This window comes from Aegilops tauschii, chromosome 7 (genome assembly GCF_002575655.3).
Source record: "Aegilops tauschii subsp. strangulata cultivar AL8/78 chromosome 7, Aet v6.0, whole genome shotgun sequence".
Taxonomy (NCBI): Eukaryota; Viridiplantae; Streptophyta; class Magnoliopsida; order Poales; family Poaceae; genus Aegilops; species Aegilops tauschii.
In genome coordinates, this window is record NC_053041.3 from 86,696,073 (window position 1) to 86,768,161 (window position 72,089).

The 72,089-nt window shown below is 45.8% G+C and overlaps 1 protein-coding gene, 1 long non-coding RNA gene and 1 pseudogene across 2 annotated transcripts; 2 read left to right on the forward strand and 1 right to left on the reverse strand.

Annotated features, from left to right (window-relative positions):
- The first annotated feature begins 20,724 nt into the window (after positions 1–20,724).
- LOC109768672 (uncharacterized) lies at positions 20,725–21,276 on the forward strand. The gene has a single exon (XM_020327418.1). The coding sequence runs from the start codon at positions 20,725–20,727 to the stop codon at positions 21,274–21,276; it is 552 nt and encodes a 183-aa protein (XP_020183007.1).
- A 2,642-nt stretch (positions 21,277–23,918) lies between these two features.
- Positions 23,919–29,630, reverse strand: LOC109768673 (auxin-responsive protein IAA20-like; annotated as a pseudogene).
- Positions 29,631–46,208: 16,578 nt separating this feature from the next.
- Positions 46,209–50,318, forward strand: LOC120968497 (uncharacterized). The gene is made up of 6 exons (XR_005763026.3): positions 46,209–46,377; positions 46,589–46,680; positions 47,844–47,916; positions 48,697–48,764; positions 49,454–49,558; positions 49,869–50,318. It is a non-coding gene; the product is annotated as an uncharacterized lncRNA (long non-coding RNA).
- Positions 50,319–72,089: the final 21,771 nt, after the last annotated feature.

Below are 72,089 nucleotides of genomic sequence, written 5' to 3' on the forward strand. Positions count from 1 at the left end.
TACTAAAGCCCTAACCCTTTAGTCCCGGTTCTTACACGAACCGGGACAGAAGGTCCTCCACGTGGTCGCTGCTGCCAGCCTAGGCAGGGGGGCCTTTGGTCCCGGTTGGTGCCACCAACCGGGACCAATAGGCAGGGCCTTTTGTCCCGGTTGGTGTCACCAACCGGGACCAATAGGCATCCACGCGTCAGCATTTCAGGGGCTGGGATTTTTTTTAAATTGTGGGGGTTGGGGGGGGGGGTTAATTTAGGTGTTTCATATATTGTGTTAGCTAGCTAATTAATAGAGAGGTGTCCTCTCTTATCTCCGTGCTTGGTCGACGCTACTACTATATACGTATGGAGAGGACTAGACACGCTAGCTAGTAATCAAATGAAGGAAACAGAAGATCGTCATGAACATATGCATACAGAGAGAAGTGATATCGACCACCTCTCCTTCTCCGAGAGATTGGTCGAACAACAAGTTCTCGTATATCTATCCGACACTACGGGCTACATATATACAATAATTATCTCTTACAATACAATCTCCTAATTAAATTGTAAGAACACAGGGTCCACATAGTATTCTCCGTTTTCAGCGATCACGTGGTCAAGGAAGAATGCCGCCAATTCCTCTTGAATTCCTCGCATACGATCTGGTGCTAGGAGTTCATCCCGCTTCCGAAACATCTAATTTGAAGAAGGGGGTCAATACATATATATATGAATAAATGAAACTCAACACAAATGATGGTAATAAAATAAAATTGTGAATATTATTGCTTACGCACTTCATATTGTTCTTCAGAGTAGCCCCGCTCACAGGTCGTGTAGCGGATGGACTTGCAAACGTAGTATCCACAGTAATTATTCCCGGGTTCCTGCCACAACCACTTTACAAGAAATAGAGGTCAATCAAACTGATAAGCAAGCATGCGAAATGGTATTGATGAAACTAGCACTTGAATCACTAGGAGATGCGCGGAACATGCTACTATAGTACTTACATTCGGGTGTTTAAATTGCAGCTTCTTCGGCAGTCCCGGAGCTTTTGTGGTGAATTTTCTCCAAACCCTGCCACACAAAGAAAACAATTACTTGATATCAGGAAATGAACAAAGTTGCTGATATGGTGGATAATGATCGATTTAACTTACTTCTCGAGCATTTGAGTCATGTTCGCATAGTCCTGGGGATCTTTTCGTCTTGAGTCTAAGACGGTTACTACTCCCTGCTCAAGCTTAATCTCTAGGAGAATATAGTGGAAGCTACGCATGCATGCATAAGTCATCAATTACCTTACCATAACCTGGACTAATAAGGGAAACCGAATATGCACAAGACAGTAACACTCACTTGAAGTTGTAAGGAAAGAGTATTATATCTTTGTTTTGATTTAATACCAAAGATTGTAGCAAGTTGGCCTCGGCTTCTTTGGGATGTTTTTCAACCGTATATGCATCTATGAGATTTGTGTTAATGAACCCAATATCACCGATTTGTCTTTTCTTCAATTCGGCGATCTTCAATCTGCATAATATAGTGAGGATAATTATAAATACATGCAATGAAAGACCCGACCTATATAGAGAGACTTAATGACAGAAGTAGTACTACTTACAGACAGTAGCAAGTGATCGTTGTTTTATTGAGGGCCTTTTGATTGTAAAACTGGAAGAAATCCTCAAATGGAACATTCAGTAGTTCAATTCCAACGAGGCCATGTTCCGGTTTAACTCTCAGCGTCAAAGTACTCGTCCCATCAGACTCTCTGCAGGTTTGCATGTACCAATCATGTAATCTTTGCATCATCGTTGTTAGAGATCTTTCATCTTTGACGAGAGGCTTCCCGTAATGGTATTTGTGTTCGTCCACCTCCATGACTTCATAATGTACATCGTCGGGCAGGTAATCTCCAAGATTGCTATAACCGGGCACCATCCTCGGATCATTAGCCACGATGTCTTTTGACACCTTGAGCGGGGGGCACGATTGGTTCGCTTGTTCGCCGAGCTGGCAATTTTTTCCCAGCTCGTTGTTCTTTTAACCTTTGATCATTGACAGTACTTCCCGACCGCTCCGATTCGGCATATGTCTTTGCAAGAATGCGCTCATAGTTGCCTCTCGGTGGAGACTTTGGTGGTTTTGTCAGGGCAGCCAGAGTGCGCTTTGCTTTCACCGGATCTACCTTCTCCTCTGGAGGTGGATGTTTCTTTGCTTTCACCCCTTCAAAGAAGTTTGTCACTTCGGCTCGTACGATCTTCCTGGTTTCCTCCTCGGTCCTCTCGTATGGTAACTTCTCTGGAGTCTTCAGAGAAGGACCGAATCTGTATTGCCTCCCGCCTCTGGCAGCTGTACTGCTAGACGCCGGTAGAGCAGACGGAGCGACTGCGGCTGTCTTCTTTCCTTGCTTACGAGGCGGAGGAGAAGGACTACGACGCGTCGGAGCAGCCGCAGCGGCGGCGGGTCTCTTCCGCCCTTGCTGACGAGGCGGGGAAGGAGGAGGTTGGCTGCTCTAGCGCGCCGGCGCAGGCGGAGAAGGAGGCAGAGTGCCGCCACGCGCCGGAGAAGGAGGCTGAGTGCCCTGATCACTCGCCGGAGGAGGAGGCGGAGTGCCACCACGCACCGGAGAAGGAGGCTGAGTGCCCTGATCACTCGCCGGAGGAGGAGGCGGAGGAGGAGGTGGACTGCCCTTACTCGCCGCAGCCATCCAGTTCGCAAGGTTGATGAGCTCCTTCCGCCATAGGCACAGAGTCTTCAGAGCTAAAACCAGCCGAGTCTCCCCTTCACCGGTAGGGTGGTCAAGCTCGAGGTCCTCAATCCCTCCGTTATTTCATCCAGCATCACCCTAGCATATCCTTCTGGAATCGGCCGACAATGGTAGGTTGCGCCGGGTTCAGGAGGTAAAACAGAGCCAACAGCCGCCTTGACTTTGAAGTTCTGCCATTGCGCCATAAGGTGGCAATGTTGAGACTCCGTGATAGCATCCACGGGGTAGCTAGCAGGAGCCGTCAAGACATGCTCCAGCTAAAGCAGCTCGGTGGAAGCCACGCTGCTTCTCCGCTGAGATGGCGGGGTAGCTTCGGGGGTAGTTTCGGCATGTCGATAGCTGTCTTGTTCCTCTAGCGCTTGAACCCTTTCGTGCAGCTTCTGAATTTGGGTCTGCTCCATTTTTTCCTCCTCTCCTGGATTTTGTAACCGCCTGCGTCCGGAAAACCAGCCTTCCACGGAACGGAGCCGGGCGTGCCTCGTGTCCGTCCAGGGTGCTCAGGATTCCGGAGGGCCATTGTGAGCTCGTCGTTCTCTCTGTCTGGAACGAACGTCTCTTCCTGCGCTGCATCGATATATTGCTGAATCTTCTTGACTGGTATTCTCAAAAGCTCGTTCCGCCAGCCCCGAAGAACCAAGTCCGGCAATGGTCTGTCCAGTTCATTGTCTGTGGTTCAATCCCTTTTTCAAGTAGATCATTCTCAGCCTTGGCCCACTTAGGCCGGGCTTTGAGGTAGCCACCTGACCCCGTGCGATGGTGAAGCTTCTTCTTCGCAGCATTCTTCTTGTTTGTCGCTGACATCTTCTTACTCTTTTCCGATGTCTTGTGCGCCACAAATGCGGGCCAGTGATCTTTGATCTTCTCATACCGGCCGATGAATTCTGGTGTCTCTTCTTTGTCGACAAATGTTTTCAGCTCATTCTTCCACCTACTGAATAGGTCTGCCATCTTCTTAAGAGCATGAGACTTGATTAATTGCTCTTTAACTGGCTTCTCCGGATCCTCCTCTGGCGGTAGGGTGAAATTTGCCTTCAGCTCAGTCCAAAGATCATCTTTCTGCATATCATTGACATAAGACACCTCAGGGTCTTCCTTCTTAGGCTTATACCATTGGTGGATGCTGATCGGGATCTTGTCCCTAACTAGAACCCCGCACTGAGCAGCAAATGCATCCTTTGTCCGGATGGGTTCAATCGGTTGGCCGTCGCGCGCGATTGCTGTGATCTCCAACCTTTCATCCGAGCGCAACTTTCTCTTCGGGCCTCGTCTCTTTACCGCAGTTGTGCTCGATCCGGAGGGCTAGAAAAAAGAAGAAAGACGAGTGTTAATTAATATGTGTACATACCAAAACAATGAATGCATCAATTAGCTAGTCAGCACAGGCTTAACTAATATATTTACCTGGCCGGACTCTGTTCGGTCACCGGAGCTGTCACCACGGGCTCCTTCTTGCACCAGCATTGGGTCACCGGAGCCATCATAATCATGTCTTTCCTCCTCCACTCTTCGATCACCGTAGCCTGCTTCTTCACCCTGTTCTTCTAGACCATCATTGTCGTTAAGATACGACAAGATATCACCTCCGGCTAAGATTATGTCCCCCAACACCTCATCTGCTTGCTCGTCTCGTCCGTGCTCCATTGTTTCTGCAAATATTACAACATGGCAATTATTACACAAACATGACAGCAGGTGGTTAGTGCAAACGTAGACCTAGCTTATTCCGGGTTTGGGGTGGCCTCAGCAACGCTTCAAGGGTAGGGGCGTGGCGGGAGGGGGTAGGAGACCGACATCGTTTTTTTTCTACGGTTTGGGTGTGATCGAGAGTTTTGGTCGAGCGAGAGGGCCGGGGGGTGCTCCCATGGTATAAGTTATCACGGTCGAGAGGGGGTATAAATATCGACCGTCCATCATGTCGAAGTTATCTGGGAGGGAGTTATATATATCGACAACGACGACATACATACATGGGAAAATAATGTTATCGGGGAGGGGGTATATCGACCCCCCCCCCACGTGTTGAAGTAATCGGGAGGGGTTTATATCGACAACGACAATGAACGTACATGGGAAAATAATATTATTGGAGAGGGGGTATATCGACCCCCCTCGTGTTGAAGTTATCGGGAGAGGGGTATATCGATGACGACAGACCCGATAAAACATAAGAAAACGAAGAAGAAACAAAAAGAGGAGAAGAAGAAAAGGAATAGAGGAGAAGATCGAAGAAAAAAAAAAAGAAGAAAAAAGAGGAGAAGAAGAAAGGAATAGAGGAGAGAAGAAGAAAAAATAGATTTTTTTCTATTTTTTCTTCTTCTCTTCTATTCCTTTCTTCTTCTCCTTTTCTTTTTCTTCTTTTTTCCTCTTCTTATTTATTTCTCCTCGTCTTCCTCTCCTCTTCTTCTCCTTTCTTCCACTTCTTATTTTCCTTTTTCCTCTCATTCATAAAAAATGTTCAAATAGAAAATTTAGAAAAAAAGTAAAGGTTTTGCCTAATGCATTGTTCATATGGATATACAAACATTTGCATATTCTACAATAATTAATATCACCAGAAAAAAATCTATGAACGGAAAAAAATCCTAACTTTTCTAAAAATCTATCTTTTGCATATATACATGAACATATATATACACAGAGAACATATCATATACACAGAGAAAATGCAAAAAAAAGATCTAAAAAAAGGACATATAAACAGATATACACACGTACATATACTCATAAATATACATATAATTAAGCATATAAATGTGCAGAAAAAACATGGAGGAATTAGGGGGCAGTGCCAGCCCTGACCAAGGCGACGGCGGCGCGTCGGGGCAGGGGCAGAGGCGACGGCGGCGTGGTCGGGGCAGGGGCAGAGGCGTCGGCGGCGAAGGGCGGGGCAGGGCGACGGCGACGATGGGGACGGGCCGGGGCAGCGCGCGTCGGGGCAGGGGCGCGGCTGACGGCAAGGGCGCGGGCAACGGCGATGGCGACGACGGGCACGGGCGACGGCGACGGCGGGGGCGGCGGGCGGCGTCGGGGCAGCCTGGCGGCGTCGGCGTCACCGGGGCGGCAACTGCTAGGTAACTCTGAAAATTTCCTAAGTGTGAACTTATATAACAAAGCCTTTAGTCCCGGTTCGTGGCACCAACCGGGACTATAGGTAGGCATTAGTCCCGGTTGGTGCCACCAACCGGGACCAAAGCCCTCTTTTCAGCAGCGCAAAGGGCGGGAAGCGGCGGCCTTTGGTCCCGGTTGGTGGCACCAACCGGGACTAAAGGGGGGGCATTGGTCCCGGTTGGTGCCACGAACCGGTACCAATGCACCCCTTTAGTCCCGGTTGGTGGCACCAACCGGGACCAAAGGCCTTGTGCTGCCACGCGTCAAAAGTTTAGTCCCACCTCGCTAGTTGAGAGGGCTCGAGAGTGGTTTATAAGCGCTGCTGCGCCCACCCTCTCGAGCTCCTCTCAACTGCAGGCTTTTGGGCCTAACCGTTCTCTTTGTCTGTGGGGCCTACTGGGCCTTCTGCGGGCCTGAATCCTGGCCCACGGATGGGTTTCAAGTCGTATTCAGGCCGTGGTGGCCCAGTAGGTGGCATAATTTTTTTCTCTGTTTTTTGTTTTCTCTTTTGCTTTATTTGTTTTGTTTTGTTTCTACTTACAACAAAAAACTTATTTATTTTATTTCTAATTACTTATGTATTTTACTTTAATTATTTTATTTTTATTTATTTTACTGTTGCTATTTTTATTTATATTACTGCTGCTATTTTAATTTAATTTATTAAGGTATTTATTTTAGTTACTATAGTTTATTTTATTTTATTTTATTAAGGTTTATTTATTTTTATTTATTTTATTAAGGTTTATTTATTTTATTTACTATAAAAAAATGAACATAGATGCGCTTATAGAGGAAATTCAACCTAAATTCATAATAAATTTCTATGAAATTTACTGTGAATTTAGGTCAAATTCCCTGTATAAGGGTATCTATTTTCACTATAAGAGGAGCTCAACAAGGCAGAGAGGGACGGGCTTATAAACTGGTGTGAGCGCCCTTCGGTTGGCGAGGTGGGACTAAACACTGGCCGCAACTAGGACCAGCCCTTTAGTCCCGGTTTGTGGTATGAACCGGGACTAAAGGGTTGTGGGCCAGGAGCGTGGCCCATTGGTCCCGGTTTGTCCCACTAACCGGGACCAAAGGGTCCGAACAAACCGGGACCAATGCCCACACGAGGCCCGGCAGGCCCCTGGCCGCACGAACCGGGACCAATGCTCACATTAGTCCCGGTTCGTGACTGAACCGGGACTAATGTGAATATTGCCCTGTGACCAAAGCCCAGTTTTCTACTAGTGTCGGTAAGATGGGTCATTTTGGAGCTAACCTAGGTGAAATGGATCGTTTTTAGCTAAGTTAGGTGAAATGGATCGTTTATGAGCTAACCTAGGTGAAATAGATCGTTTATGAGCTAACTTTGGTAAAATGCATCATTTTAGAGCTAACCTAGGTGTGATGGGTCATTTTGGAGCTAAACTAGGTAAAATGGATCGTTTGTGAGCTAACCTAGGTGAAATGGATCGTTTATGAGCTAATCTAGGTAAAATGGGTCATTTTAGAGCTAACTTGGGTAAAATGCATCATTTTGGAGCTAACCTAGGTAAGATGGGTCATTTTGGAGCTAACCTAGGTAAAATGGGTCATTTTAGAGCTAACATAGGTAAAATGGATCATTTTGGAGTTAGTCTAGGTAAAATGGGTCATTTAGAGCTAACTTGGATAAAATGGATCATTTATGAGCTAACTAAGGTATAATGGGTCATTCTAGAGCTAAATTAGGTAAAATGGATTGTTTATGAGCTAACTAAGCTAATTATGCCATTTTTGACGTAAGTAAGCTATGTACATGTCATTATTGAGCAAACCTAGTTAACTAAGCATACTAGAGCTAACTTAGGTCATTTTGGAGGAAACAAAGCTAAGTATAGATCGTTTTAGAGCTAACTTAGGTAAAATGGATGGTTTTGGAGGTCAGTAAGCTTATTAAGTCATTTTGGAGGAAAAGAAGCTAACTCTAGGTCATTGTGGTAAGCATATGGGAGGAAATAAGGCTAAGTCTAGGTCTTTATGCATTTGTTAAGCAAAACACTAGAAGAAACTTACCAGCGCCCACCATCTTTCAACACCTGCCATGACAAAGAGTAAACGTAATTAGTACAACATAAAAAAAATACCGACATGAATAATAATATGTATATCACGTAAGTGTATCATCATCAAGTACAACATAAAAAAATTATATACCTGACACTACTAATAATCTCGATCACTATCATCAATAAATGCATAATCATCATCATCACTATAATCAATGACGGGCTCATAGGGTTCAGTGGCATCAACATGTGGAAGGCCACCTTGACGTAATCGGTCAAGCATTGACAGGTCATCCGCAGCAGTAAACTCTTCTTGTTCCGGCTCTTCTTGTTCCTCCTCTGGGTTGATGTCTGATTCACTGTCGCTGTCTACTTCAATATTTTGGGGTGAAGTATAGCGGTTCTTGAAACGCTTTTTGGAAAGACGTGTCTCTTGGAAGAATTCTCCTTCATATGTGTCTGGGTTAATGTGAGGTTCATAATCCTCTTCCTTTGGGGGAGATAGTCTAGCACGTGGCGGCACTTCATAAACGACATCCCAACCTTTCAGATTAGGATTAGTTTGGCAGGCCCATGGTAGATAGAATACTTGGGTCACTTGTTGAGCCGTAATATAGACATCAGGAACATCTAAATGGGTGCTTTGTTTGATTTCAACTAGACCTATATGTTCATGAGTCCTTCTAGCCTCCTTCGGCTGAAACCAATAACATTTGAAGAGTACGACATTCGGTGGGCTGTCACCATAGAATATAAGTTCATAAATTGCTTCAACTCTCCCATAATACTCGGTACCTCCTTCACCGATAGCAGATACACAACAATTTGTAGACTTTCGGTCGGCCATAGATAGCTCTTTGCCATAGGTACGAAAGCGATACCCGTTGATGTCGTATTTGTCAAATGAACGGACGTTATAGTCAAAACCATTAGCGACTTGTCTCAATTCGGCGTCCATAGACTCTGAATTAGCCTACAAGTTTAATACGAACGGATTGTTGCATTCGGCAGAAATTAGCGAATGTAATGAAATGGTCTAATAGAAATTACTGTTTGTTTGAACCAAGAGATGAAACCGGGATAGCCGCCTCCTTGCTTTGCGAGAAGCTCATACTCTTCGACGGAATCCTTTTGGATTACCGCTCCATACCAGAATATGGCGACTTATCGACCGTATGAAATATCCAGGAATAAGAGCAGTTCAAAGGAAATAGAAGTTGCGAAACAATGTACCGAGAACTTACTCGATGTACGGCTACACTTCTGTCAGGTTGTTGAAGATATACAACGTAATAGTCCGCCATTCTTCGTTATCCAAAGATACTGGTTTTGAACCACTGGTTGGTGCGAGATTCCCTTTGAGTAGGCTGAGGTTGGATCCACCCTTTTGAGGTTCGTCAGCATTGTACCGAGGCTTCGGATTATGCAAATGACGATTTTTGGCTTCATAGTGTGCTGTCACGAAGTTTGCCGCCTCCTCAGTGATGAATGCCTCAGCCATCGATGCTTCAATTCTACGTTTATTTATACATTTTTGCCGAAGCGTCTTCTGCATCCTCTCAGTTGGGTAGCACCAACGATTTTGCACGGGCCCCCCCCCCCCCCCAATCTTGCCTCGGTCGGGAGATGAAAAATCAAATGCTGCATTGGATTAAAGAAGCCCGGTGGAAAGATCTTCTCTAACTTGCAGATCAACTCCGGCGCCAACTCTTCCATTTCTTCTAGCACGCCAGGCGATAGTTCTTTCGCACAAAGAACACGGAAGAAATAGCTGAGTTCTGCCAGTACTAGCCATTCATCCTCAGGGATGAAGCCACGCAACATCACCGGCATTACCCGCTCAATCCATATGTGCCAATCATGACTCTTGAGACCAAATATCTTTAATTTATCAAGACTTGCTCCCCTCTTTAGATTCGCTGCATACCCATCGGGAAACATCAACTGCATTTTCACCCACAAGATAATTTCCCTCATAGCTGGCCTTCCAAGATTGAACCATGCCTTTGGCTTCGTCCAGTTTAGCTTTCCTTTCGGTTCTTTCATGTTTTGTAACGGCCTATCACATAGCGCCTCCAGATCGACTCTAGCCTTAGTATTATCCTTTGACTTCCCATCTATGCCGAACAATGTACCAAAAAGTGCCTCGGCGATATTCTTCTCAGTGTGCATCACGTCGATGTTGTGTGGGCAAAGGAGGTCTTTGAAGTAAGACAGATCCCATAAGCATGTCTTGTGAGTCCAGGCATGCTTAGAATTATACCCCTTGAAGTACCCTGGATGCTCTGGATCTGGCTCAAGAGCGTTTAACTGATCCAGGGTCTGTTGGCCTGTCAACGCAGGTGGTGCAGAGTTTTTGACAACTCTACCTCTGATGAAATTCTTCTTGTCTTTCCTGAACTTATGGCGAGGATCCAGGAACTGTCTATGCATGTCGAAGCAAGAAAACTTGCGACCGGCCTGAATCCAACGAAACTCAAGAGCTCCCTTGCATGTGGGGCACGGGAACCTTCCATGCACACACCAGCCAATGAATAGCGCATACGCCGGCAAGTCATGCGTCGAGTACATGTACCAGACACGCATTATGAAGTTCCGTTTGCTATAGGCGTCGTATGTCTTGAACCCATTATCCCATGCTTCTTGCAATTCGTCCTTAAGCGGCTGCATGTACACATTCATATTTTTCCCCGGATAGTTGGGCCCTGGAATTATCAACGTCAGGAAAATGTTCTTTCTTTGCATAATCTGTCCGGGGGGAGATTGAGTGGAAAGACAAATACGGGCCAACAACTGTATTGGGCTGCTGTCATACCAAACACACTGAACCCATCCGTGCTGATGCCGACTCGAGGATGCCTCGGATCTGCCGCTTTGTCAGCATGTAATTCATCAAACTTTTTCCACGCAACACCATCCGATGTGTGTACCATCATCAGATTCCCATCTGCATCTAGTTCGGTTCTTTTGCCTATTTTTTGCCATGTCATCTGTCTGGCCGTCTCTTCGACCATGAAAAGATGTTGAAGTCTTGGTACGATTGGCATATACCGAAGAACACTAACGGAGATTTTGGTCTGTGTCTTCTCACCCATACCGTTGTCTACCACAACATACCTGGAAGACTTGCAAATGGGACAATAGTTCAAGTCCGCATAGTCAAGCCTAAATAAGGCACATCCTTTCTCACAGGCATGTATCTTCTCATAGGGCTTCTTCAGTGCACAGAGGATTTTGTCCGACTGGTACAGGTTTGCAGGCATTACATGGCCTTTGGGTAGAAAGCGTCCAAATACTGTCATTATTGTGTCGTAGCATTCTCTGCCCAAGTTGAACTGACCTTCAGAGCCATTACTTGTGAGATGGCATCCAACTGACAAAGCTCAGTGTGCTCGTGGAGCGGACGCTTTGAAGACTCCAACATTTCATTGAAGGCCTTTGCAGATTCCTCCATCTCCTCGTCCGAATCCCGAGCATCATCATAGTCTTGCACCATGTTTTCCATCCCGGTACCATGCTCGTCGGTGCGACGACAATCGACCTCAGCTCTGTCACGTTGGGAAGACTAAGCATGATATGTCCACACCGTATAATCGGGCGTAAAACCACTCTTCTGCAGGTGTTTGCCCATTTCATCCTCTGTCCTCTTTTCCCAATTGCCGCACCGGCAACAGGGGCACCAGGTTTTCCTCTGGCCATTTGCAAATGCGGCTTGCACAAACCCCTTGGTTTTGTGAACCATTCAGCGCTCCATTTGTTCTTACCAGTGTGACCGGTATACATCCACGCACGATCACTCATCTTGACTTTCAGAGCTACTGGACACACAACAAATATATATATAATTCACCATGTATATATTCATTAGTTGATCTACTTTGTCAATTTTATTACGTCCATGCAACCTACACTCTAATAGGTAATGATAGGTCCTAATCCCACCCGAGTATGTGTAGATTGGGTTCATTTTCCCATGCTATGCTCCGGATCCGACGCAAAATTTCGGCAGCACCTCCCCGCTGTTCTCCTGATACACGTCTCTGAAATAAACAGAGAGGATGTGTACCCAGAGAACAACAGGGGAGGCACTGACGAAATTTATGCGTCGGATCCGGAGCAAAGCATATGGGAAAACGAACCCAATCTACACATACTCGGGCTGTCCATGTATAGTGTTGGACAATTCAAAAGAATCAAGGTTATAAATATGCAAATGCGTGCATATTTATAACTATAACGCTTTCGAACGGGAGACACATATTGGTTACGCATACTGATGATTCAAGACACATATAAAGCTAGCTATCAAGTTTCATCGGCACGAACACCGGAACAGAGCAAATAATTAATGGGGGAGGAGGAGATGTCATTTGTGCTCACCCACGAACGAAGGGGCAGAGCTCGTCAAACGCACGGCAAGGTCGTCGAACACCAAACCTCGCAGCGATGAAACAACTACACATTTAAATCTACCCGATCAACACAATTATATATGAAGTTTCTCATAACAAAATCGAAAAATATATGACCTAACTCATAATTCACAAATATATGACCCCGTCGGCTCTGGATGGCCAAAGAGCAACTTTTCGGGAGGTGTCGGGGGTCGGCGTGTCGTGTCGGTGTCGGGGTGCCGTGTCGGGGTTGGGGTGCTATTTCGGGGTCGGGGTGTAGTGTCGGGGTCTGGTGTCGGGGTTGGGGTGTCGGGGTCAGGGGGTCAGGGGGTCGGGGTGTCGTGTCGGGGTCGGGGTGTCGGGGTGTGGTGTCGGTGTCGGGGTGTCGGGGTGTCGGGGTGTGGGGTCAGGGTCGGGGTGTCGGGGTGAGGGGGTCAGGGGGTCGGGGTGTGGTGTCGGGGTCGGGGTTTCGGGGTGTGGTGTCGGGGTCAGGGGGGTCGGGGTGTCGGGGTCAGGGGGTCGGGGTGTTTCCTTCTATCCTTCTTCTTTCTTTCTCTTCTTCTTCTTCTTTCCTTTCTTCTTCTTCTTCTTTCATCTTTTTTCTACTTCTTTTACTTCTTTTCGTTTCTTCTTTTCTTCTTCTTCTACTTCTTCTACTTCTTTTCTTCTTCTTCTTTTTTCATCTTTTTTCTACTTCTTTTCTTTTCTTCCTTTCTTCTTCTTCTACTTCTTTTCTTCTTCTTATTTTTTCATCTTTTTTCTACTTCTTTTCTTTTCTTCCTTTCTTCTTCTTCTTCTTCTTTTCTTCTACATATTCTTTTTTCTTCTACTTCTTTTCTTCTAACACTAACACTATATAACACATATCTAGCACTAAATCTATCACTAACAATTAAACAGCAAAAAAAAGAAAAAAAAGAAAAAAAATAACTCATCGGAGCAATGGGACGGTCGGGGCAGTGGGGCGGGTGGGCCGGCGACGTGGTGGCGCGCCGGGGCAATGGGACGGTCGGGGCAGTGGGGTGGGTGGGCCGGCGACGTGGTGGCGCGCCGGGGCGCCGGGATGGTGGAGCGATGGGGCGTCGGCGGGTGGGGTGGGGGCGGCGGGGTGGTGGGGCGACGGGGCAAGCGGGGGCGGGGGCGGCGCCGGGCGGCGGGATGGTGGGGCGACGGGGCGTCAGCGGGTGGGTGGGGACAGCGGGGTGGTGGGGCGATGGGCAAGCGGGGGCGGGGGCCGGGGCGGTGGCGGGGGCGGCGCCGGGCGGCGGGGGCGGTGTTGGGTGGATCTGGTGGCGTGGCGTCAGGGAGGAGAGGGAGAGAAACAGAGAGGAGTAACGGGCGGGGGGGCTCGATCGGCCGTTAGTTAGGTTAGGTTAGTTAGCCTTTGCCCTTGGCCAAGCCTTTGCCGTCCGCTTTTTCTATCTTTGCCATCTGCTACCAGACGGCAAAGAGGGGGGCCGTTAAGTTTTTTCGAATCGGCTCGTTAGTGGGGGCCACCTCTCGCTTTGCCGTCAGCCAACTGACGGCAAAGAATTGACAGATGGCAAAGACCTTCTTTGCCGTCTGCTAGTTGTTTGTCGTCTGCTTTTTGGTAGCTGATGGCAAAGACCTTCTTTGCCGTCTGCTAACGGATGGCAAAGAACTGGCAGACGGCAAAATCCCTGATTCCAGTAGTGTATGAACGTCTGGCAGAGCAAAGCTGGTGACTACTCGATAGTTCAGTGTGCCATGCTTTACGGCTTAGAACAGGGTGTTCAACGACGTTTAGAACGTCATGGAGCATATGAGATGTTCCAGGAGTTGAAGTTAATATTTCAAGCAAATGCCCGGATTGAGAGATATGAAGTCTCCAATAAGTTCTACAGTTGCAAGATGGAAGAGAATAGTTCTGTCAGTGAGCATATACTCAAAATGTCTGGGTATAACAATCACTTGATTCAACTGGGAGTTAATCTTCCGGATGATAGCGTCATTGACAGAATTCTTCAATCACTGTCACCAAGCAAGAGAGCTTCGTGATGAACTATAACATGCAAGGGATGGATAAGACGATTCCCGAGCTCTTCGCAATGCTAAAGGCTGCGGAGGTAGAAATCATAAAGGAGCATCAAGTGTTGATGGTCAATAAGACCACCAGTTTCAAGAAAAAGGGCAAAGGGAAGAAGAAGGGGAACTTCAAGAAGAACAGCAAGCAAGTTGTTGTTCAAGAGAAGAAACCCAAGTCTCGACCTAAGCCTGAGACTGAGTGCTTCTACTACAAGTAGACTGGTCACTGGAAGCGGAACTGCCCCAAGTATTTGGCGGATAAGAAGGATGGCAAGGTGAAGAAAGGTATATGTGATATACATGTTATTGATGTGTACCTTACTAATGCTCGCAATAGCACCTGGGTATTTGATACTGGTTCTGTTGCTAATATTTGCAACTCGAAGCAGGGGCTACGGATTAAGCGAAGATTGGCTAAGGACGAGTTGACGATGCGCGTGGGAAATGGTTCCAAAGTCGATGTGATCGCGGTCAGCACGCTACCTCTACATCTACCTTCGGGATTAATTTGAGACCTAAAAAATTGTTATTTGGTGCCAGCGTTAAGCATAAACATTATATCTGGATCTTGTTTGATGCGAGACGGTTATTCATTTAAATCAGAGAATAATGGTTGTTCTATTTATATGAGTAATATCTTTTATGGTCATGCACCCTTGAAGAGTGGTCTATTTTTGTTGAATCTCGATAGTGGTGATACACATATTCATAGTATTGAAGCCAAAAGATGAAGAGTTGATAATGATAGTGCAACTTATTTGTGGCACTGCCGTTTAGGTCATATTGGTGTAAAGCGCATGAAGAAACTCCATACTGATGGACTTTTGGAACCACTTGATTATGAATCACTTGGTACTTGCGAACCGTGCCTTATGGGCAAGATGACTAAAACGCCGTTCTCCCGAACTATGGAGAGAGCAACAAATTTGTTGGAAATCATACATACAGATGTATGTGGTCTGATGAATGTTGAGGCTCGTGGCGGATATCGTTATTTTCTCACCTTCACAGATGATTTAAGCAGATATGGGTATATCTACTTAATGAAACATAAGTCTGAAACATTTGAAAAGTTCAAAGAATTTCAGAGTGAAGTTGAAAATCATCGTAACAAGAAAATAAAGTTTCTACGATCTGATCGTGGAGGAGAATATTTGAGTTATGAGTTTGGTCTTCATTTGAAACAATGCGGAATAGTTTCGCAACTCACGCCACCCGGAACACCACAGCGTAATGGTGTGTTCGAATGTCGTAATCGTACTTTACTAGATATGGTGCGATCTATGATGTCTCTTACTTATTTACCGCTATCGTTTTGGGGTTATGCTTTAGAGACGGATGCATTCACGTTAAATAGGGCACCATCAAAATCCGTTGAGACGACGCCTTATGAACTGTGGTTTGGCAAGAAACCAAAGTTGTCGTTTCTTAAAGTTTGGGGCTGCGATGCTTACGTGAAAAAGCTTCAACCTGATAAGCTCGAACCCAAATAGGAGAAATGTGTCTTCATAGGATACCCAAAGGATACTGTTGGGTACACCTTCTATCACAGATCCGAAGGCAAGACTTTTGTTGCTAAATTCAGAATTTTTCTGGAGAAGGAGTTTCCCTCGAAAGAAGTGAGTGGGAGGAAAGTAGAACTTGATGAGGTAATTGTACCTGCTCCTTTATTGGAAAGTAGTTCATCGCAGAAACAAGTTTCTGCGACGCCTATACCAATTAGTGAGGAAGTTAATGATGATGATCATGGAACTTCAGATCAAGTTATTACTGAACCTCGTAGGTCAACCAGAGTAAGATCCACACCAGAGTGGTACGGTAATCCTGTTCTGGAGGTTATGTTACTAGACCATGACGAACCTACGAACTATGAAGAAGCGATGGTGAGCTCAGATTCCGCAAAATGGCTTGAAGCCATGAAATCTGAGATGGGATCCATGTATGAGAACAAAGTGTGGACTTTGGTTTACTTGCCCGATAATCGGCAAGCAATTGAGAATAAATGGATCTTCAAGAAGAAGACTGACGCTGACGGTAATGTTACTGTCTATAAAGCTCGACTTGTTGCAAAAGGTTTTCGACAAGTTCAAGGGATTGACTACGATGAGACCTTCTCACCCGTAGCGATGCTTAAGTCTGTCCGAATCAAGTTAGCAATTGCCGCATATTATGATTATGAAATTTGGCAAATGGATGTCAAAACTGCATTCCTGAATGGATTTCTGGAAGAAGAGTTGTATATGATGCAACCAGAAGGTTTTGTCGATCCAAAGGGAGCTAACAAAGTGTGCAAGCTCCAGTGATCCATTTATGGACTGGTGCAAGCCTCTCGAAGTTGGAATAAACGCTTTGATAGTGTGATCAAAGCATTTGGTTTTGTACAGACTTTTGGAGAAGCCTGTATTTACAAGAAAGTGAGTGGGAGCTCTATAGCATTTCTGATATTATATGTGGATGACATATTGCTGATTGGAAATGATATAGAATTTCTGGATAGCATAAAGGGATACTTGAATAAGAGTTTTTCAATGAAAGACCTCGGTGAAGCTGCGTATATATGGGGCATCAAGATCTATAGAGATAGATCAAGACGCTTAATTGGACTTTCACAAAGCACATACCTTGACAAAGTTTTGGAGAAGTTCAAAATCGATCAAGCAAAGAAAGGGTTCTTGTCTGTGTTACAAGGTGTGAAGTTGAGTAAGACTCAATGCCCGACCACTGCAGAAGATAGCGAGAAGATGAAAGATGTTCCCTATGCTTCAGCCATAGGCTCTATCATGTATGCAATGCTGTGTACCAGACCTGATGTGTGCCTTGCTATAAGTCTAGCAGGGAGGTACCAAAGTAATCCAGGAGTGGATCACTCGACAGCGGTCAAGAACATCCTAAAATACCTGAAAAGGACTAAGGATATGTCTCTCGTTTATGGAGGTGACAAAGAGCTCATCGTAAATGGTTACGTTGATGCAAGCTTTGACACTGATCCAGATGATTCTAAATCGCAAACCGGATACGTGTTTACATTGAACGGTGGAGCTGTCAGTCGGTGCAGGTCTAAACAAAGTGTCGTGGCGGGATCTACGTGTGAAGCGGAATACATAGCTGCTTCGGAAGCAGCAAATGAAGGAGTCTGGATGAAGGAGTTCATATCCGATCTAGGTGTCATACCTAGTGCATCGAGTCCAATGAAAATCTTTTGTGACAATACTGGTGCAATTGCCTTGGCGAAGGAATCCAGATTTCACAAGAGAACCAAGCACATCAAGAGGCGCTTCAATTCCATCCGGGATTTAGTCCAGGTGGGAGACATAGAAATTTCCAAGATACATACGGATCTGAATGTTGCAGACCCATTGACTAAGCCTCTTCCACGAGCAAAACATGATCAACACCAAGGCTCCATGGGTGTTAGAATCATTACTGTGTAATTTAGATTATTGACTCAAGTGCAAGTGGGAGACTGAAGGAAATATGCCCTAGAGGCAATAATAAAGTTATTATTTATTTCCTTATATCATGATAAATGTTTATTATTCATGCTAGAATTGTATTAACCGGAAACATAATACATGTGTGAATACATAGACAAACATAGTGTCACTAGTATGCCTCTACTTGACTAGCTCGTTGATCGAAGATGGTTATGTTTCCTAGCCATAGACATGAGTTGTCATTTGATTAACGGGATCACATCATTAGGAGAATGATGTGATTGACTTGACCCATTCCGTTAGCTTAGCACTCGATCGTTTAGTGTGTTGCTATTGCTTTCTTCATGACTTATACATGTTCCTATGACTATGAGATTATGCAACTCCCGTTTACCGGAGGAACACTTTGTGTGCTACCAAACGTCACAACATAACTGGGTGATTATAAAGGTGCTCTATAGGTGTCTATGAAGGTACTTGTTGGGTTGGCGTATTTCGAGATTAGGATTTGTCACTCCGATTGTCGGAGAGGTATCTCTGGGCCCTCTCGGTAATGCACATCACTTAAGCCTTGCAAGCATTGCAACTAATGAGTTTGTTGCAGGATGATGTATTATGGAACGAGTAAAGAGACTTGCCGGTAACGAGATTGAACTAGGTATTGAGATACCGATGATCGAATCTCGGGCAAGTAACATACCGATGACAAAGGGAACAACGTATGTTGTTATGCGGTCTGACCGATAAAGATCTTCGTAGAATATGTGGGAGCCAATATGAGCATCCAGGTTCCGCTATTGGTTATTGACCGGAGACGTGTCTCGGTCATGTCTACATAATTCTCGAACCGGTAGGGTCCGCACGCTTAACGTTTCGATGACAGTTATATTATGAGTTTATATGTTTTGATGTACCGAAGGTTGTTGGAGTCCCGGATGTGATCACGGACATGACGAGGAGTCTTGAAATGGTGGAGACATAAAGATTGATATATTGGAAGCCTATATTTGTATATCGGAAGTGTTTCGGGTGAAATCGGGATTTTACCGGAGTACCGGGGGTTACCGAAACCCCCCCGGGGGCTTAATGGGCCTACATGGGCATTAGTGGAAATAGAGGCCAGCAAGGGGAGTGTGGGGCGCGCCCCCCAAGGCCCAAACCGAATTGGTTTAGGACAAGCCCCCCTCTTTCCTTCTCCTCCTCTCCCTTTCCTTCTCCCTCTCCTACTCCTACTAGGAATAGGAGGAGTCCTACTCCTAGTGGGAGTAGGACTCTCCCTTGGCGCGCCTCTCCCTGTCCGACCGCCTCCTCCCCTTGCTCCTTTATATACGGGGGCAGGGGGGCACCCCATAGACACAACAATTGATCGTTTGATCTTTTAGCCGTGTGCGGTGCCCCCTCCACCATAGTCCACCTCGATAATACTGTAGCAGTGCTTAGGCGAAGCCCTGCGTCGGTAGAACATCATCATCGTCACCACGCCGTCGTGCTGACGAAACTCTCCCTCAACACTCGGCTAGATCGGAGTTCGAGGGTCGTCATCGGGCTGAACGTGTGCTGAACTCTGAGGTGTCGTGCGTTCGGTACTTGATCGGTCGGATCGTGAAGACGTACGACTACATCAACCGCGTTGTGCTAACGCTTCCGCTTTCGGTCTACGATGGTACGTGGACAACACTCTCCCCACTCGTTGCTATGCATCACCATGATCTTGCGTGTGCGTAGGAAATTTTTTTGAAATACGTTCCCCAACAACAAGAAGACTAAGGAGAAGATCAAGAGGGAGCAAGAAGCATCCAGCTTGAGGGAGAAGATTGATGTCATGGTGCAATCCAACGAGTCAATGTTGTTGAAGTCATTGGAGATCAAGAAAGAATTGGCCGAGAAGAAGGCGAAGGAGAAGCAAGAGAAGTGGCAATTGCTCAAGGAAGAGGGGCTGCGCAAAGCTACCATCGAGGAGAGAAGAGCACACGTTGCTAAAAACAAATCCATGTCCATGTTGCTCGCCAAAGAGAACAAGATCATGTCAATGAACCGCAATGACATGGACGAGCTCACCAAAACATGGCATGATATGGCAAGGAGAGAAATCTTGAAGAGAAGAATGGTCGCGTCGGCCGGTCCGTGTTACTGTTCCGGTGATGTTTTCTCTGCTCCATATGGTGGCAATGTGGATGATTTCGGTGCGGGAGTTGGAACAAGGGCCGGAGGTGGATTCGGTGGCGTCGATGAACTTCAAGATGGACTCGATGACGCGGAATGAAGATCGATCAAGATGATACCGGACACGGGCGCAAACCTTTTGCAGGGCCCTCTTTTGCGTTAGCCGTAATGAACTTGGCTTCTATTTGTGCGTAAAACCGTTTATGTCGTTTGAATTTGAACTTGTTTGTGAAATCCTATGTCAAATGCGAGATTTGCAGTTTATCTGTTTGCGGGTCCTCGCGGTGGTGCCCGAGCAGATCCCGCAGAAGCCGACCCGTAAAAAGGCATATTCCGCGAATTTACTTTTTTTACGGATCCGTTTGGGGGGTCTGCATCTGTGCCGGCCCGCGCCGGCCCGCAAAAGCGATTTTGCGCGAACTGCAAACGCGTTTTGCGGGCCGGTGGGATGCGGGGTCTGCTAGAGTTGCTCGTAGAACATCTCCAACAGCGGCGCTAGATTTTGCGCACACGGAAAAATGTAACATTTAGCACGTGCCGGGCAGTTTGGCGCGCTCCAGTAGGCGCAGAAGAATGCAGCGCGGGAGAAAAAAGTGCGCGTGCGAAAAAGCGGCCCCGTGTGGCAGATTTGGTGCGCGGCGTTGGGCGCGCTGTATAAAAGCCGTGCGCGCTAGCCCGCCAACCGCCACTCTTCTTCCCCGCCTCGCCGTTCTTCCTCGACTCCAGCGCCCCGCCGCCGACGTCGCGCCCTTCTCCCCATGTCGTTGCGCCTTCTCCCCTGCCGCCGACATGCCGCCGCGAGTTCGGAGAACCTCCGGCTACCGCGGCGTTCGCGCCTGCCCCTCCGGCATGTTTTACGCGGAGATCCGCTCCGGTGACGTACGTCTCGGTCTCGGGACATTCGAGACCGCCCACGCCCGCGCGTACGATGCAGCGGCGTGGCGCCTCGGGAGGCTACAGGCGCAGATGAACTTCTCCAACGCCCGGGCGCGTGAGCAGGCGCAGGACCCCGTGCCTCCGTCGCGGCTAATCACCGACGAGGACTGCCGCGTCCAGCGTAGGCAGGAGCGCCGCCTCCTCGTCGCTGAGGCGGACGAGTATGCCATGACGGAGTGGCGCCAGCGCTTCCCGGAGGATGTCGCCCGAGAGAATGAGTTCTGGGCGCAGAGGAGGGTGCAGCGAGCCGCGGATCGGACGGACAGGCGTCAGTGGAAGGCACTGGCGATAGCGCAGTGCGAACTGGAACAGACGTCGACCTTTGACGACATTGATCCTCGGTGGAATGATGCGTTTCTGTCGTTGGACTACACCACCGAGGAGGAGGATGACAACGAGAAGTAGTTTCTATTATGCTTGCACCGCAGTATCGTTTTATCTATTTTTATTATTTGTATCGTATCGACTAGTTTGTGGTGTTGGGCTTGATGAACTATGCTATTTGTATTGTTGAATTTTATCTATATGTTGTCAAATATTGTTCGTATCCGTTGTATGATAGTACCGGTTGCTCGCGCGCGCCGTTTTTTACAGCCCCTGCAGGAGCCGCTCGTGCGCGCAATATTTTGCAGCGACCGCTGAAGCCATCGTTCTGCTGCGCGCAAAAAGATACTATTTCGGCGTTGTAAAAATTATTTTAGCATGCCACGTGCTGCGTGTCTGTTGAAGATGCTCTTAGTATAATTAACGGCGGTCACCCGCACGTTGCGGAGCACGAGAGATTCGATGGCCGATCGGTCCAGGCTCCATGGATGCTCATGGTCGTGGATAATAGGAGTGCGTGGTTTGTGTACTTCTAGTATGTTGGTTTTGTGTGGATGACAACCGAACTCATGCTAATGGTAGGTCGATGCATGCATACGCGCGTGTCTGCATGGGCTGGGAGACCGAAGGCGGGGCAATGCGGCACGGTCCATGTGTTTTTTTTAGGATAACACAAACCACTTTATTTAAGTAAAGTCTGGGATCTCATCAGAGACCACATCTAACACAAAGTTTGGAGGCACCATTAGCCAAAGCTTACATAACTCTTCCCGTACCCCTACGTTAGCTAACTTGTGTGCGGCGTTATTAGCAGTCCGTCGTACTCATGACACTTTCACATCGTTGAACCAACTAAGCATCTGTAATCTAGATAGTTATGTGTGGGTTGATGATCCACCTGGTTTTATTATGCCGCTGTTGATTGATGATGTAAGCATGATTTAGTTTAATAAAATTAGCCATGATGGCATTTCCTAAAAAATAGTTTTTCTATAAACTTGATCAAATAAAGAAATTTGGACTCTGAAAAAATCAATGCCCCACTCCCCCACACCCCCACAAAGGGAATCTCCCCACTACAACTTTTACGTAATGAGTAATTACATAGAGAGAGTATGTACATGTTTAATAACTAATAAAAACTATGTCGCATCTGTAAAAAGGACGATTGGAGAATGGTTTATGTCTGAAAAAGATACAACATTATTGGACAGTTGTATCAAATATTTCAAATAAGTGTATCTAATTCTATTTGAAACTTATTTGAAAACATACCCAAATAAAACTGAAACAAATGCATGCATAAAAGGCAAGAATGAGAGGAGTACATTGCAAAGTAGTATGTCATGGTTAATTAGGGGAAAACCGAGCAAAACCATCGCAACCGCTGAATGGGCACACATACAAGTCACATCGCCGAAAATCGCCACGAAGGAAATATCATCGACGTTGCAATTCGGCAAGGAGGCAAGAACCACAACGACGACACCTTCAACAATGTTACGGTGCCCGCAGGCTTCTCTTTCATCAACCTAGGCCGTATCCGAGCCCAGCTTTCGCTAGTCGTCTCACCTCCTCAAAGCCTATATTGTTGGTTGCCCTGGCTACACTACCACCAACACCATCCGCCTCGCAATAGAGTAGGCCTACACCAGGGCCATCAGCCAGCACACACCAGACCAGAAGCGGCACGTTGCTAAGTGCCATGCCGTGAGGCTGGTAATCAAGGCCACCACAAGGTGGGCCATCATTCACATTGCTGCCATCCCGAGCAACCAGAGTGAAGGCGCGTCACCAGCACCTCGGCCTCTAGGATCTGACCCAAAACTGGGGGCAATAGGGATGCCAGGTCAAGGTGCCTCACTGAAATCCCATGTCTCGTTGCTGCTAGAGTAGCTCTGCGTCATCGCACCACCTGAGACCAGCACAGCTCTTCGGGGGGAGGGAGGGGGGGGGCTCCGATGCCGGGACGATCGTTGCATCTGCCTCGAATCACCGTGCAAGAAAAATTGTGAGAGCTTTCCCCATCGCCACTGTCCGTGGCACGGGCTTAGCCCAAACACATCTTCCAGCGGCGGCGAGAGGTTGCGAAGGGGAGGGGTGGCTACGCCTGGCAGCTAAGGTTCTCCTCGTGTCACTTGTGGGAGCAACGTGAGGTCGGGAGAGCTTTTTTCAGAGGGGTTTAGTGTTGTACAACACTTATAATTCTAAAGACATGAGCCGGAATCAAAATTTCAACATTCTCTTACAGATTTTTGGTAATTTCGTTTGGTGCTGAAATATTTGTAAACTTAAAATTTCAGATCAGATTCACTAATTCCACGCCAAATGCAAATTCAGTTGAAATTAATCAAAACCAAGAACATTTTGATAGATCAAATTCCAAAATAAATTTCGACATTTCACCGAATTCGTTCGTTAACATAATTTAAAATCCTGGACAAGAGAAATAAACTCAGAAAGTCCCATACTTGTTGACGTGATGACAACATTGTACTAACATTATTTAGTAAGCTAATTAACTAGACACAGACGCCGGTGCAGATCATGACGCCCAAACTCAACTAGCAGGCAAGCGTAGTCGGTGGCAACATTAGTATGTTGAGCCGTTTGGCCGACTTGCTAAACTCCCTGCAAGAGATGGATTCAAAACCCTTGTCAGTCAACGATTCGATGCAATGACAGGGGAATGCGCGTAGAAAAAATAAATAAGCATCCACAACTTACTCCCACGGCACATCTCCGACGAGCATCCAGTCCCCGTCGCCGTCCTCGTAGGTGACGACTGCGTATGGATCACCATGGTGTGAAATGCAGGAGGGGAACATGAGGTGGAGCGTGTGCTGGAGCTGGTGGTAGGAGGCGTGGCGGGACAGGTCTGTTAGCAAATAAACTAGCGTGACAAGTTTCAGGTTAGGTTTAGGTTCAGAGTTTCAGTTTCGTCAGTCTGCGGTAGTGTTCAGTTTCAGTCAAAGCCTGAGGACGCGGTCTGTGCGCTCCCGAGGCCGTAGTTCACGGCGAGCTCGCGCCCCTGATCGTGGGATGGCACGATCCAGTAGAAGGGGTGGTCCTTGATCCGTTTTTCGTGTCGATCCATGAATAAAGCTAACGGAAAACGCAGCAGAACTTGAGCTGCACAAAATACTGTCTGTCTCTGTTCTTCTTCGAACACTTTCAGAGAGAGCGAGAGAACGAGAGTGAGAGAGAGGAAGGAGGGACACCGGCGAGCATCTCCGGCAACAATTGGCATCAGAGCCGTTTTTCGGTCCAGGGCATGGCCGGGGACGACACCGGCAGCAAGTCGCCACCAACGCCGCGCGCAAAAGTCTCCGACGGCTCAGAGCTAGTCGTGCAGAGAGATCCATGGCGCGGGTGGTGCGTGACACCGGCGGCGCGGCGTGGCCGCAGCTGACGAGGACCAACTACACCGACTGGGCTGTTCTCATGCAGCTCAAGATGGAGGGGCGGCATCTCTGGGAGGCCGTGGTGAAGGGCACGGCGGAGCGCAGCGACGATCGGCTCGCGCTCGAGGCCATCCTGCGTGGAGTACCACCGGAGATGGGACCCATCCTCGCCGGCAAGGCCACGGCGAAGGATGCGTGGGACTCCGTCAAGAAAATGCGTCTCGGAGTGGCGCGCATCCGCGAGGCGAAGCTCGCAACCTTGTCCAAGCAGTACAACGACATTCGCTTCGCAGACGGCGAGACCATCGATGATTTCGCCATGCGGATCACGAACATGGCGGCCCAGATGGCGCAGCTCGGGGAGACCGTCCCGGAGAAGCGCATCGTCCGCAAATTTCTCTCCGTCGTCCCGAAGAGGTATTCACAGATCGCCTTGTCAATTGAGACCCTTGTTGATCTGGACACGCTCTCCGTGGAGGAGCTCACCGGACGGCTGAGGGCTGCTGAGGAGCGGTACGACCTCGACCAGGGGGAGCCAGGCGCCGGGCGTCTCATGTTCACGGCGGAGGAGTGGCTCGCGCGTATGAAGCGCAGCGAGAACGATGGATCCGGAGGGAGCGGATCCAGCTCAGGACGCGGCGGCGGACGTCACGGACGAGGCCGCGGGCGTGGCGGCGGACGCGGCCCCGGCAGCCGCGCAAAACCCACGGACCAGTGCCGTCACCGCAAGAAGTACGGGCACTGGGCGCGTGAGTGCAGGACTCGCATCCGCGAGGAGCGAGCGGAGGCGAATTTTGCCGAACAAGGCGGGCACCACGACGACCCGACGCTCCTGATGTCGGTGATCGCCGCGACCCCGGCGCAGAGCGCGGGGGAGCACATCATGCTCCATGAGGAGCGAGCAGAGGCGAATCTGGGCGCCGAGGAGGCGCCGTGCGACGGCCGGTGGTTTCTGGACACCGGCGCGTCCAACCACATGACGGGCGATCGATCGGCATTCGCGGAGCTGGACGAGGGCGTCACTGGCAGCGTCAAGTTCGGGGACGGCTCCAGCGTGGCCATTCAGGGGCGCGGCACGGTCACGTTCACCGTGCGCAGCGGCAACCACCGTGCCCTCACTGACGTCTACTTCATCCCGCGTCTCAAGACGAGCATCATCAGTCTTGGACAACTGGACGAGCATGGCTGCACCATCAAGATCCACGACGGCGTTCTGACGTTGTACGATCGTCGCCAGAACGAACTGGCCCAGGTACGCCGAAATGGCAGGCGCTTGTATGTTGTTCGCCTGGACATTGTGCATCCGATCTGTCTGGCAGCACACAACGGCGACGAGGCATGGAAGTGGCATGCCAGGTTCGGCCACCTGCATTTTGACGCGCTCCGGCGCATGGGGCGCGCTGACATGGTGCGCGGGCTGCCAGTTGTGGATCACGTCGAGCAGATCTGCGACGCGTGCTTGGTGGGGAAGCAAAGGCGTGCCCCTTTTCCCTCCCAAGCGCACTACCGGGCGGCAGGGCCGCTCGAGTTGGTGCACGCCGATCTGTGCGGGCCTATCGCTCCAGCAACCCCTGGTGGCAAGCGTTACTTCATGCTCGTCGTCGACGATCACAGCCGTATATGTGGGCTATGCTACTGCCGGCGAAGGACGCCGCCGCGGCCAACATCAAGCACTTTGTCGCCGCGGCTGAGGCAGAGCAAGGCGCGAAACTGCGCACGTTCCGGACGGACCGGGGCGGCGAGTTCACCTCCAGCGCGCTCGGCGAGTACTTCGCAGACCAAGGCGTGGAGAGGCATCTGACGGCGCCCTACTCGCCACAGCAGAACGGCGTGGTCGAACGGCGCAACCAGACCGTCGTCGGCATGGCAAGGAGCATGCTCAAGGCGAAGAACATGCCGAGCTGTTTTTGGGGGGAGGCCGTGGCGACTGCGGTGTTCATCCTCAACAGATCTTACACCCGCAGCGTCGACGGCAAAACCCCGTACGAGGCGTGGTATGGCAAGAAACCAGCCGTGCACTTCTTACGTGTCTTCGGCTGTGTCGCCTACGTCATGAACACGCGACCCGGCCTGAAGAAGCTAGACGACCGCAGCACCAAGATGGTCTTCATCGGCTACGAGGCGGGCTCGAAGGCGTACAGAGTGTACGATCCTCTGACCAAGCGCGTGTACGCCTCGCGCGACGTGGTGTTTGACGAGGGCGCAAGCTGGGACTGGGGCGCCATAGGCGGGCACACGGCGGAGCCGTTCGTCGTTCACCACGAGCTCCCGCTCACCACTGAAGGGCGGAGCGTGCACACTGCGGCAAGCTACCCGAGCGGGGAACAAGATGGAGGCCACGACACCGTGGTGGACTCACCAGCCACGCCCAACAGCAGGACTGTGGGTGCTGCTCCCGCCACACCCCAGAGCACGGCCGTCTCCAGCTCTCCAGCGACACCGTGGACCAGCGCATCTTCGGCCTCCTCGGACGGGCCTGGCAACAGGCGCCCCCTGACGAGGCTCCGGGGGCGATCAAGTTTGTCTCACCACCCGCGGCACAGTACGATTTGTATGACGCCGACGACGATCAGTTCACGGAGCACCGTTTCCGCCTCCTCGCGGAGATGTACCCCGACGCGGCCAACTCGTCTGCACCTAAGGAACGCCTACTGCTGGTCGAAGAGGAGCCGGCTACATTTGCTGAAGCAGCGCCCCATGAGAGCTGGCGGAGTGCGATGCTCGAGGAGCTGGCATCTATTGAAGAGAACGGCACCTGGACACTCACCGAGCTGCCCCCAGGTCATACAGCCATCAGTCTCAAGTGGATATTCAAGCTGAAGAAGGATGCTGCTGGCGCCATCGTCAAACACAAGGCACGACTAGTAGCAAGAGGTTTTGTGCAGAAGGAGGGCGTTGACTTCGACGATGCGTTCGCGCCCGTGGCAAGACTTGACTTTGTTCGTGTCATGATCGGCACGGCGGCGCAGCACGGCTGGGAACTGCACCATCTCGACGTCAAGTCAGCGTTTCTGAACGGTGAGCTCAAGGAGGAGGTGTATGTCACCCAGCCACCCGGATTTGCTCGAAGAGGAGAAGAGCACAAGGTTCACCGCCTGCACAAAGCGCTCTACGGTCTACGGCAGGCGCCGCGGGCATGGAATGAGAAACTCGACGCCACCCTGAAGGAGCTGGGGTTCTCCTGTTGCCCGGCTGATCACGCTCTGTACACTCGAGGCAGAGGACAAGCTCGGCTCCTGGTCGGCGTGTACGTGGATGATCTCGTCGTCACCGGTGCCGACGGCGAGTGCGTCAACAAGTTCAAGGCAGAGATGATGGCCAAGTTTCGCATGAGCGACCTTGGACTGCTCAGTTTCTATCTCGGCATCGAGGTGAAGCAAGGAGGGGGAGAGATCATCCTATCCCAATCTGCATATGACGGCAAGCTGCTGGAGCGCGCGGGCATGGCGGGCTGCAATCCCACGCATGTCCCCATGGAGCCGCGGCTTCGTCTAAGCAAGAATGGATCAGAACCACTGGTGAACGCCACGGACTACCGCAACATCATGGGAGGGCTGCGGTATCTCACCCACACCCGGCCGGACATCGTGTTCGCGGTGGGTTATGTCAGTCGCTTCATGGAGGCACCGAGCACGGCGCATCTCGCCGCCGTCAAACACTTGCTGCGCTACATTGCGGGCACGCGCAGGTACGGCTGTCGATACACCAAGGGCGGCGAGAGCAAACTCGTCGGATACAGTGATTCTGACATGGCCGGCGATGTCGATGATCGCAAGAGCACCTCGGGGAACATCTTCTTCGTCGGAGGTGCGCCGATCACTTGGCAGTCGCAGAAACAGAAGATTGTTGCTCTATCGTCGTGTGAAGCAGAGTATGTGGCGGCAACAACAGCAGCTTGTCAGGCCATCTGGCTGAGCAGGCTCATGGGCGATCTGTTCATGGAGGAGCACGGCGCAGTCACCATTTTTGTCGACAACAAGTCAGCCATACAGTTGTGCAAGAATCCGGTCTTCCATGATCGGAGCAAGCACATCGACGTCCGATTCCATTTCATCAGGTACTGCATTGAGGAAGAAAAGATCAAAGTCGAACACATTCCTACAGGTGATCAGCTCGCAGACATGTTCACCAAAGCACTCGGGCGTACGCGGTTCCAGGAGCTGCGCGCGCGTATTGGCATGGTCGAAGTTTGATTTCCTTGGTCACGACTAGCTTAGGGGGAGATTGTTAGCAAATAGACTAGCTTAGGGGGAGATTGTTAGCAAATACACTAGCGTGACAAGTTTCAGGTTAGGTTTAGGTTCAGAGTTTCAGTTTCGTCAGTCTGCAGTAGTGTTCAGTTTCAGTCAAAGCCTGAGGACGCGGTCTGTGCGCTCCCGAGGGCGTAGTTCACGGCGAGCTCGCGCCCCTGATCGTGGGATGGCACGATCCAGTAGAAGGGGTGGTCCTCGATCCGTTTTTCGTGTCGATCCATGAATAAAGCTAACGGAAAACGCAGCAGAACTTGAGCTGCACAAAATACTGTCTGTCTCTGTTCTTCTTCGAACACTTTCAGAGAGAGCGAGAGAACGAGAGTGAGAGAGAGGAAGGAGGGACACCGGCGAGCATCTCCGGCAACAAGGTCCAGCTTCCTCCCGATGGGCACCCCTTCCACCTTCACCTTCACGTGGCCGTTGCTGCGGCTGCGCGGGCGGTGCGCGCTCTTCACCGGCGGCCACCCCACCAGCCTCTTCCTCCTGCACGACTTGCAGGTCAGTTTCACGAAAGAGAAGGGCGCGCACGTACGTGAACACCATCGATGAAACACCGACTTGTTGCCCCTCTCGCAGTCGCGAGCGTCGCCAGTGTCGTGTTCGCCATTGCCGTGGTCACCGTCGTCGTCGTCGTCGCGCAGGAAGAGCGGCAGCGTGGCTTCTTGATTCCAAACGCCTCCGCCGATCCCCTCTTCCCGCACGAAGCCGCGTGGTTGGGCGGCGCAAGCCCCAGCTCCAGCTCCATGGCGCCCTTCGTCAACTATTTTCCCTGTACTACGTGATCACAGCTGAAAACTTGTGCTAGGAGTAGCTTACTAGCTAGTGCACTCTGGCAGGCGGCGACACCGTGCGATCGATGCGTGCGGTATATATAGGCGCGCGGGGCACCGCGGCCGATGGCTACGTTCGATGCATGGTGAGTGGTGAGTGGTGACAGTGGAGGTCGATTTGGAGAGAGTGAACTCGTCGTGTGCTCGTGGCGGCCGGGGGAGTGGGAGACATATAGTGTTGGGGCTCAAGGGGGCCAGGCAGCGGGCGGGCAAACGTACTGTCGAACGCATGGTTAAGCTAGACACATTCAGGATAGGATTGGTACCGGCGCCAAAGTTATCACGAGACGTGAGAGACAGATCGAGGGGGCATGTGCATACGCGTGGGTGTTTCTCTATCAGCCGTTATTTAACCCTTGATGGGCTCCTCATCGTCCGCACTGCACCGGCGTTCACCACATAGAGGATGGACATGGCGCAGCGCATGCCCCCAAGTCAAGGGGGGACAAACCAGCCACTGCTCCCACTCCATGCTTCGCCCACTCCAGTCACAGTTACATGTGACAATATGCCTGATCCACGCCTTGGATCTGCATGCATGGAGCATGGACACCGTGCTTCCCAACGCCGCTCCCTGCCGGCTCTGTCCCAACACCAAAACGAAGTTTATATCTTTCTCGTCCCTAGTACATTTTGTAAACGTATACTATCTATATGTGCATGAGCGGCTTCTGATGGCAGGCAGGACAATTACGCAGGGAGAGCCGCTTGTCAAAAGTAATATGGACGCGTGCTACGTCAGTTTCCACTGGCTAATAAGAAAAAGGTTGACATGAGTCTGATATGAATGTTTGTCCAAGTACCATGGATAAATTTCCGTGCAACACGATACGACCGATGAAAGCGCAAGATGGATGCTATTACCGCCATGATTGAGTAGCTAGTAGCTTAATCAGTCGGTGTTAGGCACCTCCGATTGCGTGGCTTAATTGACCGGTGCGTGCATGCGATAATCTAACGCTAGACTTTTAGGTTCAGGTTTTTAACTCTCAGCTAGATTGACTTCTTTGTGCTAGCTGCATCATCGGCTTGTCCATTGCACCTTGCATGCAAAAGATAGACGCTGGTTCGTAGCATCAAGCCCAAACCATTGTTCATCGTAGAAAATGAAGTACAGACCACCGACTCGCCAAATACAAAACGCGCCGAGACCAGCGGGAATCTACGGACAAAGGTAACTACTAGGTGTAGGAACCAAGTTCAGTGAACTCCAGTCTTGGTGAAAGAGAGCCGTCTATGATGTGGATCTCTCTTGTGAAGATGAGACAGCGGTTTAATAATGATGGCGGCTTCTAAAACATGTGGATGTGGTGTATGTTTTAGGTCTGCCGCACCGGTTATTCGTCCCGATATGTTATATGGATGGATCCGTGACGGCATCGGTTATAGATATGGGAAGTAAGAGCACTCCGCATTATCTAGTTTGTAAGTGTGAATGGTGGCTTCGGATGGATTGATGTATGTTTTTATCAGACCTTCATGAAATCTATACCTACTATTAAAGGGAGGTGATATTTTTGGTTTCGTCCCGCTTCGTTTGGTCCTGCTTCAATTAATTTCACGTACGTTATTTGGTTTCGTTACTTGCCATCCATTTTGGCTCAACGGAGGAAGCCCAACTGACGGCGCACTGTGGCCCACGTCCGACGAGCTGGCAAAAAATAAAATAGCCGATGGCAGGGTTCGATCTCATAACCTGCCAACCGGCCACACACAGTTTGTCTAACTGACCCAGCTAGAGATACGAGAGGATTTTTTTCCATTGCAACGCAACGGCCTTTTTGCTAGGTTTTGCACACCTCCATGTGGATGCGATCACCATGTCTTGGCCATGCCCCACCTCCATGTGGCCACTACCCCTCCCCGTACACGTCTCAAGACCTCAGGTCACACACTCATCAATCATTGTGATAAGTAGACAACACATAAGTTGGTTAACCTGCTGCAACGCACGGGCCCTTTTGCTAGTAGAGCTAATGTTATTAAATTGCGAGGTCCAGAAAAAGTATAGTAAATTACTAGGCTCCTCATATCAAAGTACACGAGTGAGTTGAGTTAACGGCGGCTACTACATATCACAAACTGCTCAAGATCATGCAGAGACAGATGAGAGATGTCTTGTCTTATTTACTTGGCGATGGTTACGATAGATGTATGAACACAACAAGCAATCGAGCGGGATGTTGAGAGATGACTCCTCGTGCGTGGGCTGGTAATCTCTTTATTTGTTTTTTAGGGGCTTTATTTGGTCGTCGTTGAGCTCAAGCTTGTCGTAGTCCCACAAGATGGCCCAAATACGAAGCTCTTTGCCCTACGGTGCAGAGATGAGTTTCCTCTGAAGTGGTACAGACTCTTCGTGCATTAGAACGAAGCCCAAAACACCAAAACAGAACGAAGCCCAAAACAGAACGGCCGGTCTATTAGAACGAAGCCCAAAATAAACGTGGATGGGGGTTTATCCCGACATGGAAACAAAGGTGCAGCAGCAGCCATATGTAGAGATAGTAATGGATGCTTCCTTGAAGCATCATCTGTTGTTTTCGACGGCCTATTCGATCCAGCCAGCTTGGAAGCGTGGGCATGCAATGAGGCACTGGCTTTGAGCCAGGATTTACGTGTCCAACGACTACTAATCGCATCCGAATGCGTTGAAGTAATCACTAACATCAACAGAGGTACAGCTGCAGTTTATGCGCCATTTCTGCTTGAAATATCAAGTCGCATAAGTGATTTTGAGCATGTTATCTTCCGTCATGAACCAAGGAAAAGTAATAGTGAGGCTCATAGATTAGCTAAGGCCGCGTCAACTCTTGGCGTGGGCCGCCATGTGTGGCTATGGACTGTCCCGGACATCACTTGTATTCCAAACCGTTTGAATTTTGAATAAATCCCTAGTTACACCTCAAAAGAAAAAAGAGAACGAAGCCCAAAATAGGGAACAACACACTCAAAAAGAGCACGATTCAGAGCACCATCCAACGGACAGAACAATCAACAGACACAAATATAAAAATTCAGGCGACTTACATATAGTTAATGTGTACTCCCTCCGTTCCTAAATATAAGTCTTTCTACATATTTCACTACGGACTACATACGGAGCAAAATGAGTGAATCTACACTCTAAAATACGTCTATATACATTCGTACATAGTCTGCATATCTTTTTTTGGGGGTAGTGCACATTAAAATATCTAAAAATCTTGTATTTTGTGAGGATCAGAAAAGTGTAATAAATTACAAGGCCCATCATATCAAAGTACACGAGTGAGTTGAGTTAACGACGGCTACTACGTACCACAAACTGCTCAAGACCATGCAGAGACAGATGAGAGATGTCTTGGCTTATTTACTTGGCGATGGTTACGATAGACGTATGAACACAACAAGCAATCGAGCGGGATGTTGAGAGATGACTCCTCGTGCGTGGGCCGGTGATCTCTTTATTTGTTTTTTAGGGGCTTTATTTGGTCGTCGTTGAGCTCAAGCTTGTCGTAGTCCCACAAGATGGCCCAAATACGAAGCTCTTTGCCCTACGGTGCAGAGATGAGTTTCCTCTGAAGTGGTACAGACTCTTCGTGCATTAGAACAAAGCCCAAAACACCAAAACAGAACGAAGCCCAAAACAGAACGGCCGGTCTATTAGAACGAAGCCCAAAATAAACGTGGATGGGGGTTTATCCCGACATGGAAACAAAGGTGCAGCAGCAGCCATATGTAGAGATAGTAATGGATGCTTCCTTGAAGCATCATCTGTTGTTTTCGACGGCCTATTCGATCCAGCCAGCTTGGAAGCGTGGGCATGCAATGAGGCACTGGCTTTGAGCCAGGATTTACGTGTCCAACGACTACTAATCGCATCCGAATGCGTTGAAGTAATCACTAACATCAACAGAGGTACAGCTGCAGTTTATGCGCCATTTCTGCTTGAAATATCAAGTCGCATAAGTGATTTTGAGCATGTTATCTTCCGTCATGAACCAAGGAAATGTAATAGTGAGGCTCATAGATTAGCTAAGGCCGCGTCAACTCTTGGCGTGGGCCGCCATGTGTGGCTATGGACTGTCCCGGACATCACTTGTATTCCAAACCGTTTGAATTTTGAATAAATCCCTAGTTACACCTCAAAAGAAAAAAGAGAACGAAGCCCAAAATAGGGAACAACACACTCAAAAAGAGCACGATTCAGATCACCATCCAACGGACAGAACAATCAACAGACCCAAATATAAAAATTCAGGCGACTTACATATAGTTAATGTGTACTCCCTCCGTTCCTAAATATAAGTCTTTCTACAGATTTCACTACGGACTACATACGGAGCAAAATGAGTGAATCTACACTCTAAAATACGTCTATATACATTCGTACATAGTCTGCATATCTTTTTTTGGGGGTAGTGCACATTAAAATATCTAAAAATCTTGTATTTTGTGAGGATCAGAAAAGTGTAATAAATTACAAGGCCCATCATATCAAAGTACACGAGTGAGTTGAGTTAACGACGGCTACTACGTACCACAAACTGCTCAAGACCATGCAGAGACAGATGAGAGATGTCTTGGCTTATTTACTTGGCGATGGTTACGATAGACGTATGAACACAAGAAGCAATCGAGCGGGATGTTGAGAGATGACTCCTCGTGCGTGGGCCGGTGATCTCTTTATTTGTTTTTAGGGGCTTTATTTGGTCGTCGTTGAGCTCAAGCTTGTCGTAGTCCCACAAGATGGCCCAAATACGAAGTTCTTTGCCCTACGGTGCAGAGATGAGTTTCCTCTGAAGTGGTACAGACTCTTCGTGCATTAGAACGAAGCCCAAAACACCAAAACAGAACGAAGCCCAAAACAGAACGGCCGGTCTATTAGAACGAAGCCCAAAATAAACGTGCATGGGGTTTTATCCCGACATGGAAACAAAGGTGCAGCAGCAGCCATATGTAGAGATAGTAATGGATGCTTCCTTGAAGCATCATCTGTTGTTTTCGACGGCCTATTCGATCCAGCCAGCTTGGAAGCGTGGGCATGCAATGAGGCACTGGCTTTGAGCCAGGATTTACGTGTCCAACGACTACTAATCGCATCCGAATGCGTTGAAGTAATCACTAACATCAATAGAGGTACAGCTGCAGTTTATGCGCCATTTCTGCTTGAAATATCAAGTCGCATAAGTGATTTTGAGCATGTTATCTTCCGTCATGAACCAAGGAAATGTAATAGTGAGGCTCATAGATTAGCTAAGGCCGCGTCAACTCTTGGCGTGGGCCACCATGTGTGGCTATGGACTGTCCCGGACATCACTTGTATTCCAAACCGTTTGAATTTTGAATAAATCCCTAGTTACACCTCAAAAGAAAAAAGAGAACGAAGCCCAAAATAGGGAACAACACACTCAAAAAGAGCACGATTCAGAGCACCATCCAACGGACAGAACAATCAACAGACCCAAATATAAAAATTCAGGCGACTTACATATAGTTAATGTGTACTCCCTCCGTTCCTAAATATAAGTCTTTCTACAGATTTCACTACGGACTACATACGGAGCAAAATGAGTGAATCTACACTCTAAAATACGTCTATATACATTCGTACATAGTCTGCATATCTTTTTTTGGGGGTAGTGCACATTAAAATATCTAAAAATCTTGTATTTTGTGAGGATCAGAAAAGTGTAATAAATTACAAGGCCCATCATATCAAAGTACACGAGTGAGTTGAGTTAACGACGGCTACTACGTACCACAAACTGCTCAAGACCATGCAGAGACAGATGAGAGATGTCTTGGCTTATTTACTTGGCGATGGTTACGATAGATGTATGAACACAACAAGCAATCGAGCGGGATGTTGAGAGATGACTCCTCGTGCGTGGGCCGGTGATCTCTTTATTTGTTTTTAGGGGCTTTATTTGGTCGTCGTTGAGCTCAAGCTTGTCGTAGTCCCACAAGATGGCCCAAATACGAAGCTCTTTGCCCTACGGTGCAGAGATGAGTTTCCTCTGAAGTGGTACAGACTCTTCGTGCATTAGAACGAAGCCCAAAACACCAAAACAGAACGAAGCCCAAAACAGAACGGCCGGTCTATTAGAACGAAGCCCAAAATAAACGTGGATGGGGGTTTATCCCGACATGGAAACAAAGGTGCAGCAGCAGCCATATGTAGAGATAGTAATGGATGCTTCCTTGAAGCATCATCTATTGTTTTCGACGGCCTATTCGATCCAGCCAGCTTGGAAGCGTGGGCATGCAATGAGGCACTGGCTTTGAGCCAGGATTTACGTGTCCAACGACTACTAATCGCATCCGAATGCATTGAAGTAATCACTAACATCAACAGAGGTACAGCTGCAGTTTATGCGCCATTTCTGCTTGAAATATCAAGTCACATAAGTGATTTTGAGCATGTTATCTTCCGTCATGAACCAAGGAAATGTAATAGTGAGGCTCATAGATTAGCTAAGGCCGCGTCAACTCTTGGCGTGGGCCGCCATGTGTGGCTATGGACTGTCCCGGACATCACTTGTATTCCAAACCGTTTGAATTTTGAATAAATCCCTAGTTACACCTCAAAAGAAAAAAGAGGACGAAGCCCAAAATAGGGAACAACACACTCAAAAAGAGCACGATTCAGAGCACCATCCAACGGACAGAACAATCAACAGACCCAAATATAAAAATTCAGGCGACTTACATATAGTTAATGTGTACTCCCTCCGTTCCTACATATAAGTCTTTCTACAGATTTCACTACGGACTACATACGGAGCAAAATGAGTGAATCTACACTCTAAAATACGTCTATATACATTCGTACATAGTCTGCATATCTTTTTTTGGTGGTAGTGCACATTAAAATATCTAAAAAAACTTGTATTTTGTGAGGATCAGAAAAGTGTAATAAATTACAAGGCCCATCATATCAAAGTACACGAGTGAGTTGAGTTAACGACGGCTACTACGTACCACAAACTGCTCAAGACCATGCAGAGACAGATGAGAGATGTCTTGGCTTATTTACTTGGCGATGGTTACGATAGATGTATGAACACAACAAGCAATCGAGCGGGATGTTGAGAGATGACTCCTCGTGCGTGGGCCGGTGATCTCTTTATTTGTTTTTTAGGGGCTTTATTTGGTCGTCGTTGAGCTCAAGCTTGTCGTAGTCCCACAAGATGGCCCAAATACGAAGCTCTTTGCCCTACGGTGCAGAGATGAGTTTCCTCTGAAGTGGTACAGACTCTTCGTGCATTAGAACCAAGCCCAAAACACCAAAACAGAACGAAGCCCAAAACAGAACGGCCGGTCTATTAGAACGAAGCCCAAAATAAACGTGCATGGGGTTTTATCCCGACATGGAAACAAAGGTGCAGCAGCAGCCATATGTAGAGATAGTAATGGATGCTTCCTTGAAGCATCATCTGTTGTTTTCGACGGCCTATTCGATCCAGCCAGCTTGGAAGCGTGGGCATGCAACGAGGCACTGGCTTTGAGCCAGGATTTACATGTCCAACGACTACTAATCGCATCCGAATGCGTTGAAGTAATCACTAACATCAACAGAGGTACAGCTGCAGTTTATGCGCCATTTCTGCTTGAAATATCAAGTCGCATAAGTGATTTTGAGCATGTTATCTTCCGTCATGAACCAAGGAAATGTAATAGTGTGGCTCATAGATTAGCTAAGGCCGCGTCAACTCTTGGCGTGGGCCGCCATGTGTGGCTATGGACTGTCCCGGACATCACTTGTATTCCAAACCGTTTGAATTTTGAATAAATCCCTAGTTACACCTCAAAAGAAAAAAGAGAACGAAGCCCAAAATAGGGAACAACACACTCAAAAAGAGCACGATTCAGAGCACCATCCAACGGATAGTACAATCAAAAGACCCAAATATAAAAATTCAGGCGACTTACATATAGTTAATGTGTACTCCCTCCGTTCCTAAATATAAGTCTTTCTACAGATTTCACCACGGACTACATACGGAGCAAAATGAGTGAATCTACACTCTAAAATACATCTATATACATTCGTACATGGTCTGCATATCTTTTTTTGGGGGTAGTGCACATTAAAATATCTAAAAAACTTGTATTTTGTGAGGATCAGAAAAGTGTAATAAATTACAAGGCCCATCATATCAAAGTACACGAGTGAGTTGAGTTAACGACGGCTACTACGTACCACAAACTGCTCAAGACCATGCAGAGACAGATGAGAGATGTCTTGGCTTATTTACTTGGCGATGGTTACGATAGATGTATGATCACAACAAGCAATCGAGCGGGATGCTGAGAGATGACTCCTCGTGCGTGGGCCGGTGATCTCTTTATTTGTTTTTTAGGGGCTTTATTTGGTCGTCGTTGAGCTCAAGCTTGTCGTAGTCCCACAAGATGGCCCAAATACGAAGCTCTTTGCCCTACGGTGCAGAGATGAGTTTCCTCTGAAGTGGTACAGACTCTTCGTGCATTAGAACCAAGCCCAAAACACCAAAACAGAACGAAGCCCAAAACAGAACGGCCGGTCTATTAGAACGAAGCCCAAAATAAACGTGCATGGGGTTTTATCCCGACATGGAAACAAAGGTGCAGCAGCAGCCATATGTAGAGATAGTAATGGATGCTTCCTTGAAGCATCATCTGTTGTTTTCGACGGCCTATTCGATCCAGCCAGCTTGGAAGCGTGGGCATGCAATGAGGCACTGGCTTTGAGCCAGGATTTACGTGTCCAACGACTACTAATCGCATCCGAATGCGTTGAAGTAATCACTAACATCAACAGAGGTACAGCTGCAGTTTATGCGCCATTTCTGCTTGAAATATCAAGTCGCATAAGTGATTTTGAGCATGTTATCTTCCGTCATGAACCAAGGAAAAGTAATAGTGAGGCTCATAGATTAGCTAAGGCCGCGTCAACTCTTGGCGTGGGCCGCCATGTGTGGCTATGGACTGTCCCGGACATCACTTGTATTCCAAACCGTTTGAATTTTGAATAAATCCCTAGTTACACCTCAAAAGAAAAAAGAGAACGAAGCCCAAAATAGGGAACAACACACTCAAAAAGAGCACGATTCAGAGCACCATCCAACGGACAGAACAATCAACAGACACAAATATAAAAATTCAGGCGACTTACATATAGTTAATGTGTACTCCCTCCGTTCCTAAATATAAGTCTTTCTACATATTTCACTACGGACTACATACGGAGCAAAATGAGTGAATCTACACTCTAAAATACGTCTATATACATTCGTACATAGTCTGCATATCTTTTTTTGGGGGTAGTGCACATTAAAATATCTAAAAAACTTGTATTTTGTGAGGATCAGAAAAGTGTAATAAATTACAAGGCCCATCATATCAAAGTACACGAGTGAGTTGAGTTAACGACGGCTACTACGTACCACAAACTGCTCAAGACCATGCAGAGACAGATAAGAGATGTCTTGGCTTATTTACTTGGCGATGGTTACGATAGATGTATGAACACAACAAGCAATCGAGCGGGATGTTGAGAGATGACTCCTCGTGCGTGGGCCGGTGATCTCTTTATTTGTTTTTTAGGGGCTTTATTTGGTCGTCGTTGAGCTCAAGCTTGTCGTAGTCCCACAAGATGGCCCAAATACGAAGCTCTTTGCCCTACGGTGCAGAGATGAGTTTCCTCTGAAGTGGTACAGACTCTTCGTGCATTAGAACCAAGCCCAAAACACCAAAACAGAACGAAGCCCAAAACAGAACGGCCGGTCTATTAGAACGAAGCCCAAAATAAACGTGCATGGGGTTTTATCCCGACATGGAAACAAAGGTGCAGCAGCAGCCATATGTAGAGATAGTAATGGATGCTTCCTTGAAGCATCATCTGTTGTTTTCGACGGCCTATTCGATCCAACCAGCTTGGAAGCGTGGGCATGCAATGAGGCACTGGCTTTGAGCCAGGATTTACATGTCCAACGACTACTAATCGCATCCGAATGCGTTGAAGTAATCACTAACATCAACAGAGGTACAGCTGCAGTTTATGCGCCATTTCTGCTTGAAATATCAAGTCGCATAAGTGATTTTGAGCATGTTATCTTCAGTCATGAACCAAGGAAATGTAATAGTGTGGCTCATAGATTAGCTAAGGCCGCGTCAACTCTTGGCGTGGGCCGCCATGTGTGGCTATGGACTGTCCCGGACATCACTTGTATTCCAAACCGTTTGAATTTTGAATAAATCCCTAGTTACACCTCAAAAGAAAAAAGAGAACGAAGCCCAAAATAGGGAACAACACACTTAAAAAGAGCACGATTCAGAGCACCATCCAACGGACAGAACAATCAAAAGACCCAAATATAAAAATTCAGGCGACTTACATATAGTTAATGTGTACTCCCTCCGTTCCTAAATATAAGTCTTTCTACAGATTTCACTACGGACTACATACGGAGCAAAATGAGTGAATCTACGCTCTATATACATTCGTACATGGTCTGCATATCTTTTTTTGGGGGTAGTGCACATTAAAATATCTAAAAAACTTGTATTTTGTGAGGATCAGAAAAGTGTAATAAATTACAAGGCCCATCATATCAAAGTACACGAGTGAGTTGAGTTAACGACGGCTACTACGTACCACAAACTGCTCAAGACCATGCAGAGACAGATGAGAGATGTCTTGGCTTATTTACTTGGCGATGGTTACGATAGATGTATGAACACAACAAGCAATCGAGCGGGATGCTGAGAGATGACTCCTCGTGCGTGGGCCGGTGATCTCTTTATTTGTTTTTTAGGGGCTTTATTTGGTCGTCGTTGAGCTCAAGCTTGTCGTAGTCCCACAAGATGGCCCAAATACGAAGCTCTTTGCCCTACGGTGCAGAGATGAGTTTCCTCTGAAGTGGTACAGAATCTTCGTGCATTAGAACGAAGCCCAAAACACCAAAACAGAACGAAGCCCAAAACAGAACGGCCGGTCTATTAGAATGAAGCCCAAAATAAACGTGCATGGGGGTTTATCCCGACATGGAAACAAAGGTGCAGCAGCAGCCATATGTAGAGATAGTAATGGATGCTTCCTTGAAGCATCATCTGTTGTTTTCGACGGCCTCTTCGATCCAGCCAGCTTGGAAGCGTGGGCATGCAATGAGGCACTGGCTTTGAGCCAGGATTTACATGTCCAACGACTACTAATCGCATCCGAATGCGTTGAAGTAATCACTAACATCAACAGAGGTACAGCTGCAGTTTATGCGCCATTTCTGCTTGAAATATCAAGTCGCATAAGTGATTTTGAGCATGTTATCTTCCGTCATGAACCAAGGAAATGTAATAGTGAGGCTCATAGATTAGCTAAGGCCGCGTCAACTCTTGGCGTGGGCCGCCATGTGTGGCTATGGACTGTCCCGGACATCACTTGTATTTCAAACCGTTTGAATTTTGAATAAATCCCTAGTTACACCTAAAAAAAAAAAAGAGAACGAAGCCCAAAATAGGGAACAACACACTCAAAAAGAGCACGATTCAGAGTCCAACAGACAGAACAATCAACAGACCCAAATATAAAAATTCAGGCGACTTACATATAGTTAATGTGTACTCCCTCCGTTCCTAAATATAAGTCTTTCTACAGATTTCACTACGGACTACATACGGAGCAAAATGAGTGAATCTACACTCTAAAATACGTCTATATACATTCGTACATAGTCTGCATATCTTTTTTTGGGGTAGTGCACATTAAAATATCTAAAAAACTTGTATTTTGTGAGGATCAGAAAAGTGTAATAAATTACAAGGCCCATCATATCAAAGTACACGAGTGAGTTGAGTTAACGACGGCTACTACGTACCACAAACTGCTCAAGACCATGCAGAGACAGATGAGAGATGTCTTGGCTTATTACTTGGTGATGGTTACGACAGAGGTATGCACACAGCAAGCAATAGTCGAGCGAGATGTTGAGAGAGATGACTTGTACGTACATACTACGGGATGTTGGTAGACCAAGTGACCTCCACCCTCACCTTACCGCGGGGGCCGGCGATCTCTTTGGTGTCGGTTCCGGAGAGGCCTGGGATGAAGTCCACGGAGCCAACCACGATCTGATCGTCCGTGGGTTCAAGCTTGTTGAAGTCCCACAAGTTGGCCCAGATATGAAGCTCTGTGCCCAGCTGTGCGGAGATGAGGCTCCTCTGGAGTGGTACGGGCTCTTGGTGTCGCACCTTGTTGTGCCATGCCGGCTTGTTGAGCAGAGTGTACAGCAGCTCCTCGCCGGAGGCCAATCTGGTTGTCGCGTTGATGCAGCCGTAGACGTCGGAATTAAAGAAGATGTTGCCGCTGTCCACCAGGACGACCTTTACTGTGGCCACCACGGAGTTTGTGAGCAGCACGTACTGTACCTCCACGCTACCATGGTCAGCCCACACTGGGACCTTGAGGATCCTGTTGTAGTAGCGGGATAGGGCGTCCCGCGAGTTCCAGGACACCAGCCCGCTCGCCACCTTGCGGTCCGATAGGAACCAGCGGTAGTGGTCCCAGAGGTCGACGCCGATGACGAAGTCGTCGGCGCCCGAGATGGGGCGAGGCGCGTGGGCGAGGCCAGCCCTGGCCCAGACCCAGGGGTCTACCTCCTCATAATGGTCCTTGTCCCGGTTGTAGAGCTGGAAGGCCCCCAAGCCGTCGGTGACGGTGATGGTTCCGTAGAGATAGCCGGGGTGTTGGTCGTTGATGTTGAGGATCACCACCCTGACGGCCTCTGCAAGCGTAAGGCCAACGACTCCTGCTTCAATGGAGCCAGAGTCGTCGGCGTCGCGCTTTGGACGACGCTTATTAGGAGCTGAGACCACCACTTTATTTCTAGTTAGCACCATCCCGAGCACCAGTGCGCCGGCGTTGAGCATGTCCTGCGTCAAGGAGATTTCAGATAGATGGCCCCAGCTACGGATCAAGTCGATTTCCCACTATCGGAGCTGCGGACCATCGCTGGTTTCTGACGGGAACATCCTCATCTGGTCTGCGGCTCTCCTGGCGATGGTCTCGAACCTCACGGACTCGATGAATTTTTTGCGCAGAAATTTTTTGACACCATGGTCGTTGCCCCTTCCGTTGCGATTGGCCAGGCCATAGATGGCCCCCCGGACGGTCTGACCGCCAAAAATATCCTGCTTGTGGAAGATAGTAGATATATACGTATAAAAGTTAGTAGGGGACTTACGTACGGCTGGTCACTAACTACTTTGGTAAGGGAAAGAGCTTATTATGGTAACATGCATGATGCTACTATCAGAAAAGAAATGTACCGAACGTTTGTTTTTTTACACTGGCAAATGGAGCATTTTTTTTATGACAACTTCAATTGGCGCGAGGATAACAAGTTTAGTTAGAAAACACGGTAATTTCTTGGCAAAAATAAACTGAGATTTGCCATGTTGCCTACTAAACTTGCCATCCTCGCGTCAACTGAATTTGTCATAAAAAATGTTCAATTTGCTATGATTAAAAACCGAATGTTTGATACTGTTAGGCGTCCTACTACTACATACTCCCTCCGTTCAAGAATATGCGATATATTGATTTTAGTGCAAGTCAAATATATGTATGTTTGATCAAGACTATAAAATAAAATATCAATGTCTTTACTACAAAGTAAATAAAATATGAAAATATTTTTCATGATGAATCTAATGACACAAATTTGGTATTATAGATATTTGTTTTTTCTCTATAAACTTAGTCAATCCTGTACATGTTTGGCTTTTGAAAACAAAATACACCTTCTTAGGCTAGTGATAGTGGGTAGTAACTTAGATTAGTAATATGCATATGTTACTATTCTATGTTACTACCATTATAGTGGTTAACATAAGTATAGTATCATGCAAGCCTTCATTTATTATGTTGTAAACTCATTTTGCATTTGGGTGCGTTATGTTACGGTAACATATTATGTTACCACAAACACCTCTCTCCTCATTAACATCATGCCACATAAGCATATATGTCTTGGGGTGCGTTATGTTACTACCTAAGTTATTTTCATTATGACTAGCCTTATGTTTTAAAACGGAGGGAGTATAATGCCAGCCTCTAAAATTAGAGTTAGCCAGACATGCATCATCCTGCTATCCAGCATGAGTAGCACATAATTTAATGAAGCGAGGAACTGAAACAATTACCTGCTCGGTTAATCCACCGATGCTGTTTGCTCCAGTATAGGATCCGCTGTACCCCAGGCTGGTTGACCCTGTGATCATATGGTACCCCTCTCTGAGCGCGCTGTCGGGATTCCGATGGGTAAACTCGAACCACGTGCCACCATTATGGCCGCTGCGGAAGCCGACGACGTAGAGGTTGTCCGTCCGCACGCTCAAGGTGACGTTTGTTTCCTCACCGAGGCGGAGTGTCAGGTTCATCAGTTGAGGAGCGTCTTCCGGCGGAGGGAGCCTATGGATCTGCCGCACACCACCTGTGTCTGGGTCCATAACCTCAACATAAGGGTTATCCTCGTCTCTCAGCAGCTGGCGCATTTCTGCCAGGGTCCGCTGGAAATAGTTGACGTCCTCATCGTTATCGGTCTGTGATACATCGAACTCGAAGCGCAGCTCCCTCGCATCCGGCTGGCCTTTCCGGGACGGCCCCGGCTCCTGCTTCGGCTTCTTACAACCTGGGGCGTCGTCCTCATCCTGGAGGTGGTCGTGCTCACGAGCGCCCACGAGGCCGGCGCCGGAGGTGGCCGGAGGTGCTGGGTTGAAGTAGTAATAGAAGTAGTAGGCCAGGACAGCCTTGCCCCCGTCGCCGTTGGGGCGCGCCGGCTGAATGTAGTGGCCATCATCATCCCGGTCCTGCAGCTGAAAGAAGGCGCCAAAGCCATCGACATGATCGGGTCTTTCTTTCTTTCAGCTTAATTGCCTGTTGATCGATGCAGCACTGCACTCTAATTGATAGTGCAAACCAAAGAAACGGATTAGTTAAGCACTAGGTAAAATATATATCTCAGAAACAAGAAACAAAGTTCATCCACCTACTGCAGGTTAATCCTTGCTAGCTCTAGCTACACACACACAAAAATATTTACTACTCCCTCCCGTAAACTAATATAAGGGTATAAGAGCGTTTAGATCACTAAAGTAGTGATCTAAACGCTCTTATATTAGTTTACAGAGGAAGTAGTATATAAGTAGAGTACTAACCCGTTTAAAAAAAAGTATAGAAGCAGCAGCAGTTACTCCAGGGGTGGATGGCTAGCTTATTATGTGAGCTGCGGGCTGTGGAACCCCAAGAGATCGATGCCCATTCATCCAGATATATGTTACTTGGAAGAACACGGGCTCTCTCAGAGCTTAGCGAATGTCCGCCGTCGGATCGAGTCGCTTGATGCGTTTCCAGGCGTCGGATCAAGTGGTGGGAGGAACTGGACCGTTGGATCAAAAAAAGTTACTGCTACAATGAATAGTTACCGTCTCATTCGTGCCACCGCGCGTAATTACGCTGCCCCGCCATGGGCATTTTCGTAATTTCACGCACAGGGGTATAAAAGGGGCTTCTCCCATGGAGATAACCCTAGCCCGCTCGCTCCCACACTCGCACGCGGCCGCCTGCTCCCCACGCCGCCGCCTCCTCTCCCACTCGCCACCCCCTCTCCTCTTCCCCCCGCCTCGCCTCTTTCTCCCCCTCCAAACCCTAGGCCCGCGCCCGCCTCCCTTCCCCGCCGACGGCCGCCGCCGCTCATCTAGAGAGAAGGAGATGGGGGTTGCGGGCGACGAGGCTGACGCGCCGTCGTCCGCCGTTTGCTCACTCGCCGCCATCAGAAAGGTGCGTTCTTCCTTTCTTCTTTCTCTTCCAGACGTCCTGCTCTTCGTACCTCATGCGTGTTTGTTGGTTTCGGCTGCACAGCGTGGTTGTGAGGGTTTGGTGCCAGGGTCGTTGCTGGGTCTGTGGCTGCTGTTCCTTCATCAGATTTGGCCGTCCTTCCTCCTGCATCTCCGGCTAAGGTGCTCATCTTCATGGCACACTCTATGAGAGGTTGATTGGTTAGTTTGTTGTACCTGCCAACTGTGAAATCCAGGAGGATTTGTCATTCTTGTTGTCAAGTTGCCATTTGCATGTGTGGTCAGCTCCAAGTGTATTTGATTGGTCTGTATACGATATGCAAGGTTGATGATTATCTTATACATGTTTGGTTTAGTACTGTGAGCTGTGTAGATTTAGGACCGAACATGTAGAGATGGGGGTACTGTGTGAACATTAAATCCCATTAGGCAATTCAAATCTTGGTGAATACGACATCCCAGTTTTGTGAGCTATTGTTCTCAGCTTCTTCCAAGTTGAATTCGATTAAAAAGTGAATGTCATGTTCCTCTAATGACCACCAGAAAGTGTTTTCTTTGTAATGCCATTGTTATAGGGTTCTGACTCTAACCGGTTCTTCCTAAAATTGTTCTAAGCATATTTGAAGGTTTTCTTATTACTATATTTTGATCATGCCTATATTCTTTAATAGCCACCATAGTACTGATTGGTGACTGGTTTTTGGAACAGATCTGGCCAATCAAAAAAATTGGACCACAATTGATGTACCTTAACGCACAAGGAGAGTCTCATTGCCACTGCTAGAGCACATCAACCACCCTTTCGTCTCAGTTTTGATTTGAAGACCACCACGATCATTTGAGATCTGGATTGTCTGTACAGATTTTGTTGGTAGTTGGCAGGTCTGGCCCATCCACAACATTTTCTATCTTCTTTACTTGTATGCTCATGATAATGTTGTTTCAAATATTTTAGATATTTCTTTGGGATATTGCCTTTATGCATATATATCTTACAAACTACTGTCCACATAAGTTATCGAGAAATAAGAACCACGGGAGAATCTCTAGCGGTAAATAGCAAACTAATGATTTGATCAACATTCTATTGAAGGAGTAGATCATCGATGCTTATGGCTGCGGGGCTCATGGAGCCAGAAGAGGCTGTCGGCGCCGGCGACCTTGTCGTCTTTGTCTTGTGCAAAGGTATACAGATTACTTGCCTTGCCTCCTGACCCCCACCCATGAACTACATCCATCCCCAACTCCGCTCTTATCTCTAACACTCCTTTTCCAGTTCTGCTATCATGGAAGATGTTATATAGCGATGAGTTTTTCCTCCTTTAAAAAATAGATGGGTAAAATATTTGAGTTCAGTGTTGATGCTGCACTGTGAATACTCTGTGCATGAAGCCGATCCATCTTTAAAAAAATGGTTTGGTGTGTTCTTTGTCTCACTGTTTGTGTTACTTGTGTCTGGTAGCTCAACGGGAGAAAGTTATATAGTTATCTTTCAGGTATCATGTTGAAGTAACTATTTTTTAAATCTCTAGCCTTCTCGTGCCTCATGCCTATATGTTTGTTTCCTATCTAGTAAGATAGTGTTGTTTCCTTTATGTACATAGGTTCTTTCTTGTTCTGTTTGTTGGTCAGCTGTTGCTTTTCTCATGAAACTGTCAAGTGTGTTTATTTTGCATAATCATGTGTTAGAATTGTATATACATCCTTTACTATTTGAACTATTTATATATTGCTAGACTTCCAAAGGAATGCTTTTATCCTGCTGCAAGTTGTTTTCACTGTTTCTTTAAGAACAAAATGCTTTCTTTGTCTGCCACTAATTTGATCTTACAATATAATCATTGTTCATCTTTTGTTTTTCATTGCCTTAATTATCCCCATTAGCCTTGGTGCAGTGGTAAAAGCTGTTGCGTTGTGACCATGAGGTCACGGGTTCAAGTCCTGGAAACAGCCTCTTACAGAAATGCAGGGAAAGGCTGCGTACAATAGATCCAAAGTGGTCGGACCCTTCCCTGGACCCTGCGCAAGCGGGAGCTACATGCACCGGCTGCCCTTTTTTGCCTTAATTATCCCCATTAATTTAGTCTTTTAGTATATTTATTTCGTGTTGTTTTGCTGCTCTAGGTTTGAGAATGTGTATATTTGTAGTTGGCACTGAGATTATACTGATTTAGTCTATGGATGGACACTTTGGGATCATAATATCTAACAAAAGAAGCAACGATTTTGGTTGCCATGCATTGTAGATAATCTCTATAAATCATTATTATATGGTTCATTTGTATCATACTTGTATCCTTCTTCTACTATTTACATAGATTTCTGATGTTCGCCTTTTCTTATATTAGGTATCAGATGAGGGTATTCGAAGAAGACACCATGAATTGGTATTCGAAAAAGATACCACCTTTCATTACATTGGTATTCAAAAAATATAGCACCTTATGGCCTTTCCTGTTTCCTGTTACTTAAGACTTCCAACTCTTTAACTGGGATAGTATCAAAAGAAAATGATTTATGTAACTGGGACACAATAAAGTAATTTTGTACAACTATATTTTTGTGCACTAGATAAAATGTTACTTCTGTTTGAAATAGCACACGATTTCTCCCTGCTTGAAGTATGGTTTGTGCTCTCTTCCTCCATCCCGTGTATGCGATTGATGTCCCCCTCTAATTGTTTGGTGTTGGAGTCTCTCTGTATAATCAGTGCCTCTTTGCTTAATCTGCTGACGTATGCTATTTACAATTCCTTCCCCGGCTCCTAACTGATCTTTAGTGTTACTATTTATTAGTATTTTGTGCTACAACATAATTAGTGCCCGGCAAACCCTGTTTACCCTCTTATGTCACTATTGTCCATTGTCATTCTTTTATGCATTATAACTCAGCTTCATATATCCGCTGCAACATAATATTCTCCTTGGGTTGTTGAATTGTTTTGCTCCATACATCCCAAAAAAACGCAGCCTATTTGCATTACATGGTTTTGCTACCTCTTACGAAATTGCATTCACTGTGTTATGCGGAAAATTTACTTCGGCCACTCTTTTAAGTGTATATTTTCAATTTCAAGTTTTCTTTGTATTACTCTTAGGAAAACTCGCTGAGTTTTTTCCTGTGAGCCTGACACATTGTTTAATAACTGTTATAGCTTCATAACTGTTATACCCTTCTGATCTTCTCCTTTTCTGATGTCAGCTAACCAGTGAGGATATATATAAAAAGGATACCACCAATAGCATAGCACCCTGCTGCTGTAATTACATGTATGTATAAATCCTATGCTAACTTTAGGTTCTTACCTTATGGCCTTTCCTCTAATCATATGAGGTACACAGACATGAAGTTGATTTTAGTTGTGTAAAATTTGATGTATTTATCCAATGAAAATGCCCTACGGTTGCCAGCCTGCCATTATATGTAGGTATAAAATCTACTCTGGGTTCTTCCATTTATGGCCTTTCCTCTAATCATAAGAGGTACAAAGGAGATGCATTTCATGAAACTGGAATATTCCAGTTTTCTTGCTGGTGTCCGTGCTTTTTTTAATCTCACATGGTTTACTTGCTATCTAAGTGTTTTCATTAAACTTTCTCTATAGCAAGCTTGCTGAAGTTGTAACCGAACAAAAGCAAGGCTCTCCAGACACACTATCTTTACACACAAAGAGAAGCCAGACTCCCAACCTACCATGCCCCCTGTAATTACAACCGAACAGAAGCAAGGCTCACCCACCTATCATGACTCATTATATAGTTCATTTGTTTGAATACGAATCTGGAATTTGTAAACCACTGTGATAGCTTGAGCATAGTCAAGGCGTTGGTGTGTCACTATGTGTATTGATAAATGAAGAAAAATAAAAAAGACAGAGGTGAGAAGTTGGGCATGTCGTGCTGCAACTAGCTGCTTAATTCATTTCTGATCCATCATGGTTTGTCATTTTTCGTTGCAGGTACCTGTTTCATATAATTATAGTTGCAACTAATAAGGTCATCGATTTTAACGAGGTCCATAAGATAATAATGTCTCCATTGAGATGTGCAATGAAATATCGAAGGTATGCCTGTGTGTTTCATCCAGATTCTTTTTAAATGCCCCCTATCTGAGTGTATGCTTTAGGGAGAAGCCTAATTTTTGAATTTAAACTATGGAATGTGGTCACCTAAATGGGATTATTCCAATTGGTCACCTCAGTTTCTGTTTTCAGTAATATAATGTATTCTAATTATGAAATATGATGTGTTGTCATGTTATGCAAAGTCTACCATTATCACTGTTTTGAATATCATGAACCTTACTATGCATCAGAAATGACTCCTCTGATGGGCATCCTGCTAATCTGCGCTTGCAAATCTATATATATGCAGGACCCTATCCTTTTGTTTGTGGATGCACGAAGTAATGATGTCTGGCTATGGGAGTGTCTCTTCGGATGTTCTAAGGCAGTTTCCTGTGTCTCTGCTAGCTCCGATTCTATTGCGCCCTATTGTCCGACATATGTTTATTTATGTGTTTGACCCACGTGTTTAGTTAATGTTGTTATGCTGTCGAAGGACAAGCAGATGTTGCAGACTGTATGTGACCCTATGTACCCTCTTCAGCCTGGACAGTGCTGAGGATGAATACAAACTTATATGTAATCGGGTGGTGCTTGCTTTACTTAAGACGCCCGCTGTTCTATTTCTGATTTCTTGCTTGGTCCTGTAGATATCTACCATATTGTAGTTAAAGTTTCTGATGTACACATGTTTCAGCCATAAACATGGAAGGAATTTGTACCTATAAAGGATATTATCATTTGTGATATCAGGTTTCTACTACTGCCTGTCTTTGTATATGGTTTGGGCAGCATGTGTGCATTGAACATTCTGATCTCTTGTTTATAGCCACTATATAACCAAGAGATCAGAATGTTCAATGCACACGTGCTGCCTCTCCTCATATGAAATCAAAGTCAAGTTATGGGGAAACCTTTCTGCTAAGTTTGATAGTGAGACATCATTTTATGTGGAAAAAGTCAACCGGTGGTAGTAATATTTTATGGAACTATTGTTCGTATCTATAATGATGAGCATTGCTTTTTTTTCTATCTTCTAAACTATTGAGTATGAAATATGTCCTTCCGGGTTTGATGTGGCTATACCTTGCTTTGAAATTTTTAACTCTGATAAAGAATGTTCATTGGATTGGTGTTTGCTGATATTCTAACATCTTTTGGTCTGATGGCGTTATTACCAGGTTGGGAATGGTGGCATCCATGTTCGGTTTTCCTGTGGTAGATTCCGTGTGATGATCGCGGTACTGTGCAGGTTGTGGTCCAATACTTCTACAGACATATGGTTTCAGTATTCAGCACATCACATTACCTTGCTTGCAAGTGGGTAATCAACAAAGGTTGCATTATCTCCCTATGAAGTTAGTATCTTTAACAACCTTGCTTTCTTAACACTTCATGAGGTTAAATATTTGGTGCATTGCTTTGGGCTTTGAACCATGCATTGATTGCATACTACATCGATTTAGATTTCCTGTCTGGAACGGGCAACTTGCGCCAGGGCTATCTTTTGTAATCTTACGGATGTATTGAAATCGATTCTGCCTTATAGTATCGTGTCGATATTGAGCAACATAGATATTATTATCCTATATGAATCCATATGCCAAATCTGGATTCCTACTAACTTAGCATTACTTGCTTGACCAAAAAGTTGGGACCGGCACCCTTGCGCCAAGGCGCGGTACCGATCTAGTTTATACTGCTAGCTGCTCCATCTGCTTGCTGCTGTCCCTCAATGAAAACAGCAAAGAAAAACACATCCCATGCATTAAATCAAGCTCGTACATCATTTACGAGCTGCGCCTCCCTAGTAGCTGGGTTAATTAACTCATACTGTGATCAAGCATTAGAACAAGTACAATAGGGTGACATAAGCAAACTACAAGAAATAGAATAATATATTTTTGCTTAGTTGGAGGAGAAAGAAGAGGAGAGATAGGAGAAGCGGGCTCTTGGTTAGTAGCCATCTGCAACACGAGATCCGACGCTTTGTGAGGATATAAAGTGGATCAACTATTGATAAACCAGTACTCCGTCCATCTCAGTTTACAAGTCTTGCACGTGTATCTAGGTCGTCAATTTAACTTATATAAAATAAATTATTTAACATAAAAAATATATCATCAGAAAATAGAATATCTAAAGTTTCTAATGAGTTATTTTGGTAATGTATGCCTCTTATTAAATTGATCAAATTAACAACCTAGGTACACATGCATGACTTGTAAACTGAGATGGGGGAGTACATATTTAAAACTTATTACTGTACATGTCGCCTAAGAGGTTGGTTGTAGATGACATGACATCGCCTTATAGCCAACTGTTAGTTGCATTATTAACCATGCTCTTATTGATGCCTACGCACAACTTCCACATCAAGTTCCTACCTACTACTCCTTGTTTATCCTTTTTCCTAAATAAATTAGAAAGAGTAAAGAAGTACACATTTATATCTAGATTTCATGAATAATGTCATATATACTAGCTGTTTGAAAGCGAGTCTGGATTTTTGGAGCACTAGTGCATTGGAGCATTTGATTTTCAATAGTTCGAAAATCATGTCTTTTAAGTTTCAAATAAATCCAAAAAAAATTCTACATGTTAATATGAATGTATATTACAAATGTTTAAAATTTTGCTGATGAAACAAGTAACCATGTGAGCTAACAAAATAACAAGATGGTGGCTTGTAAACAGTGAACAATGCATGCATTGTTCGTCTTTGCAAAAAAAAAATCAGTTTTTTTCATGATTTAGTCATTCTCGTGTAGGTCCACATACTTAATTATTTCATCATCAAACTTTGCACATGTGTAGTATGCATCCATATGAACATGTAAAGTTGTTTTGTGAAGTTAAAACTTCAAAATTACCATTTTAACACTATTAAAAAAATATAGTGATCACTAGAGCACGTGCATAATAGTGTCTTTGTTTAACACACTATAGATGCAAACGCTCATACATACTAGTAACTACACACATACACTCAATTCTATGAGTGCACACAAAAGTGACTTTTCACATACAGAATGAACCCATGCATGCATCAAATTTATATCTTTCATTGAATTGCTTTTATGAGATTTCATTGCATTGCATCCAATTGATCGAGCTTAATGTCATTGCCTGCAACATAATGCAATGATGGCGCATTTACAGAATTTACGAGCTGCGCCTCCCTAGTGGCTGGGCTAATTTAATGCTAAGATCAAGCATTGATGCATCCACACAACTTTTACATTCAATTCCACTGCCCCTCTTCTTTTCCTAAAATTTAATCCATGTCATGCTGTCGATCTCAATAAAAAGTTGGGATGGACAAGTGGAGGACAGACTTACTCCTAGCTTCTTTTGAGGCAAATACACCGGTGATACATAAAGTTGCACATGATGATCAATTTGGTGCTTAAAGTTGAAAGTGCATGAAAGTAGTGCTCAAACTTGTATCGTCAGCGACACCGAGAGCACGTACCACCAGGAGATTTTGGTTTCGAATCCTGTTGTCACCAATATTCTTCATATTAATTTTTCCATGTACTGTTCACCGATATGTCGGACCCATAGGTTTGGTCTGCACAGCGCTAGGGCACTGCATGCATGCAGCTGATACACTCCCTCTGTAAACTAATATAAGAGCTTTTAGATCACTAAAACAAACTCAATGCTGGCAGCAAGACTAGCAACACACATTGGTGCCCCGGCCGCACACACGGCTGTATGCCAACACTCCATCTTTTCTTGTGAAAATATCAGATCTATTATAAAGATTCACCGAAAGTACACTCGCATCCTGACATGACTAAATGTGCCATGCACACGCACTAGTTAATCTAGTCTACACCAAGCCACTACCAGCTTCTTTACGATTTAGAAGTGGCAAACACTTCACTCAGCCTCGAAATGGGCAAAAAATTTAAATTCCAAAATAATGTTTCGGACAAATCATCGAATTTTTTGTTTAAATTCAAATAATTTTAAATTTAAGCATCTAGATAAAATAAAATGTAGGACAAAGTTAACCGAACTGCAAATGTAACCTCATCGTTAGTCCGTTTGAATCTCGGCCAGTACATATTTTTTGCAAAAAAAGTATTTTCGATGCAAAAATTTAAAATAATGCTTGTGCAACATGATTCGAACTCTCGACCTAATAGTTAGAAGAAAAATGTCCTACCGCTATGCTACTGAAACCAATGTTTATGCAAAATGATACATATTCTTTTTTACATAGGAATACGAACCAAGCAAAATATTTCGAACGAAAGGCATAAATTTCGGCCACCCTCGAAATTGTCAAAATTTTGGAAATTTCGGGATATTTCGACAAACTTTTAAACCTTGGCATAAACACATGTGATCTCTTGTTTTACTTCATAACTACACATAAGTTAACTGAATTTGCAATTTAAATAAGTCAATTTTATTAAAGGAGGAACAATTAGAGGAGGAAGAAAGCTCAAGGAAGAAGAAAGAAAGAGTCGGACGTGGAGTATCTGCTCCCGAGCTCAAATGTTTCTTGATAAACAGTAAAATCAAAAAAACTACTCCCTTCGTTCCTAAATATAAGTTCTTTTAGAGATTCCAATACACACAGATAAAAATGATTGAATCTACACTCTTAAATATATCTATATACACCCGTATGTAGTGCATATTAAGATCTCTAGAAAGACATATGTTTAGGAATGGAGGGGGTAGTAAACAAATTCCAAGAATTCTGAAAAACAATCATGGTAAACTTTGAAAAATGTTTTGCATGCTTGAAAAAATTTAGCACGAAATAACATTCGTGGAAGTCATGGCAAAAAAATAGATGCTCCAATAATGCTAGTTTTGAAAACATTTTGGAGCGTTGATTTTTTTTCTTTTGCCACGATTTACGCGAATACCATTTTGTGCTGAAATTTGTTAAACATTGTCAAAGTTTACCACAAAAAAAGTTTCAGATATTTTTGAGTTGTTTACTATTTTCTTTGATTTTACTATTCATCATGATGCATTTGAGGTCGGGGTCAGAATAGGACTTTTATGTAAGCACGATAACACACACTGCCGCAGCCGAGTGGTTGGGCTCGACTACGTCACGGTGTATATGTACATGTCTCAAAACAAAGCAAATTGAACATGAGTTATACAACAAGGATAACTCCTACAGGGGTTTGATGGCTTGGGACTATCAACAAGTAACTAGATAGTTCAGTGCAAATCAGCGTTTAAAACAACGGGATATGCTAAATAGCGACATTCTTAAAATAAGCTAAATTATATACCGATATTGTTTAATGAAACCTGCGAAAACGGTTGCATTGTCACTGTAGCCAACTTTTTAAAGCGATTGTCCAGACATATATAAGCACCAGAAATGTTTGTCTTGACCGATGAGCAGCTAAACCTACGACCGTAGCGGTTCATTTGTTTTGGGATTTGCTCCTTACTACGTGTTTGAGACATGCTTCCACTAAGTATAACGCTCATATTAATTTCTAAAGAACCATTTTGATATTTAATCCGTATGTATTATATCTAACTAAAAATAGTAAAACTGAGCTACCTACACCCTTTGATATTGATTGAACTCACAGTACTGTAGGATGGTCCAAACGCGACACTACGATCAGAGACCCTTTGATCAAACTATGTGCGATGCCATAATCGTAAACAGTGGTGTAAGAAAAACGTCAAAAATGTGCAAAACCTTTGCGATGACAGATGCATCAAACACGGTTCAGAATTTAGTTGCGTGTGCGATGCAGGGCATACGGTTCAGCTTAATGAACTGTTTGTAATGAGGAGGCACAAAAGAAACGGGCAGCCAGATAAAGGCGTATGCGATATACAGCATACGGTTCACTGGGATTAAGTGTGTGTGATTAGGCAACACAATGAAAATGGTTCAACTGAACAAGATGTGTGTGATACGCGGCAAAGAGGTCCGTAATCTGAAATGTGTGCGAAGACCAATAATAACACAGAAGATTGCTGCTAATAAGCCGTGTGAATTGCTATGTCTACAGTAGAATAACATGTATATATATATATATATATATATATATATATATATATATATATATATATATATATATATATATATATATATATATATATATATATATATATATATATATAACTGAAATAAACATCCAATTACATAAGTGACTATACAGATCATTCGCACACACCTCAATAAACAATTGCATGCATTCTAAAGTAGGAGAAACGATCGTCTAGTCATCTACTTCTTGTGACGCTCCCGCCACTGCTATGTGGCTCGATCCCTCGTCTGGGTCAGGAAGAAGACAGTTCCTCAAGTCAACGATCCGCCTATACATCTCGTAGCTTGTGTACGCGTCCATGGCCGCGTACTTGACATGTTGTTCATCCAGTCTCTTATGCCACACACTGTGCCGGGCGTTCTTGTCCTTATTGCTCTCTTGCTTCATCTTCGTGTAGTAGGGGCCGATGATGACCGAGGCGAGGTCAACCAGGGAGTTCATTTTGCTTTTGTCGGTGCCACAGACCTTGTAGTGATGCTGGATGTTGACAAGATGCGGGCATTTCAAGTCCAAAACCTTGAGCGCTTTTAGATCGTTGGTGGTGTCCACCGTAGCGAAACTGTAGCCGCAGCTCTTGATATACCTGGAAAAACGCTCGCAAGGCCTTGTGGCAAGGTGGAAGTGGTAGACGAGGACGTCATGTCGCATGCACAACTGGGCGACGGCAACCTTCTGATCGTGCCCGGCACGACCGATGGTGTACTCGAGGTCGAAGCCGACCACTCGGTACTTGTCCTCGGCAAGGAACTGCTCCATAGTTTGGATGGAGCTCTCCACCGAGACCGGATCGTTCGTGTACACCACCGAGAGGGCCTTCCCGCTCACGTGGGTGTCCACTACATGTTGCGTGGTGAACTGCCCGCCGTTGTCGTCGTCGGCCGCTGGGAGCGTCATTGGAGCCACGGGAAGCGCCTTTGGAACCGCTGGATGTCCTCTCTGTATGTGTCCTCGTGGGTGTGCTTATTGTGACGTCTGAGACGAGAGATGAAGGTAAATGGCCGCAGGAATAAAAGGGGACCGGGCGGCGTGGATTCTCGGGGCATCCGCATGGCAGTTTTTGCAGTGGGTAACTGCATCGTCGCGCCGCGCCCGGCGCAACCGCTTGCATACGAACGTGCGTGATAGTGCCCCGGCCCAAAACACTGGCAGCGCGCGTGGAGGGACGAGGGCAGAGCACCCGGAGGGACGCGAGAGCAGAGCGCGCCGCGGCCGCCTGAACCGCAAGCAACCACACGCATGGAGTAGTTGAATACGCAGCAAATGGTCGCCTACAAGCCGGCCGACAGTTGCGTCGCTGCGTAGAGAGCGGCCGTGTGGTACCACCTCCATCTAGTATATAGTCTCCTTTATATTTCGTGCCATACTTTGCCCTCAAATTTAACCAACAAAATGTTAATGCATGTTTTAAAGATTATATAATTGGAAACTATGTTCAAATACAAATCCAACTATATAATCTTTGGCGACATGCATTCGTATTTTATTAGTTAAATCGTACTTATAAACCAGGACGGTGGTATAGTAGGTAATTAAATCACAAACATTTTTTATTAACCGTATGTGTACGTGGCCTTTCGTCTTCTTCTCGCACGTCTTGTCACCCCGCTGCCGCAGACAGCTTACAGTGCAAGCTTGCGCAGCGCGCGGGGGTGTTCTTTTTGCCGAACGATGGCGCCAATGAATCGTCGATGAGCCTGTTCCCGCGCAACCTCGCAGGTTCCCGCGCAAGCTTCCCGCCCGACTCGGTGAAATCCCCCAAAATCCCAATGCTTACCGGCCTGGTATAAAAACCCTCACGACCGGCGAGTCCTGCATCGCATTTTCCACTCCATCCCTGTAGCTTATCTCGTCTGCTTCTCCCACATTCGCCAATGACACCGGTCCGTCGTCGTCGCTCAGCCACTCCACCGTCATAAGAGGATAGCTCCAGCTGGGAGGCTACACCACGGTGGCGGCGCAGTCCCCGGCATAGTGTAGTGCGCGTGGCGTCCCTGTTGGGTGTGCGCGGAACACCCACCACACGCTCCGCCGCCGGTGCCCGTCGGTAGCTGTTGCCGGCCGCTGTTACCGCCATACCACCGTCAAAAGCCAGGGCCATCGCCCGCTCCGCCGCCGCGGCCCGAAGGCGGGAGATGGCCGTCGTGGCCGCCACCCCACTGCCGGCCATTGTGGCCATCACCCGCTCCGCCACAGCGGCCCGAAGGCGGGAGGTGATGGTCGTGGCCGCCACCCCGTCGTCGGCCGCCATGGCCGCCAGCCCACCGTCGACCGCATTGGTCATCACCCGCTCCGCCACCGCCGCCCGAAGGTGGGAGGCGGAGGTGGTTGCCCGCACGTGCGACAGCGACCTTGCGCGCTACGCCGAGTTCCTGCGGGAGGAGGAGGAGCGCCTCGTCGAGCACACAAAGAGCCTTACCGCCGCAGTGGCAGCGGCACACGCCGCCTCAGAGGCGAGGAATCAGGAGATCTACAAGGAGAACCACCGCTTCGAGAGGGGTCGTCTGGAGCGGCAGAGGGCGTTCAAGGCGAGCGTCGCTGAAGCTGCATTAGCGGCAGGCACGCATTGCGGGTGCCCAGCTCGTCGGTAGGCTCCTCCTCCTCCGCCTCTTACTGAGCGCGCTCGGCAGAGGAGAGGCAGCCGGAAGTAGTACAAAGCCCCTTCGCAGTAGTAGTAGTAGTATTTAGGGGTTATTTTGTTCAGTTCATCTGACTATAGATGTGGTGGAACTGACTATAGATGTGGTGGAACTGTACAACATACTTAAAATTAGCTAGTATATATAGTTGAACTAGCTATTTCACTACGTGGTTGGCAACAATTGGGGAAAAGTTTGATCGGTTCAGCTGTCGAGTTGAACTGTTTGTATAAATTAGGAACAACTGCTTAATCTATGAATGAAATCTATGCTTAATTACTGAATTTTAGTTGCAAAAATTAGATACTGCTAGTGATTTTTAGCTTCATATTTTGATAAATCGCAGTGTTATAAGGATTGACAAATCTTACCAAATTGTTTGTACGTGGTTGCACACGGGTCATCCAAAACAACCGTTTGGTTGATGGGATGCACAAATCATGTGCTGCTCTCACTTTGCATACGGGTGTTCTATCTAAAACGTTTGCGATCAAGAGCTGCAGAAATCCTGCTCGGCACATTTTCTCTTGGCTTTCTGCGGAAGCTGTCGGTTTGCATACGGGTATTCTAAACAAAAACGTTTGCGATGAGTGTTATATATTTAAAAAGCGAATTAAACTGCGGCTTGGGCGCCATTAATGGAGAGGATGCGAGCAAGGCGGGCGGCCATGGAAGTCAAAGGGCTCGCCTCTAGTGAGCCTGCACAGCGTAGAGCTTGCACGCTTCCCGATGAGCCTACGCACTCAAGGACAGCTTGCGCGCCTCTCGATCAGCCTGCGCATCGGACGGCGCTCGCACGCCTCCAGTTCAGTCAAGGTCAAGCAGCTGTCCGCACGGCACCTCCTACAGCCATTCAAACCAAGACACGTGGCGTCACGTGAATGGTTAACAGAATTTGGATTTACTAGAATTTAAAAACCAGGCATCTCAATGTTTTGCCGGCAATCAACGGTGCCCTGGTGTTTGAAATTCATTCTTATTTCTTGCATGGGACCTAAGCATGCACCCAAGGATACATATTTGATTTTTTAACCAATTTATATACACTGGAGCATGTGCATGTAGTTCAAATTTGAATATGCACATAAAATGCATTGAAAACTCTTTTAATGCATACAAATGTACAAACGAACCCCGAAAAATCATAAAAAATCACACAACACTCCTGTTGTTCTATGTTGACATGAGAAAAAAATTGAAAGCAATAAGAGGCAATGGATATCGTTTCGTCCACAAAGGTGGGACGTTCCCTACCGAAAACCATCATGCTTGTTGTGAGAAGCTCCGGTTTGTGAGAAGCATATACCCAAACCTGCCCCAAATGGGACAAAATTTGTACCACGACATGTTGATGCCGCTCCATGACAGCAGGCCAAGTTTCATGAATTTCAGATGAGTTTTGGATTTACTAGAATTTAAAACCAGGCATCTCAATGTTTTGCCGGCAATCATCGGTGCCCTGGTGTTTGAAATTCATTCCCATTTCTTGCATGGGACCTAAGCATGCACCCAATGACACATATTTGATTTTTCAACCAATTTATATGCACTGGAGCATGTGCATGTAGTTCAAATTTGAATTATGCACATAAAATGCATTGAAAACTTAATTAATACATAAAAATGTCCAAACGAACCCCAAAAATCACAGAAAATCACACAACACTCCTGTTGTTCTATGTTGACACGAGAAAAAAATTTAAAAGCAATAAGAGGCAATGGATATCGTTTCGTCCACCAAGGTGGGACGTTCCCTACCGAAATCCATCATGCTTGTCGTGAGAAGCTCTGGTTTGTGAGAAACATATACCCAAACCTGCCCCAAATGGGACAAAATTTGTACCACGGTATGTTGATGCCACTCCATGATAGCATGCCAAGTTTCATGAATTTCAGACGAGTTTTGGATTTACTAGAATTTAAAAACTAGGCATCTCAATGTTTTGCCGGCAATCAATGGTGCCCCGGTGTTTGAAATTCATTCCCATTTCTTGCATGGGACCTAAGCATGCACCCAAGGACACATATTTGATTTTTCAACCAATTTATATGCACTGGAGCATGTGCATGTAGTTCAAATTTGAATTATGCACATAAAATGCATTGAAAACTCAGTTAATGCATAAAAATGTCCAAATGAACCCCGAAAAATTACACAACACTCCTGTTGTTCTATGTTGACACGAGAAAAAAAATTGAAAGCAATAAGAGGCAATTGATATCGTTTCGTCCACAAAGGTGGGACGTTCCCTACCGAAAAAATCCTGCTTGTTGTGAGAAGCTTCGGTTTGTGAGAACATATACCCAAACCTGCCCCAAATGGGACAAAATTTGTACCACGGCTTGTTGATGCCGCTCCATGATAGCATGCCAAGTTTCATGAATTTTAGACGAGTTTTGGATTTACTAAAATTTAAAAACCAGGCATCTCAATATTTTGCAGGCAATCAACGGTGCCCCGGTGTTTGAAATTCATTCCCATTTCTTGCATGGGACCTAAGCATGCACCCAAGGACACATATTTGATTTTTCAACCAATTTATATGCACTGGAGCACGTGCATGTAGTTCAAATTTGAATTATGCACATAAAATGCATTGAAAACTCAACTAATGCATAAAAATGTCCAAACGAACCCCGAAAAATCATACAACACTCCTGTTGTTCTATGTTGACACAAGAAAAAAAATTGAAAGCAATAAGAGGCAATGAATATCGTTTCGTCGATAAAGGTGGGACGTTCCCTACCAAAAACCATCATGCTTGTTGTGAGAAGCTCCAGTTTGTGAGACGCATATACCCAAACCTGCCTCAAATGGGACAAAATTTGTACCACGACATATTGATGCCGCTCCATGATAGCATGCCAAGTTTCATGAATTTTAGTTGAGTTTTGGATTTACTAGAATTTAAAAACCAGGCATCTCAATGTTTTGCCGGCAATCAACGGTGTCCGGTGTTTGAAATTCATTCCCATTTGTTGCATGGGACCTAAGCATGCACCCAAGCACACATATTTGATTTTTCAACCAATTTATACGACACACATATAGTTGCATGTTCACTCCAGAGAAAAGGTCTAGCAATTCAAACACCGTCCATTGCTGCTGTGACCCCATTATGTAATTCAAATCAAGATGAAAAATCAAATAGATCACACACAGTTTATTATCAGCAACCATGTGAGATGTAGTACAAAATATTTTGGAGCACCGTTGGTGTATAGTACGCCTATGGCTTACGCGAGAAGGTGCGTCGGCTACAGTCCACAGCCGGCGTGTGAAGCACACTAGCTCGCTCCCCAAATATCATTTCACTGTTCAATGGTCGCCGGTGAAAGATGGGCACGTGGACCCGCGTCGTGAGGGCAACTTCGGTGGCCCACTCCCGCGAGAGCGCGGCCGCAGCCGCCATGCGCGTGCTAACAAAGTGCATGAGCGCGGCCGCAATTTGCGACGGGGCGGCAAAGGCAGCCCAAACGGCCGCTGTTGGTTTTCAGGTGGCGGTAGCAACATCTGCCTCGGGGATAGCAACTGGCAAGAGCGGCACAACAGTTGTCCATTCCGCAGCGGCGGCCTTAGCCTTGATGGAGGCCGCCCACGACCATGTCAAGGCCGCCCACGCCCAGCTCCTCGCGGTCACTGCACAAATCGAATGAAGCTTCTCCGCCAACGGTCGGCAACCCACGGCCGAAAAGCTGGCAATCACCGAGAGCGTTCGAGCAGCCGTCCGTTCCTCCGCCGCATACCTTGCAACGACAGAGCTCGTCCAAGCCCAGATCGCGTCCGCCCACGCCCAACTCATGGCGGCCTTTTCCAAAGAGATGGCGGACGCAGATGGCGAGATGCTTGCCGAGTATGGTGTGATGGATGCCATGGAGCCCCTTCCCCAGGAGGCCATCGAGCTCGAGCTGGACATGGAGGCGGCGGCGGAGATCGACGAGCACCAGCCGTAGTAGTACTCTATGTTTTGTTTAATTAAGAGTGCCGGTCTTTAATTTATTAGAGTAATGTTTAGGTCAGCTACCTATGTTTAATTGCTGAACTTGCTCGATTAAGAAGTGTAGGTGTGCTTTAGTCTCCTTTGTGTACCCAAATTATGCAATGACGTGGATGACCACTGTAACCATGGAAATTCGAACCGAAATTTTTGACGTTCAAACTCATCACACATGGATTAAGCTATCTGAATCGTTTGTGATGTCCACATATCATACACAGTTCCGAATAAGGGACCGTGTCTCATGACACTTTGCGCGCCAGTTTTTTAGCTGAAGCGATTCCAAATTTTCGGCTTCCGTGCAAATATCTACCTCCCCGCCCCTCCCCCTTACCAAAAGCCACATTTCCCCTCTTTCCGCCTTCCTTTCCAAGTTGAAACCTTCACTCCTTGCTTGCAGCGCCGCTGCCTCCTCGCCGATGACCCTCCTTCACGCTACTCGGCCTCCTCTATCCAGGCAGGTAATCCACACCCGACCCCCATCCTCCTTCTCCTTGCACATCCCACATGCCTCGACCGTCGGCGCGAGCGCGAAACCTTCCACCCAAATCACCGACCCCTCCACCAAATAAGTGCCGGCCTATGACATGGTGCACGCAGTATAGCCATCACCTCAAGGAGCATTTGGCAGCGAAGAAGCAAATCGCGGCCGCACACGCAGATGAGGTCGCGATGCCTGCCATTCGTGCCGACCCCCAGATCTTGGAGGAGCACCTTGCCAATTCCTAGCTACGCCGGTTAAGCATGCTCGGTTTACCCGTTGCATGTGCTGCTCCTGCCTTTCCTTCACAAAATGTAGTGAACTGTGCTATCTAATTTCACCATGCAATCTGTTGCTCTAGTGTATATGTTCTATATGTCGTGTAGTGTGGTGCTCACTTATTAACTGTTTTGTTAATTAGTTGTCGTCTTCAGTTAACTGTTTGATTCAATTCTGCAAATGTGATGTTCAATTCTTCAGGCTACAATTTTGTATTGTCTTCCATGTGAGAAATAAATCGAATTTATCTTTACAAAATTGTGGGTGCATTCTGTTATTGTATACCATGTGAGGAATAAATTGAATTTGGCTGTAGTAAATACATGAGAAACAAATACAATTGCTACAATTGTCTGTAGTTAACTGTTTGGTTAACTCTCTGATCTTCTATTAGGAGTATGTTATATTGTGCAATATGGTGCTCAGTTAATGTTTGGTTCATTTGTTGTGGTGTTTAGTAACTGGTTGGTTCAATGTTATATTGTGCAATGTGGTGCTCAGTTAATGTTTGGTTCATTTATTGTGGTGTTTAGTTAACTGCTTGGTTCAATTCTGCAATGCGATGTCCAATTGTCGTGGGTAGAATTTTGTATTGTTGTGCATGTGAGGAATAAATCGAATTTGGCTGCACTTAATACATGAGAAACATATACATGTGCTATATTTCCTAGTTCTTAATCATGCTTGGTTTGGGTAAACGGGTTTTCCGTGTGGCTTCAATTAATCTGATGAATCTGCAGTGTGCTTATTTTTCATCAACATATTTTACTGATGGCATGCGAACCCTTACTTAACCTGATGACTAACCTTATATGTGTTGCAGGGAAACAATGGGAAGCACTGAGGTTTACAATCGAGGTTAGCACGTGCATGGTCCGTTGTCTAACAGCACATTATTGTGCAATTGCAGGAACCATTCTAATATTTTGGTTTTTAACAATTTGGTCTTGCACATGTAGGTCCCGCTGTCAGATGTTTTGACCCACTGTTCGACCCTTTTTGCATATGGGGAAATGAGTTATCCATGAATATCAATCAAATCAAGAAACTCAAAAAGATTTTTAGGATAAAGAAATTAGTGACAAAAAGCAACGAGATCTTTGTCTGCACAATGTAGAAGACATCAGTTCACTACAAGACGGTACTAACTATTATACCTTGCCTTTTTTTATTCCTTTGCCCCATTTTCAATATAGAGAAGATATTTATGCACATCCTTGTTTTCAGGCCTTTCCAAAGCCGTTCACTGATGATTACCTCTCAAACCACCTCTATGGTCAGGAGGTGAGGAAGGTTTTCATACAACACCCACAGTTCAATATTGAAGTGTTCCTGAAGAGGTCGAAGGCGGACGGTCAATCATCCACAGGCACTGGCCTAAAGTTGCAAAGACCTTCAACATGAATGAAGGCTCAATATTCGCCTTCCGCTTCAGCAGTTTTCCAGATGAGATGCATCTGTCTATATACCGTCTATGATGCTAATTTCGAAAGGTTCTACATGTTGCATGTGAAACTTGCTGCTGGTGCAGTTGTGTAATGGGGTAGCTGAGTGCTGAAGCTATATCATGTTGTACTCTGATGTATTTAAATTATGAAATTCAACTTCCTTAATATGGAAATGAAATATATTGTGTGCTTAATATGAATATCAATTAGATTAATAAATGAATTATGAATAATAGGGCAATTAGCATACTAATGGCGAATTAGCCTGCTAATTGGGTTTTGATATTGCAAGCGGTTGTTGAAAAAATACCGTGGGCGATGACCTCAGGCAACGCACACAGTTTCTAGGAATAAACCGTGTTGGACCAATGAACAATCACACAACTTTTCTCTTGAAAACTGTTTGCGTTAGGCCACCTTGCGCAAACGTTTACCACATAAAAACTGTGTGTCATGGACAGCCTTTGCCACACAGTTCCTTCTACGGACCGTGTGTGCTACATTCAATAATGCAAACGATTTAACGGAAAAAATTGTGTGTGATGTACCTGTGAACGGAAATGTTTTCCTTGGAGCGACTGTGTGGGATGTGCATACGAACGGAAACATTTAGCGGGGATTGACTATGTGGGATGTACTTGCGACCGGAAACAATTTCGCCGTATAATTGTAATTTTTTGGCTCTACTGTATGTATTTTCGTATTTGAGTGCTCGCCGGTCGCACACGACCTCATTTTGCCGAACGTGTGTGCCAGGAGGGCATATCCCCGAGGGTGTCTGGGTCGTGTGGGAAGGACCCCCTATCGCCCACACTCACTTGACGACGGTTCCAAATGCCGTCGCGGAAAGGGGTAAAAAATCGTTTGTTTAGGACCGACGCGCACCAGTGTCATTACCATCAGTTTGCAATTAAACGCTTCAAATCTCCTGAGCGTTCAACCAATGACGTTTGTGCGACTTTTACCGCATCATAGGCACAACCCACCTGACCCAGTGTAATTAGGCCGCTGCTCCGTGGGCCGACCAGGGCAATTGCTCCATAATCGGGCCACCCAACTAATAAAATTGTAAGTAGGCCTAGAAGAAATGGATGGCCTTTTCGTGCTCTCTCTGTGTGTGTGTGTGTGTGTGTGGAAATTTTGTTTGCTCATCCCCGCGATGTTCGACCGTCCTCTTTCCGTTACTATCGCCCGAAGTGGAGGTGTGTTACTCTTCCTTTACATTTTTAGTGCTTAGTTCCTCTCTCTATTTACGGGTTACACACCTTATTTCTTTTCTCACTACTTTATCTGCAATCATTCCTTGTTGCTTAGGTTGGCTCTCCCGATAGAAATATCCCAATTTTTTCTTTGTGTTTTCTTGTGCCTAGATTGCAGCTTATCCCTATGTTAATTGTAATTTGGTTATTGTTGCAGAAGTTTGGAAATCACTGGAGTCAAAACTGCTTGTGCGGGTTGATAACCCACAAGTATAGGGGATCGCAACAGTTTTCGAGGGTAGAGTATTCAACCAAATTTATTGATTCGACACAAGGGGAGCCAAAGAATATTCTCAAGTATTAGCAGTTGAGTTGTCAATTCAACCACACCTGGATAACTTAGTATCTGCAGCAAAGTATTTAGTAGCAAAGTAATATGGAAGTAATGGTAACAGTAGCAAAAGTAATATTTTTGGGTTTTGTAGTGACTGTAACAGTAGCAACGGAAAAGCAAATAAGCGAAGAACAATATGTGAAAAGCTCGTAGGCATTGGATCGGTGATGGAGAATTATGCCGGATGCGGTTCATCATGTAACAGTCATAACATAGGGTGACACAGAACTAGCTCCAATTCATCAATGTAATGTAGGCATGTATTCCGAATATAGTCATACGTGCTTATGGAAAAGAACTTGCATGACATCTTTTGTCCTACCCTCCCGTGGCAGCAGGGTCCTAATGGAAACTAAGGGATATTAAGGCCTCCTTTTAATAGAGTACCGGACCAAAGCATTAACATGAATACATGAACTCCTCAAACTACGGTCATCACCGGGAGCGGTCCCGATTATTGTCACTTCGGAGTTGCCGGATCATAACACATTGTAGGTGACTATAGACTTGCAGGATAGGATCAAGAACTCACATATATTCATGAAAACATAATAGGTTCAAATCTGAAATCATGGCACTCGGGCCCTAGTGACAAGCATTAAGCATAGCAAAGTCATAGCAACATCAATCTAAGAACATAGTGGATACTAGGGATCAAACCCTAACAAAACTAACTCGATTACATGATAGCTCTCATCCAACCCATCACCGTCCAGCAAGCTTACGCTGGAATTACTCACGCACGGTGGTGAGCATCATGAAATTGGTGATGGAGGATGGTTGATGATGACAACGGCGACGGATTCCCCTCACCGGAGCCCCGAATGGACTCCAGATCAGCCCTCCCGAGAGGTTTTAGGGCTTGGCGGCGGCTCCGTATCGTGAAACGCGATGAATCCTTCTCTCTTTTTTTTCTCCCCGAAAGTGAATATATGGAGTTGGAGTTGGGGTCGGTGGAGCGTCAGGGGGCCCACGAGGCAGGGGGCGCCCTGGGGGGCAGGCGCGCCCCCACCCTCGTGGATAGGGTGTGGGCCCCCTGACGGGGATTTTTCTTCCAGTATTTCTCTTATTTTCCAAATAGATGTTCCGTGGAGTTTCAGGTCATTCCGAGAACTTTTGTTTCTGCACATAAATAACACCATGGAAAGTCTGCTGAAAACAGCATCAGTCTGGGTTAGTTCCATTCAAATCATGCAAGTTAGAGTCCAAAACAAGGGCAAAAGTGTTTGGAAAAGTAGATACGACGGAGACGTATCAACTCCCCCAAGCTTAAACTTTTGCTTGTCCTCAAGCAATTCAGTTGATAAACTGAAAGTGATAAAAAAAACTTTTACAAACTCTGTTTGCTCTTGTTGTTGTAAATATGTCAAGCCAGCGTTCAAGTTTTGAGCAAAGATTATGACTAACCACATTCGCAATAACTCTTAGGTCTCATGTTTACTCATATCAATGGCATAATCAACTAGCGAGCGATAATAATAAATCTCAGATGACAACACTTTCTCAAAACAACCATGATATGATATAATAAGATGGTATCTCGCTAGCCCTTTCTGAGACCGCAAAACATAAATACAGAGCACCTTTAAAGATCAAGGACTGACTAGACATTGTAATTCATGGTAAAAGAGATCCAGTCATAGTCATACCCAATATAAATTAATAGTAATGGATGCAAATGACAGCTGCGCTCTCCAGCTAGTGATCTTTAATAAGAGGGTGATGACTCAACATAAAAGTAAATAGATAGGCCCTTCGCAGAGGGAAGCAGGGATTTGTAGAGGTGCCAGAGCTTGGTTTTGAAATAGAGATAAATAATATTTTGAGCGGCATACTTTCATTGTCAACATAACAACCAAGAGATGGCGATATCTTCCATGCTACACACATTATAGGCGGTTCCCAAACAGAATGGTAAAGTTTATACTCCCCCTCCACCAACAAGCATCAATCCATGGCTTGCTCGAAACAACGAGTGCCTCAAACTAGCAACAGTCCCAGGGGGAGTTTTGTTCGCAATTATTTTGATTTAGTTTGCATAAAGCATGGGACTGGGCATCCCGATGACCAGCCATTTTCTCGTGAGTGAGGAGCGGAGTCCACTCCTCTTGAGAATAACCCGCCTAGCATGGAAGATACGAACAGCCCTAGTTGATACATGAGCTATTCGAGCATACAAAACAGAATTTCATTTTGAAGGTTTAGAGTTTGGCACATACAAATTTACTTGGAACGGCAGGTAGATACCGCATATAGGAAGGTATAGTGGACTCATATGGCATAACTTTGGGGTTTAAGGGATTGGATGCACAAGCAGTATTCCCGCTTAGTACAAGTGAAGGCTAGCAAAAGACTGGGAAGCGACCAACTAGAGAGCAACAACAGTCATGAACATGCATTAAAATTAATAGACATTGAGTACGAGCATGAGTAGGATATAATCCACCATGAACATAATTATCGTAAAGGCTATGTTGATTTGTTTCAACTACATGTGTGAACATGTGCCAAGTCGAGTCACTTAAATCATTCAAAGGAGGATACCACCCCACTATACCACATCACAACCATTTTAATAGCATGTTGGCACGCAAGGTAAACCATTATAACTCATAGCTAATCAAGCATGTCATAAGCAACTATGATCTCTAATTGTCATTGCAAACATGTCTATTCATAATAGGCTGAATCAGGAACGATGAACTCATCATATTTACAAAAACAAGAGAGGTCGAGTTCATACCAGCTTCTCTCATCTCAGTCAGTCCATCATATATCGTCATTATTGCCTTCCACTTGCACGACCGAGCGATGTGAATAATAATAAGAGTGCACGTGCATTGGACTAAGCTGGAATCTGCGAGCATTCAATAAACAGGAGAAGACAAGGCAATATGGGCTCTTGGTTAAATCAACAATAATGTATATAAGAGCCACTTCAACAATTTAATCATGATCTTCTCCTATCGACCCCCAAAGAAAAGAAAATAAAATAAAACTATTTACACGAGAAAGCTCCCAACAAGCAAAAGAACAACAGGAAATCTTTTTGGGTTTTCTTTTTAATTATTACTACTACAGCAAGAAAAGTAAACTAATTAAAAGCTAAACTAATTTTTTTTGTTTTTCTTAAGGTTTATTAAACACACAAGGAGAAAGCAAGAAAAAGAAAATAAACTAGCATGGATATTGCAGTGAAAAAGTATGAGCACCGACATCTAGCAATGAATGTGTGAACATAAATGTAATGTCGGTGACAAATACGTACTCCCCCAAGCTTAGGCTTTTGGCCTAAGTTGGTTCATTGCCACGGATGGCCTGGCGGATATCCATAGTTGTAGCCGGGGTCATACTGAGATGAAGAAGACTCTGACTGCCACTGGTTGGCAATCATCTCCGGATCCCACTGGTAATTAGACTGTCGTGGAGGTTCAAATCGTGGTTCTGGCTCCGGCTCTGTGGCTGATGTAGGGTTCCGTTAGGCGTGAATGGCCGCCAGCGGAACGAGATACGAACCTGCAGATAAATCAAACAAGGAAGGAGCAGGCAAGGTAATAGTCTCAGGGTGATGTTTATCAAAGAACAATTTGTATTTAAGCGCCCCTTCCCTATTCTTAACAATAAAGTCATGTGCTACCATACTCTTATAATCTAAATAAACAGTGGGCAACAATTTATCTTCCTTTTCATAATGCCTAATAGGTATGTTATAGTGTGCAGCAAGGCGTGAAGCATAAATATCTCCAAAGATGGGGCCCTTTGTACGGTTTAGACTTAACCGTTTGGCAATAATACCGCCCATACTAACAGTGTTATCGCAGAATAAACCATGGAACGAAATGATAATATCATGAACACTAAGGTTTCCACAGTTTCCGCGACCAATTAAGCAACGACTAGCAAATATGGCAAAGTAGCGTAAAACAGGAAAATGTATGCTAGTGATTCTTGCATCGGAAACCTTCCTGGTTTCCCCCACAGTGATAGTGTCAATAAACCCGTCCACATCTCTATGATGTGGTTCCTCTAAACTACCCTCAAAAGGTATTTTGCAAACCTTGCAAAATTCATCTAGTGGCATCTTCTTAACAACATCATATAAATGAAACTCTATTGAAGGAGGTGTTTCCTTAGGATAATAGTAGAAGTTTTGCACAAAAGTATTGGTGAGTAAGAGATACTGATTGCGTTGGTCGCGGAGGAAGTCGGTGAGGCCTGCATTCTCAGCCAATTCATAAAAATCATCATAAATCCCGGCTTCTCTCAAGAAATCATTGGAAGGCCATTCACATGGCCGGACCTCCGTGGTGCGAGGCAAATTATATTTGGGCCTCTGTGCTTCTTCACTATGCTTTTCCTTCGAGCTTCTGCTCGATGAGCCCCTCAAAAATCTCTTCATTATTTTCTGAAAATTTCTGAAATTTTTAGCAACTTCAAATAAAAGTGAACCAAGCTCAACAAAATTGATAGCAACTACTCCTACAAGTGCCTAGAGCCTATATCAAGCATTAGAACTACTTGGAACCATATAAATTTGACATGCAAGCTCAAGAACATGTTCACCTAGGCAGCACAAATTTGCAATGAATAAAGCACTCGAACATAAACTAATTGGACCAATGGAGGAGTCACATACCAAGGAACAATCTCCCCAAGCAGTTTTGTGAGAGGTGTTTTGAGCAAGGAGATCGAAAATCGCAGCAAAATGAGCTAGAACTCGTGCTTGAGCTGGATGGTGATTTTTTGGGTGGAAGAAGAAGTGTGTGGGTGCAGGAATAACTGGAGGGGAGCCACCGTAGGCCCACGAGGCAGGGGGCGCTCCCAGGGGGGTAGGGCGCGCCCTCCACCCTCGTGGCCAGGTGCTTGCCCCTCCTGTTGTGTTCTCAGTTACAGATATTCTCAAATATTCCAGAAAAAATCATATTTCATTTTTAGGGCATTTGAAGAACCTTTAATTTTGGGATATTTTTATATTGCATAGATAATTCAGAAAACAGACAGAAAAATACTATTTTCACTTTATTTCAACTAAATAACAGAAAGTAAAAGGAGGGTACAGAAGGTTGTGCTTCTAGTTTCATCCATCTCATGCTCATCAAAAGGAATCCACTAACAAGGTTGATCAAGTCTTGTTAACAAACTCATTCCGACTAACATGGAACCGGAGAAATTTTGAATAACACTATGTTACCTCAACAGGGATATGCACATCCCCAATAATAAGAATATCATATTTCTTTTTGACAGTAGGAAGAGGAAATTCAAAACCTCCAAAAATAATCGATGGAATTTTTCCAATAGAGTTGATACTGTGGACTTGAGGTTGTTTCCTCGGAAAGTGTACCGTATGCTCATTACCATTAACATGAAAAGTGACATTGCCTTTGTTGCAATCAATAACAGCCCCTGCAGTATTCAAAAAAGGTCTTCCAAGAATAATAGACATACTATCGTCCTTAGGAATATCAAGGATAACAAAGTCCGTTAAAATAGTAACGTTTGCAACCACAACAGGCACATCCTCACAAATACTGATAGGTATAGCAGTTGATTTATCAGCCATTTGCAAAGATATGTCAGTAGGTGTCAACTTATTCAAGTCAAGTTTACGATATAAAGAGAGAGGCATAACACTAACACCGGCTCCAAGATCACATAAAGCAGTTTTAACATAGTTTCTTTTAATGGAGCATGGTATAGTTGGTACTCCCGGATCTCCTAGTTTCTTAGGCATTTCACCCTTAAAAGTATAATTAGCAAGCATGGTGGAAATTTCAGCTTCCGGTATCTTTCTTTTATTAGTAACAATTTCTTTCATGTACTTAGCATAAGGATTCATTTTGAGCATATCAGTTAATCGCTTACGCAAAAAGATAGGTCTAATCATTTCAGCAAAGCGCTCAAAATCCTCATCATCCTTTTTCTTCGATGGTTTAGGAGGAAAAGGCATGGGTTTCTGAACCCATGGTTCCCTTTCTTTACCGTGCTTCCTAGCAACAAAGTCTCTCTTATCATAACGTTGATTCTTTGATTGTGGGT

What these genes read in the sequence shown, in the direction of transcription:
- LOC109768672 (XM_020327418.1), top strand. Translation starts at nt 20,725, where the DNA reads ATGCCGCCGCGAGTTCGGAGAACCTCCGGCTACCGCGGCGTTCGCGCC.